At 42.2% G+C, this 72,089-nt stretch overlaps 2 protein-coding genes across 6 annotated transcripts in view; one reads left to right on the top strand and one right to left on the bottom strand.

Annotated features, from left to right (window-relative positions):
• nhsl1a (NHS-like 1a) overlaps positions 1–22,317 on the top strand; it is a 72,946-nt gene extending 50,629 nt beyond the window's left edge. For 4 of the 5 annotated variants that reach the window (XM_042072717.1, XM_042072721.1, XM_042072718.1 and 1 more), the window contains exons 2-8: positions 2,901–3,053; positions 8,906–9,033; positions 11,094–11,289; positions 12,168–12,299; positions 13,467–17,060; positions 18,478–18,604; positions 20,449–22,317. In XM_042072717.1, the coding sequence (XP_041928651.1) occupies positions 2,901–3,053; positions 8,906–9,033; positions 11,094–11,289; positions 12,168–12,299; positions 13,467–17,060; positions 18,478–18,604; positions 20,449–21,244 (5,126 nt within the window). In that variant the 3' untranslated portion in view covers positions 21,245–22,317. The remainder of the gene's footprint in view (positions 1–2,900; positions 3,054–8,905; positions 9,034–11,093; positions 11,290–12,167; positions 12,300–13,466; positions 17,061–18,477; positions 18,605–20,448) is intronic. The other variant, XM_042072719.1, reaches the window with a different exon arrangement.
• A 5,391-nt stretch (positions 22,318–27,708) lies between these two features.
• Positions 27,709–45,421, bottom strand: LOC121693654 (solute carrier family 22 member 13). The gene is made up of 10 exons (XM_042073217.1): positions 45,009–45,421; positions 41,946–42,049; positions 41,628–41,782; positions 41,303–41,471; positions 40,961–41,063; positions 40,616–40,740; positions 34,975–35,192; positions 33,417–33,525; positions 32,372–32,608; positions 27,709–28,443 (listed from the first exon to the last, which is right to left on the bottom strand). Exons 1-10 carry the CDS (start codon positions 45,243–45,245, stop codon positions 28,338–28,340), a joined length of 1,563 nt encoding a protein of 520 aa, XP_041929151.1. The 5' UTR covers positions 45,246–45,421; the 3' UTR covers positions 27,709–28,337.
• Positions 45,422–72,089: the final 26,668 nt, after the last annotated feature.

The following is a 72,089-nucleotide window of genomic DNA, read 5'->3' as shown; positions in this document are numbered from 1 at the left end:
TCAAGGTCATATAAATATTTAACGTCCCTAAATTTCACAATGGGACTTGCACGTGTTATACTGTATCTGTACAATGCATCTGGACCACATGTCCAGCGTGTAGGTTGGGTGGCAATGCTCATCTCTGTGTGCAGTATCAATACTCTTCTTTTGCCCTTTGTGTACCTCTCAGTCCCCCAGTGGGGCATCTGTATGCTGGAGAAGTTACCGGGATAGTTAATCCTTGAGTGGCTGGGGCTTACGAGAGCTCTGGGTTGCTGGACGGGGCGTTTAGCTGAAGCGGCTGCTGCCTCTCTCTCTTGTTCGATTTCATGGTAGGAGGTTCAGCCGCTCTCAGCTCTGAAAGGGGCTGTGTGGGCTTTTCTCAAGAGCCGGAACGCTGCTTTGTTCTTGGGTTTGTGCAATTTAGGTCCAGATCCATGTGTTTCTCAATCAGTTTCTAGGGGGTTTAGATTGTAGAGAGGAGAGAGCTCTCTGTGTCTGTGCATCCTGGAGCTGAATGACCTTTTCATTTGAGTTGATCAGCAGATTGACATGCTCTGTTAAGGTTTGATCATTGCTTTCCTTTCAGCTGGTGTGTTTTGTAAAATCTCTGATTTTTAGATTACGCTAACTTCCATTTATCAGTAGGCATGAGGATTTTCCAGCCATCAGCTGATTTCATGCTGATTTGCCCAGCGGGATCAGACATCAATCTTATCGTGAATCAGAGCATCTTCCTCCCATCCCATCCCATAATTATCCCATTGTCATGCCAACTTCCCTATGCCAACCCGCTTTTCCAGGTCACCTTGAGCTGTCCCTGAGAAGCAGATTACACACTTTTCCATGAGGGATGGATGGGGTTTATTTTGGCGCAGTGCAATCACAGAGTCTTACTCCCAGGAGCCTGAGAACTATTGAAATGGGTCGGTCCCCCAAATCCAGCGCACGTTGGCTGGGTCTGTACAGGATGAGAGCCTGCACCAGCCCGTGGTCTGCTGGAGTACAGGGCTGTTGTTTTGGGTCAGTGGTGGAGGTGAGGTCCCCTGAAAGAGAAAGCTCAGGGGTGGGTGGTGTGGTGGGGGGTGGGAGGGTTGCCAGGTGCTGGCGCCTGGATGACAGGTTTACGACCTGCTCCCGTTGGGCTTCCCACGCCATCATTATTCGCGCTAATCCTACCTGCTAGCCTACGTAGGCTAATTTTAGGGCTGACCGCAGAAGCACGCTTAATGATGCCGCTCTCCCGCTCAGACTGCTGCAGTGTGCCCTTTCCTTTGTGACACTCCTGCCATTCTATAGGCACCCGCCGCATACGCAGCCGCGCGGGATGAGCCCGGCATGGGGACAGCAGAGGGGGAAGGACACAGTGGCATGGACACTACTGAAGTGATACAACTTCCACAAAACGTCCACACTGAAGTCATATGTATAGTTGTAATTTAAGTCTTTTAGATTATTGGTGCAACTCAATTAAGCGCTTAAGATTTGAAATACACATGCATGTCTTAAATGTTTATTATTTTTTATTTATATTATTATATATATATATATATAAATATATATACTGTATATATATATACATGTGTGTGTGTGTGTGTGTGTGTTTATGTATGTATATGTATGTGTATATGTATATGTATGTATATATATCACATGAGCAGGATTCCTGGAGTGTAGCCTCCATTCACATGTCCAGTTTCCAGAGGTGATAAGAGTGTTGTTTAAAACTCCCATGTCACCGTGCTGCGTGTCATCGCAATGCTCTGCTGACCTGATTTACTGCAGAAATCAGGAAATGATCAGCGTAAGCCCGATCAATAGTTATTGACGGGTCGCCTGATGCCCGCTGGTGACTGACTGGCATCCGGGATCAGCCGTGGCTCAGAGCTCCCAGCGGGAGAGTGGCGCGGGCGTGCGGGCATTCAGGGCTGCCTTCTGACAGCGCTCTAATCAAATTAAGAGCCCAGACATGGGCAGAGTGCAGACGAGCGTTTTCTTTTTTTACACTGTTACCCAAATGCCTCCATCCCAGGGGCGTTTCAATCACCCCTCCAGACTTTGAGCGCAGCCAAGGCTAACTCACATGTTTGGCATCGCCTAAAAGGGCCTTCGCTGTTTGCGGTACAAAAACAGATTCAGATGCTGAGGTTGGAAGGTCAAGCGATCCCAGAACAAAAAGGATGTTGTTATTTTGTGTTGCTTATTTTTAAAATGAACTTTAAAATTGTGAGATAATTACGGGATTTTCCTCAGATATGGTATTTATGTTAGTATGAGAATATGTTTTGCAAAAAAAAACTGAAAGACAGTAAGAAAGCACAGAAACACAATGGGTGCCTAGTGCCTACACAGTTTCTGAGCTTGATCTAAAACAGTGTTTCTCAAACTTTTTCAGACGAAGGACCACTTAACCAATAAAAACAAAACGCACAGACCACCTAGCTAAAAAAAAAAAAGATTAGACCTACTTCAACAGTATAATAGCCTACACAATAGGCCTACTCACTGAACCACCTTGCTTATTGTCTTTGCACTTTGCTTATTGTGTCAGTGGATTCATTTGATTTACACTACATAGACAGTGTTGCAGAACTGTTTGGATTTACATACAAGTTGGTTCAATATTGCAAACAACTCATCTATATTATATTTTACCACGTCTGCTCGCGGACCACTTGGGATAGTTTGCGGACCACCAGTGGTCCCCGGACCACACTTTTAGAAACACTGATCTAAAACTACAAGTCCATATGTGCAACTAAATCTGAGCAGCAGGAAGTTAATAAATGCTTAGTCAGCTTAAGTGACATCACAATGGTGATATATGTTCCATTCCACTGACGCTGTTTAACCCCTTTTAGGCCATATTACTTGACCTTTGCCCTAACTTGCTGGTGCGTGTGTGTGTGTGTCCACAGCCGTGTCTAGCCTGGACGATGAAAGCAAGTGGACGGTGCACTACCAGGCCCCGTGGCACCAGCAGGAGAACGTCTTCCTGCCTGGCGCCAGGCCACCGTGCGTGGAGGACCTGCACAAACAGGCCAAGGTCAACCTCAAGACTGCCCTCAGAGGTACACACACACACACACACACATACACACAAACACACACACACACACACACACACACACACACACACACACACACACACACACACACACAACCTCAAGACCAGCGGTGAGAAGCATCCCACGAGAGGGCTTTAATATTTTAATATACACATGCACATTTACATAGACATTTAATTGTGGTTAGCATTACCAGGATTCCAGCTTTCCATTATTGGAATTCTGGTCAGGGCGGGATGCCTTTGTAAGTCTTCTTTAGGCAGAAGTGTCAGCTAAATCCTGTGCATTTCACAAGAGCTGTTATCCAAAACTGCAGTACCTTTATCACAATTCAGTCATTCATTCCTTTCATCAGCAGTGTTCCCTTTGTGGAATCAATGACCGTGGAGTCGTAAGCATCTCACTAAACCAGCCGAGCTCCAGGAGCCGAGCTGAGCTACAATTGTTGACTATACAGTCATTTTCCTCAGGTTGCACTCAGTGCCAAGGCCAGCAGTTTGATTCAATCACTCCTGAGCACAAGAATCAAGAAACTCCAAGGCACTCTCTATTGAAAAAGTTAAAAAGCCTTTATTATCATGGCTTGGTCAAGTTAACCTTCTAAAAAACTCTTGGAGTTTCTTGATTCTTGGCATTTAGTTTCCCATCCAAAGAGCACCTCTGAGTCCAAGAAGCGCTCCTCTACCCCCATTCTTTGTTCACTCCTGAGCACAGTCCATCTCACTGCAGGGCTTTGCCCAGAGATCAGCTGTGTCCTCTGCGCTGCTAACTCTCCATAGTGCCCATTTAGCCAAGGCCATTAGTTACAGTACGTCTTTAAAAGAGAATTGGATGCATTGAAGCACATCGTTAAGATAGCAAGTTAGCTGACTTCTGGACCTAATGGTTCCGTAGTTCTGGGAGTTCTGGGCCAGATGAGAGCCAGAGCTGGGCCAGACATACTTCAGTGTCACCTCAGATCTGGGTATGCACTGGCCATAGAAGACACACACTGAACTGCCCTAACATGCAGTGTATATTGCACTAGAGTGTGATGTAATGTACAGTATGAATGTTATATTTCCATTTATTCATTTAGCTGACACTTTGATTCAAAGTGTCCTACAGATGAAGCTACAGAGCAGAAAGGAGACCTTAGAGTAGAGTTCCATCTAACATGCAGCTGGTCATCCTGTCTTTCTGTCTAAATATGTGTGGATTTATTACATTCATTCCAGCTGCATTGTATAAATCAGACAAGGAGCAAGCCCACACTAGCTCCTCATGTCACCATCTCTCGGCCCTAACCAGACCAGCAGATGCACATGATACTGTTAGAAGTGATGTGTGAAGCACTCTGTGCTGATGATGGCATTTCATATGAAATATGTTAAGCACCACATGTTTGGTTTAGTCCTGGTCACCTGCACCATCCTGTCAATACTCAAGAAGCAATAAGATAAGTGTCTGATTCATGCCAGATAAGGGCAGATTCATACCAGATAAGGGCTGCCCGCTTTATCATGCCAGTTAGCGGCTCCCTCTGTTACCTGAAATCATTGAACTAGAATTTAGTTTTAAAATGTCTTCAGATATTTTGTTTGATGTTGAATTGAGTTCATCTTTAATGAGATGATCAATTGTGAGGCAACCAGATTGCTTTCTTCTGTGGGTCTGTGTGCAAGTTGTGTAACTCTTTGAAGAGAAAAATGAATCCGTTATAAACACACAGGGTGGACCTACAGTAAAAAGCTCTCCTTTGTGCCTCAAACAGGTCAAGCACAGCGGGGCATAGATAAAGTGTGCGGGCTGGGGGGCTGCTAAGCCAGTGGGTATCTGATTCCACTCTCACCTTTTCCCCAGAGACCTGATACACTTTGCAACCCCCTCCGTGCCCCTGCGCACCCATTGTATTTCTTAATTAGGAGAGTGAATCCAGCAGGCCTGTGTCCGTTTGAGTGACCGTTACAGGATTACTCGGGCCTCTCTGTCTCTCTCTCTCTCCCTCCCTCTCTCTCCCTCTCTTTCTCTCTCTCCCTCTCTCTCTCTCTCTCTCTCTCCCTCCCTCTCTCTCTCTCTCTCTCTCCCTCCCTCTCTCTCTCTCGGTCTCTGTGTCGTCCTTGAATGCTAATGGTTTTCATGTGAGTTTCATACGACCTCCATTTGACAGTGCTGTCATAGCAGCGGCCCACGTAGCAGATGGTGACCAGAAACTAGCCCAGATTGGGCTGCTGACTTCTGGCGCTCGGCACAGTAGTTGTCCAGGTGAATATGGCCAAACACTTTTCCCCATGAGTGCCCTCACGTTTGGCAACCTGGCAAAACAGTATCCCTTCAAACAATATCCCCATTTGGCCAACGACACGTTAAACGTCTTTAAGCTTGTGTTTTAAGCTTTAACAGGATTAATTTAACAGGTTGACTTTACATTGGCTTACAGAGCCCTATGGCTATTGGCTATTTCCCATCTGTCTGGCTATGTCCATCAGTGTTTTTAATTCATACTGTATCGGCATCAGCATGTGACTTGTGCTTGACTTAGGAGTTCAGCAGGTGCCACATGTCATGTGACAACCACTATTTAAATCCCTTCTGTTATGAGATTAGAGACAGAGAGAGAGAGAGAGAGAGAGAGAGAGAGAGAGAGGAGTCTTTGTTTGTAACACTTAGAAACTGCAGTGGGCCACTAGTTCTGTCCACTGGATAGCCAGACTGTCAATGAGTGTTAAAAGGGCTGAAGTAAAAGGACCTATGAACTTTGCACCATGGAGTTTTTATGTGTCTGTTTTGGTTTTCATCTTTGCTGAAGAGCTACTTTGTATTAAACACTACCTCAATTGCTCTCTTCTCTTTAGAAGACATTTATTAGGGGAATATCAAGAAGAAAGCAGTAACCTAGCGCACTGTGTTTACAGCAGATCCAGTGGCCTGCTGCGATCATTTTATGACCTATAAATACACACAGCGGCCAGGACACTATAAGCACAGCACTGTTCCTGGAGGGCCAGTTTCAACAGGCTTTTGAGTGTTACTACAGTGTGGACAGAAATCAATGGCTGTCATGCTTTAGTGTGAAATTGATCTCAGTCCAATGTGAAGACAGAGACTGTACAGCAAATGATCGGAGCTGATAATGGTCAGCCAGGGTCATGCAGAGTACCAGTGTAATCTCAGTGTAAACAACAACAACAAAACATTGGCCTGGAGTTCAGGGCTGTTAGATAGATCAGCACTAAATATAGCAAAGGATATTTAACTTTTATTCTTAAAAACATACATGTTCTATGTAGAGGGAGCTCTAGATCGCTAAAAGTACCCAAAACTACTTAGTATAGGAGTTGTGTTTGTGTCTGCTATGGTGATCTGACCATCTGAACAGTCATGTCTGCTGAGGAGTCTCTCACGTTAGGACGTAAGGAGTGTTTCTCTGTGAGAGTGGGACGTATCTCTTATTGGTTTTGTGTGTGTGTTTGTGTGTGTGTGTGTGTGTGTGTGTGTGTGTGTGTGTGTGTGTGTGTGTGTGTGTGTTGTCGTAACACTTTGTCCTCTGAGTCGTCCTCGCCTTTGTTCCCCTCTCGGCGAGTGTTTTTCAAACAAGTTTGCGTGTGTGTGAAGTTTTGAATGTCGGCCTCGCAGCTTCTGTGACCCTTTTTTGGCTTTGTGATTCCTCTGTCTCCTTGCTCTTCCACTGGTCCACTGTATTGTCTGTTCTTCAATGCTACCACTGAAAAAAAAAAATACTTTATATGACAATGGAAGTGCATCAAGCAAAAGTTCATCATCCTTCAACAAGCCCACGCTTCAGGGGAGTGACTGCCATAGTAACAGAATACATGTATTTGATTGATATAGTCTTACCTTTTGGAACGTATGATATCTGTATTTGCTTTATCTGTGTGATGGAGGGGAGGTTGGGTTTTGTTTGTGAATGGATTCAAAATCCCTGTGACGATCCCACATCCTCATGATGATTTTCTGCTGCAGTAAAGCTGGGCGGTGACTTTGCCAAATCTCACTGTGCTCACTGACTGTGTGTGTGTGTGTGTGTGTGTGTGTGTGTGTGTGTGTGTGTGTGTGTATGTGTGTGTGTGTGTGTGTGTGTGTGTGTGTGTGTGTGTGTGTGTGTGTGTGTGTGTGTGTGTGTGTGTGTGTATGTGTGTGTGTGTGTGTGTGTGTGTGTGTGAAGGGAAAGGGAGAAAGCGAGCCACTGCACCAAGCTACAGATGAGGTAATTACCTCTTTGTGCTAGTCAGGTGGGAGAGTGATGGAGAGAAACAGAGTGGGAGAGAGAGAGATGGAGAGAGAGGAAGGAGAGAGAGAGAGGGATGGGCTGCAAAGAGAGAGGAGTGCAGTGGGATGAAAGGATGCAGATAGCAGAAGAATATGACTATGGGGAAATGTCGGAAAGTGAAGCTGAGAGCAGAGAGACAGGAGGAAAAAGAAAGGAAAGCGACAGCGCAAGAAAAAGGAGGAAGAAGAAAGGATGACAGAGGAGTGAACAGAAAGAAGAGAGAGAAACGGACAGAAAGAAGCCCTCGCTCACGGTGGGGCATAATTAGAGAGTATGTCATGTCAGCACATAGAGCTGTTCAGGCCAGATGAATAGATGTGTCAGGGCCAGGTGTCCACACACACACACACACACAGCTCACTGATATATTCAGGCTAGTGCTTACAGTACACACACCTTTGCTCTGTGCTGGGCTTATTGGGGTTATTATTTTTGGCCCAGTTTAGAGTGATCTTCATTAAGTGTGTAAAAAGACGTGTGCCCTGTGCTCATCAGGTCATTTATCTTTCATTCTTTATTACGTTTTCTGTCCAGGGCTTCTTTGGTCTGACCACCCCAGTGGTCCCCCAGAGGTCATGAAGGACGGTTTCGGAAGGTTTCGTCAGTTTATTTGGATAAATTTGAGCTATTTTTGCAGCATGGTTTGTGAAAATATACACTGTTAACTCTGAACAAAATGAACATTTCAATTAGGTCTGATTAAATGAGTCTTTTGTGTCTTAGTTGTCAGGGTATTCTCATATAGTGTTTTAATAAGAGACTCTCGGTAAGCTCTTTGTCACACACAAGTATGGCCTGTGTGAGGATTGAGGATTTGGAGAGATTGAGACGGGTACCCCAGGGCTCTGGTCACTTTCTGTCCTCTGGGTAGTGACAGGACCTTCCCCACGCCATCTGTCATCAGACTGGGGGAGTGTCATATCCTCCTCCACGCTTGCATGCTCACACACACACACACACACACACACACACACACATGCACACACACACACACATCTCCCGTCAAGTGGCCAGCTAGCCAGCACAATGCAGATGGGCTTTATCCATGCTCCTTGTCAGTGTAAACCCGTGCAGTCTGGCCGGCCCACAGTTTGTCCCATCCCTCAGAAGACCTATGGGGTTTTAATCCAAACGTTTCACTCACTCTCAGTTTTCCTGTGATGTGCACACAATACAGTACAATGCAAATCAATAGCTATGCTGCCAATCCTGTGTGTGGTAATCTGATGCAGATACTTTAGTTCTCTCAGAGGAACAGCGGTTTCCATTAACTGGTGTCTCATCCCTCTCTTGTTCTCTCCTGTTCACCCCTCTCCTTCTCTCATCCCCCTCTCCTCTCCTCTCCTGTTCACCCCTATCCTTCTCTCATCCCCCTCTCCTCTCCTCTCCTGTTCACCCCTATCCTTCTCTCATCCTCCCTTCTTTCCTCTCCTCTCTGCTTGTCTTATCTCCCCTCTTTTCTCTTCCCTTCTCTCCTTCCCTCTCCTCCCCTGCTTTCTCCTCTTCTCTGCTCTCTCCTTCTCTCCTCTCCTCTCCTCTCCTCTGTTATTTCCCCCTCTCCTCTCCTCTCCTTTGCTCCTGACAGAATGCGACAACCTGAGGAAAGATGGCTTCCGCACCTCGCAGTACTACTCCCAGGGTCCGGCCTTCTCCTCCTGCAGCCTGTCCGACAGCGTCCACAGCCAGCCGGACACAGAGCAGCGGGACAAGAAGGTAACGCACCACCCTCACCGTCATACAGTCCCCATCTGCCCATACTCCCTACAGGGACACACAGCAGGGACACTGGGTCTAGGGTCATCTCCACCCTGCCTGTCCAGCATGGACCTCTCTGATGTTGCCCACTAGCTAGAGATGTAGCCAGAGCAGCAACACACAGGGCACCATTTATCATGCACCAAACAGTTTGAGAGCACCTTTTTTTGTTGAAACACTTTTGGATGTCCTCCAGGGGATTTTTTGGAAGTCAGCTCTTAACTTAAAACAGCACAGAGCAGAGGAGCAGTGTTCCCATTGTTGTTGTTTTCTTTTATTATTATTTATTTAGAATCAATATTTGTATCTTTTTTTCCATGTTGTAACTCCATTTAGTGTTGTTATTTTTGAGACCTGTCAGGCTGTTGGTGAAAGTAGGTCAAAGTAACACATGGCCGACTTAAGTCTAATGCTCAGTGGGAAAGCTGGCCTGAGACTGGTCTAATGGACAGCGTGTTGATATTCATTATCAACGGGGAAAGTCCCAATAGATCTGAAGAATTTGTCTGCAGAGTTTAACTCACAGATTCAATTATGTGTGATGTGCGTTACTCTTCTCTACACATGCACAGACACACACAGGCACGCACACACTTACGCACACACTCACACATACACACACACACACACACACACACACACACACACACACACACACACACACACACACAGACACACACAGACACACACACACACACACACACACAAACAAACACAAACATTCCATCTCATGAACTAAGAGAGAGAGAGAGAGAGAGAGAGAGTGGGTGTATGGGTGTGTGTTTTTAATCTTCTCAATTTCATTTACAATTTTACTTTCTAATAAATTGATTCAGGTTTACCAGTATATACATTTAAATACTGTTGTACTGTTCCCATACAGTGCTTGTCAAATTATTTATTTAATTCAATTGAAAAGACGTAGTGATCTTACACTGCCCTCCTCTGGTGAGAATGAGTAATTGTTACTGCAACATAATTCACTTGAAGATGGATAGTACTTGGATGATATCTAAAGGATTATAATTACATATATGTTAATATGTTACAACAAATTCTGTCAAAAGTTTCTATTTTCTTTTGATTTCATTTTGCTGTTTTGTTCCTCCTTTCCTGCAATCTATTTTGTTGAGCAGTCCAGGCTGCTAGACTGTTTGAGTCAGTCTTGCCTCTCTCTCTGCTGTCATTTGAGACCTTGGAGGAGAAAGGTACTTTTAGCCCCTCCTTCCCAGAGACGTAGAACTGTGCAGTGGTCAGCTGGAGATAGGCTCTGTGTAGCACTGTGTCTCTCTGTGTAAAACGGTGGCCTTGTACTCTACTCTATGTGGACCCTTGTAGAACCCCCTCCTTGCCTAGTTTTCAGAAATATGACTAGTGATTGTACCTGTTCTAGAACCCCAAAACACAGTCATGTTGCCTGTGGTGTTGCTGTTATTCTGTTCCTAAACAAACAAACAAACACAAAAGCTCTTTAAAAGATGTTGTTCATGCCTGTTCAAATTAGGACTGAGAACATTACTTTCATCATTTTGTCTTGGATTAGGCATTACAGTAATATGGAAATGAGTTCTATTTGTCCTCCCTCTAATAAAACATACTTTAGGATTCTGTTTGATCTCAGGCTGTAACGAGACAGCTGAATAATTCAGTAGATTACACAAAACCATAGCGTGCCCCCCAGGGCTTTTAACCACTCATTCACTCTCAGAAATATTTCATTAAGATAAAGGCACTGAATGAAGCAACGTGTAGATATTAAGATACAAGTTTTTTTCTCTCAGCCACTGCTTCCTATTACAGTGCGTGGGTGGAGGGATATGCTCATCTCCCAGAACAACATTGCTCAGGGAAACTCATACCAAGTTAGAAGAACGCTGAAATATGAAGTTAAAATAAATTTGTTGTAGCAACTACAGAAATGTGGTAAAATTGTGCAATCTGACTCTATGCTGTGTGTGTGTGTGTGTGTGTGTGTGTGTGTGTGTGTGTGTGTGTGCGCGCCCACTTGGCATGTCCAGTCCTCAGACTCCTCCCCTGAAGAGGAGAGCCTGGTCTACATCCGGGCGCACACGCCGCTCATTGAGGACATGAACGGACATGACAGCAGCATCTACTCCAGCTGGAACCAGTCCTTCCCCCTGCCCACTCCAGAGGAGAAGATGAGACAGCAAGCCAAGTCTGTGCTCACCGACATCGTCCCCATCAACATCACAGGTAGCACTGGACAGCCACTTCCTCCAACTGCTCCCCCTCTTCCTCCTCTTCACTGACAGGGGCCAACCGCTAACTACAGAAATACTATGGAAAATGTGTAATATTTAAATACTATATGAAGACATATAAATACTAGTAACTAAGCTATACAGTATCTCATAGAACCTATAGTTTTGTAATTGTATCCCTTTGTAGGTGTTAGTGGTGCATCCGAAACAGAATAGCATGAATTCATAATGCAAATGGAGCACTCAATCCAGCCTGTTATGTGTGAGTGATGTTGATACCCTGCCATGTGTTAAAGTGTAATCCCTGTTTTAGCTTGTGTTGTGATTGGCAACAGTAGATTTGTCCAAGATAAACACACACTCTCTCATTCTCTAACTTTCTCCCTCTCTCTCTCTCTCACTCTCTCTCTCTCTCTCTATCACACACACACACACACACACACACACACACACACACACACACACACACACACACACACACACACACACACACACAGAATGGCAGAAACAGGACCTGTTGTCCACAATCACACACAGCACACTTTAGCAGCTTGCATTCAGCAGTTCATCCCAGGCTCGCTCTGCTATGAAATGTGACAGATGTTGTGTTGGATGATCGTTTATAGTTCAATATAAACCAGCATCACCAGTCACTACTCCGTATGCCCCCAGAGAGAGTGTGTGTGTGTGTGTGTGTGTGTGTGTGTGCATGTGTGTGCGCGCATGGGTGTGTGCATGTGCGCGTGCGTGTGTGTGTGCACCTGTGCGTGTGTGTGTGTGTGCGTGCGTGCAGTGTGTGTGCGTGTGTGTGCCGTGTGCGCTTGCCTCAGTAACAGTCCGTCTGCTTGCTCTCCGCTGCCTTGACCCCAGGCGAGACCTTTGACCGACAGGCCAGCTTCCGGCGCTCCCTCGTAAACACTGACACTGTGATCAGGCGGCCAAAGAAGGTCAGGAGGAGAAAGACTATAACAGGGGTGCCTGACAACATCCAGAGGGAACTAGGTAGGAGCCTGCATGCAGTGCTGCTGTCCGTCTCAACTCAGTCTGTCCAAGCTCATTGCACTTGAGTGGTTCTGAAGTCCATAAAATGCTATCACTAGAGATACAGTACTAGCCTGGGTGGGCCCAGATGAACCTGTTAGCAAACTTGAATTTGATTGGACCTGCAGAACAAAATTAGATTTGCTGTCAGGTTTGTCTGGGTCCATTCACATGCTATTACAAGAAGTGCACTTATTGTTATTGCCACTACTCACACACGTTGAAATGTATATGCATTTTCATAGATATTTGCACACATTTCTCTTCAGCATTACTTTATTGGAATCCATTTAATAGTAAAAGCCATTGGATAAAATCATGTGCTGTGACACAAAGGCTTGCTTAGAAACAGAACAGTTGCATTTGAGACCAGACTGCCCTTTCATCACTGGCCATGTCGTTTTCACTTCAAATCAACATCTAAAAAAAGAGCAATATAAACGTTTGAATAGACGGTTGGATTTATGATAACACACTGACCTACAGGGTGAGATTCCCACCTAAATCTGATGGAATTAAATATTGTACACACAAGCAGGTCAGATTTGACCTGGCCTTCCATTCATTGGCCTTCACCCCATTTGTCTCCTCTCCCACTAGCTGCCCCTTTAGCCGGAGCGTTTAGTATGTTTCATGTGCTAATCTCCTCCATCCCCGCTAGAGATGTAGCATGGACGCCCAGTTTGCTATGCCCCCATCATTGTAATCCTTTAACCCCCTTTTGAGATCCAGCTACATGCTGAATGAGTAAATGGGTAAAGCTGGATGGGTAAATGGGTGGTGGATTGGGGTTAGCCGCAGGTTTGTGTGAGAATTGAGAGATTGAGCAGGATTTCTGTGACATGATTTATATTAAGGGTTGCTGCTGGGTTTAAGTAATCTACTGTTTGGCAGGTTTCTGCTATTTATATTTTCTGTAGCCATTTTATGAATAGACTTTTCTCTACTCCTTATGAGGAGATGTATTTTTCATTTGAAATCCTTGGCTAACCTAATTATTGAAATAACAGTGTAGTGGTGGTATTAGTACTGTATATTTTTCTGTCGATTTTTTATAACATGCTTTATTATTGCCTGGCTTTCATTTGGCTGCTTTTATCCCTCTTAATATCCCTCTTAATTCCCCAGCCCCACAGGGGGAGGATGGTGGCAGAGCCCACTCTATGTATCTGCCCGGTCAGTACTCGTCCCTCGGCCGGACCAGCAGCATCAACTCCACGCTGCGGCGCTCGCTGACGCGCGACTCCAGCTGCCAGACGGAGGAGGTGAAGATCGTCCCCCCGTCGATGCGTCGCATCCGCGCACAGCGTGGCCAGGGCATCGCCGCCCAGATGGCCAACATCTCCACGTCCTCCTCCGGGAGCCTGTCGGCGGCGAGCGACTGCAACGGGCTCGTCTTCACCCCGCAGACGCAGACGCAGAGCAACAGCAGCGACCAGGGCTTCCACAGCCTGCCTCGGCCCGGGACCAGGACCGCCGCACAGTCCGATTCTGGCAACTACGCCGCCGGCCATTACTGCATGACCAATGGCTCGTCCCATTCCCTGCCCCACCAAGTGGCGGTCGGCCGGGCCAGCGATCACTGCCTGCATCCGGCCGCCTCTCTGCGGACCAACGGTTTGCCCAGCCCCAAGTTCCAAGGCTACCAGAGCGAGCAGCACATCACCGCCTCCCCCAGCGACTACGCTTGCCTTTTCAACGGGCCCGCGTCCCTCAGTGCCAAGGGGCTGATGCTTTCCCCGCCAGACTTTGAAGGGTCGGCGTACGAGAACAGCGGCATCTACATGCCATCCATGGAGCCCTTTCCCGTCGATGGGCCGCCGAGCACGCCCGGCTCGTCCCGGTGCCAGTCCACCGCCTCCGTCTCCACCGGCACCAACACCGAGACGGACTCGCAGTGCAGCACTCTGGACGGACGCAACTGCAGCAGCCCCAGCTACACCCGGCGGGAGTCCAACAGCAGCACCCAGAGCTGCGGCACGCTGACCTCTGACCCCTGGGGCTACGATAACGTCACGCCGCCCAAGCCTGACCTCACCTCCAGCTGCTCGTCCCCCGTCAACCACCTGTACGGCAGCTCCGAGCACTCGCCCAACAAGACGGACACCAGCTCGCTGTACTCGGTGGACAACGAGGGCTACTTCACGTCCATGAGGCTGGACTCGGGACTCAAGTCGCACAGCCACAGCTGCATCAGCCGGGCCGACCAGGCCAGGCACGACATCTACGAGTGCCGCAAGCACCACAGCCAGGATGACCGCATCAGTCTCGGGAGCAGCAAGTCGCTGAGCCGAAGCATCTCGTTGCGCAAGGCCAAGAAGCCGCCGCGGCCGCCTGCCCGCACTGACTCCCTGCGCCGCAAAGCGCGTGCGCCGCACCTCAGCGAGTCGGTGCTGAACGAGAAGCTGATCTCCAGTCTGCAGCAGTCGCTGCAGGGTCGGAGCCAGAGCGTGTCACTGGCCGGCGAGAGTCCCTTGAGCGGCGGCGGCCATTTCGAGGACCCCTGGGTGCTGCGGCCCAGGACCCACAGCAACGTCAGCGCGGCGAGCAGCGGAATGTCCGCTCCGGCCGCCATGTGTCCGGTCACGCCGCCCCCTCACAGCGATAACAGCAGCCAGCGCTCCGACTACACCGAGTCATGGGATTTCTGCTCGGAGAATAGGCTCCCTCAATCGTCCAGCAACGGCATGACCGACGAAAGCTTGCCCAATAGTGCTGCCGTAACCAATGGCATGATGAGCAGTGATGGTATGACGAATGGCTCTTCACAGAACGGTCACAAGATGTGCCTGCCTCTGGTTCATGTCAACACGGTCAACGGGCCGAGATCAAAGACCACCTCGCCTGAAAAGATGCACCGCCTGACGTCGCCCTCTAGTGGCTACTCGAGCCAGTCCAACACCCCGACAACAGGGACCCCCACCACTTCGGGAATGAGGGCCAAGTCTCCAGGGAAGCCCCCCAAGCCCAAGCCCAAGCCCAAAGTGCCAGAGAGGTCATCCTCGCTGTTGTCCTCTCTCTCTGTGTCGTCTTCGTCCACTTCTCTGTCCTCCACCACCTCTGATACGGGCAAGCTCCCCATGCCTCCCCCTCCTCCACCTCTACCTGGTCCCACTCCACCTGCCTCGCCATCAGCCACCTCTGACTCTCCCCCTCCAACCATGGAAAGCCCAAAATGTGACACAACTCTGTCACCTCCTCTCACCCCTCAGGCATCGGTCATCGACAACGACCAGACGTCTCCACCAGCTACTCCAACAGTAGCAGAGATCAGTATGGAGACTTTACACTCATCGCCTGGCTTTCCTTCCCCCCCACCGCCAGTAGAGGTCACCCTGGAGTCTCTGTTGCAGTGCAGCAACACCTCCCTACTCCCACCTCCCCCTCCACCTCCTCCTCTCCCTCCCAGCCCCTCCTCGCCATCTGGCCTGCCGACGCCCCCTCCTCTGCCACCTTTGTTGGGCATGAGACCTCCGTCTGCCCCCGTTTTCAAACTCCCCCCCAGATCTGTGCAGCAGGCAGTGGACATGGAGAAGGTGACCACACCGCCAAGCCCAGGGCACCATGAGGAGACTGCGATGTGGCCGAGGCCGCTGATTACGGCGGAGGCTTTGCAGATGGTCCAGCTGCGGTCCATCAAGAACCTCAAGGTGCAGGAAGGCCAAGACGAAGAACCGACAGCTTCGCCTAGCGCAGAGGAACAAGTGCAGGAACTGGATCATGATGAAAAGATTCTGGAGTCGGAGGAACTGAAAAAGTCGATCATCCCTGTTCACCTATCGCTGACCACATGCTCGAGTCCAATTGAGAATGGAATGGAATTTCCTCCTTCCCCACTGAGGGAACGCCTGCTGATTCCAGACAGAGAGAACACTCTGGTGATACCACACAGAGAGAACCCTTTGGTGATACCAGACAGAGAGAACCCTCTGATGATTCCAGACAAAGAGAACCCTCTGATGATTCCAGACAGAGAGAACCTTGTGGTGATTCCAGACAGAGAGAACCCTGTGGTGATTCCAGACAGAGAGAACCCTGTGGTGATTCCAGACAGAGAGAACCCTTTGGTGATACCAGACAGAGAGAACCCTCTGATGATTCCAGACAGAGAGAACCCTGTGGTGATTCCAGAGAGTCTCAGTGGCCCTGAGGCAATGGAAAAGGGCACAATTTGCAATGGACAATCCAACGATCACATTTCAGAAACTCACGATGAGCCTACTGGAGAGCCATCAGTGCAGCCAGATGACAAACCGATGTCACTGGAGAGTCAGAGTCCATTAATGGCCTCCCCTGTCACCCCTCGAAAGCAAAAGCCCCCCGTTTCTCCCAACAAGCCCAAGCTCTCATTGATCGTCCCTCCACTCCCCTCTCTGTCATGCTTGGAGGTGGAGTGTGTCCAGGTGCCGAACACTGACAGCCCCGTCGCCTCCAGCCCAGACGTCCCCCCTCTGTTCGAGGTCACTGGCGGCCAGTGCTTCACCCTGCACCAGGAGGATGGAGAGGACACCGACTCGGGGAGCTCCACCCCCATGCTGCTCACGCAGAGGAGGGACTCGCTGAGCAGCGAGCTGTCCTCCGAGGGCCTGCCCCCAGGGATGCACATCCAGGACCTGATCATCCAGGAGCAGGACCTCGGCCTGAGCGACGAGAGGAGCACGTCGGACGAGGATGACCAGGCCGCAAGCTCGGGATCGTCTAGCTTCAGGGAGGAGGAACAGAGTGAGTTAAACTCCTGGGTGTGTTGTTTTCAGGAGAAGGGGAAAGAAAAGTGCAACACTCCTTAATGGAGCATCACATTTAGTGAACTGACGTTTCTGACGTCAGTCAGACTTTTACCATCACTTTGAAATGTCAGTGCAATAAATGTGACACACTGTGGAGGAAGCAGGATTGCGCTTGTCTTCCCTCTTCTCCTGAGTTATTTTGGTGAAATAGCTGCCCCTGCAGTACAGTTCATCAAGGTGTGCAGACTCCTCTTATGAAAAGCAAGTCTATCAAATTAAACAAATCCCTGAATATGAAAATACACAAAAAGTGATTATGAACACATATTGAACTTTCATATTTGGAAAGGATGTTTAGGTGCAAAATACATTCATTTTAGAGTTATAAAGTTATTATAAATTTTAGAGTTATGAAGAGTTATTATAAATCTTTCATTTGTCTATATATATAAGACTATATTTGATCCTTTCCCCACTGATTTTTAGTCTGACTCTGGTTTTCACCCTAGTTACCATATCAACACTAAAACTAGAGGAATGTAGCAAATACAGAACTATTTCATACAATAATAATAATAATCACACAATAAAGCACAATGCAGACTTTTATCAGATGCGTCCTCGTTAGAATGTAAATGACATTGGAGGTCCCCCAGTCGTTATGTACAAAGCAACTGTAGCTCTTGTTGCCACAGTAAGTGGGTGGGTGGTCAGACAGAGGGTCATAAATAGCGAGCTGCGAGCTGAAGCTCTCTCTGTGGGCTGCTGTGACCCCTCCCCTCCTCCCCGTCCTCCTTATGGTCAGTGATGATACACAGCTTATTGTACTTTACTGTAGCCACTAAGATACAGCAACATCCTCCCCCACAGCTCAGTACAGGCAAGCAAGCCATCTTCCTCCAGCATAGCTATATGAGGGTCTCTCTCTTCATCTCTCTCTCTCTCTCTCTCTCTCTCTCTCTCTCTCTCTTTCTCTGTCTCTTATTCTAGCTGTTGTTAGTTTGCGTGCTGATTGGTCAGTGTTCAGTGTTCACTTGACTGTATGAATTTAAGGAGTGAGAGAGGAACGTAGAGAGAGGAGGAAGCGAGAGATGGAATATGCCCCAGTAGCCTCTGGGACTTCCTAAGTACAGATGCTGAGAGAAAGAGAGGAAGGGAGAGAGAAATAAAGAGAAAGAGAAGGAGGGATCAAGAGAGGAATAAAAAGAGGGAGTGAGTGAGAAATATAGGGAGGGAGTGAGGGGGGGGGGTTGAGCAAGACACATGCGTAATCGCAAAAGCCGAATGAATAAATAATTTAAAGCATGGAAGAGTTGGGGAGCCTTCTGCAGGCTTCTGTGTGTGTGTGTGTGCGCGCGCGCTGGTGGCGAACTGCAGCTGACATGCGTCTCTCTGTCCCCCGGCTGTCGTAGGCGTTGTGGCGGACTCACACCACAGCAGCCCCGCACCGGACGCCAGCACCAACGGTGAGGCGCACGGAGACATGGTGACCCCGACACGCCCCCGCACCACAGAGGATCTCTTCGCCGTCATTCACAGGTACAACACTGTTTTTATGGTTAACCTTACACACTCATGTTGGATCTTTCCTCTGCAGTCTCAAGATCAGATTTTGTGTTGCCATTCCAGATTTGAGTGTGATGTTTTTTTTTATTTATCATGATAGAATAGGTCAGTTTCTAACTGTTTTTGAAGCTGTCTTGCTCACATCTAGATGTCTAATACCTCAGGGTATTTTAACTACTATGGAGAAAACTAATTGACTTATGCATGTTTATTATTTAGATAATGAACAATTTATTACCTTGCTGTGGATGCCCTGGTGAAGTTAATTGCTTTATGTAAATTAAACTGGAAAGATACTTTCCTTGGCGAGGTCGATATGCACATTTCACTTCAAACATGTCCCCACTGAGTTGTGACAGCATGTACAGTATTTGCCATGTTTGAAAACTGGTACTGTTACATTCAAATCCCACATTCCTGCTGTGCGTTTTCATAGTCTGTGACATGGTTTCATCATTAGAGGTGTTCATATTTCTGCGTTGACATATCCTGTCCAGTCCTGTCCATGTCTGCTCATGTACTCTTCTGTCCATTCTCTGTAACGTTCTTGTCCCGCTGGAGCAGTGCCAGACGTCAGACCGTGAACGCCCGCATACAGGCATGGAATGAGCTGGCTAATAACCGGGTAATTGGCTGGTGATTGTGTCCCTTTACTAGTGTAAAGGAGACTGCAGAGACTAGTGGCTATTAGCACCCCGGACACAAAACTCCCCCCAAGTCCCCTGTACTATCCTGTAGTACTGGATAGCTGTGTTTGTGCTGTTGGTGTGACTATAGATCGTAGATGTGTTCCAGATTGATGGTGTGGATGAAACGTGAGAAATTTGGAGTTGTACTTCACAGGCTTGTGTAACGGCACAGAGATACAGCTCTGTACCCTGGAGGGTTTACACTGCGCAGTTTTATTCTTAGCACTTTTTGACACAGTCAATATGCATTAATCAAAGTTTAATATCCCGCATAGAAATTTACATGCTTTAGTGCCTGCCGGCTAACGCTTGCTATTTCTATCATGACTGAAATGGAATAAGTGGCGTACCTGGACCGCAGCTTTTAGTAGTTCTCTCTCCAACGTAGGAGCAGCATAAATATTTGAATCAAAGCGTCACCATGCAAGTTAATACCTGCATGGCAGTCTCACCTCTGAGTCTCTGTTTTGGATTTAGGCTGAACTCTTAACCTGTCTGATGAACTCTAGCCAGCTGGAGGTAGTTCACTTCAGATAAACATGATTTATGTGTTTTTCCTAGACGATAAACAGTACGTCAAATCTCTGTGTTCAGGGAAAGAGCTAAGTAGCCTAAGGAACTTTGAAGTGTTCCTAAGAGTGTGGATGAATATCACTACATATGACAATCCAAAATACATCTGTTCTAAACCATTTAAAGCATACATGTGTATTTAAAGCATGAATTAATGCCTTTTCATTCAAAGAAGTAACCAACCCATCTACTATGTGGAGAATCAAAGAACCTCTCTCAGTTGAGGTTCATTATTATTGCTCTCTGGTGTCCACTTGTTCTCTGGTGTGTTGTTTTTTATGTCCAGCAGTCATGTCATTGACCTCATTATTATTCACTTAATTTCACTTCTCGCTTAATTACAAGCGCCTAGTGACCTCTTGAGTAGGACTGTGTGTATGTCAGGTTTATGACAGTAGAGAGCTGTGAGGAAAGCCCTTTATAGCCACTAAAGATGTTTCTGTGTTTGGGGAAAGAGCACATAGAAGCTTTTTCTACGGCTATGAAACAAATGAGGATGGAGGTGACGTAGCTGCAGTGTCTCACCACCCCCCTCTGCTCTTCTCCACTCACCAGGTCAAAGAGGAAAGTTCTGGGTCGTGGCGACTGTGAGGAGCTGCTCCTCTCCTCCCCGTCCCCTCCGGTGACCCCGACGGGTGTGTCTCCCGTCGGGACGCCCCCCCACCCCCACCCGTCCCTCTCCCTCCCGCGCCAGCCAGGCTCCATCCAGCGCAGCCTGCGTCGCTCCAGCACCAGCAGCGACAGCTTCAAGGCCCTGCTGCTCAAGAAGGGCAGTCGCACGGAGGGCAGCTTCCGCATGTCCGCCGCCGAGATGCTCAAGTGCACCGACCCGCGCAAGCAGAGGCCGCAGCAGACGGACGCCACTTCCTCTTCCTCCACGTCCCCGTCGGTGTCCTCTCAGTGGCCCTCGTCCTCCTCCTTGCCCTCGCCCTCCCACGTGGCACCGCCCGATCCGGTAGAGAACGGCGTCGACTCGTCCTGCCTGTCCCCCGGACGTAGTCGCCGCGCCGTGGCGGATGAGTGGGCTCGGAGTGAGGGTCTCGTCCCTCGCCTCTCCCCCGGCCTCTGCTCCTCCTCCTTCTCGTTGTCCCCCACCTCCGCCGCTGCCGCCATGCCGCCCGGCAAGTACGCTCGCTCCCGCACGCCCCCATCGGCCGCCAGCAGCCGCTACAACGCCCGCAGCCGCATCCCCAGCAGCCCCATGACGGCCATCTGCGAGCGGGAGGGCGAGATGAGCGACGGCTACGAGGACCAGTGGGAGTCCAGCGCCAGGACAATCGGGCAGCACCGGAGCCCCTTCAGCCTGGCCATGAGCCCCAGCCCCACACTCTGCAAGGGGGGCAGCGCTTAGGGACGGAACAAGCCTCCCTGGACTGCACTGCGCTCACAGCAAGGGTGCTTTTAAAGACTCTTTAGGATTTAACCACGACTTCACTCTGGACCTCTAAAATCACCTCATTTTTATTTTTGTCCCTTTGAGAAATGGCGTGTGCTAGCCCACACTTGAACATACTCACGCCAACTCTTTACTGTCAACCCTATTTGTTCAACTTTTCTTTTCCTTCCATTTTCATCTCCAATAATTGCCTCACCTCAAAGGAAGTTATAACCATTCCCCCCTGTGACATTAACACTGTCTGACTTTTTTCCATGTGTAATGTCTCTCATACGTTTATGCTTGTTTTGCAGGTTAGGGTGTTTTGGTACTTTTTAGGCTTCCTTTTGGCTGTGATGAGTTGGACTATTGAAGAGGTTATACGAGTGAGACCAGGGAATGAGGGAGTTGAGTGGTTTGGATTGGAATGTTGTAGCAGGGATATATTATATGCATATACAGTTTGACTGGAGTTAGCTCTTGGCTAGCTAAAAGTGAGTGGGTGGTGGCATTCTTCACAGTAATCCAAATGTCACAATCATGTGCTAACGAGTTGAACTCAGAGTAGGTGTCAAGAGTGGAATACTCTATGCTGTGAGAAGATGGTGATAGGTGGGAGGTGAACGTTCATTTGCTGGAAAAAAGAATGTGAATGACAGAAACAAGAAAGGACTTAAAAGGGGGTTGGTGGAGAAGCTTGTAGAGCTTTCGTTTCAGATTGTAGATTTGCACTATATTACTGTTTCTTTTCTGATGTGTGGCGTTGTGTTCAGCAGTCCTTGATTCGAGTGGGGATCCAGTTAAGCAATTGAGCTTCTGAATACCATTGAGTTTTATTAAAGGTATTTAGTAGCCATGTCTGAAAGTAAAAAAACAAAATGACATGCAGTTAAAACTTATGCTGTATATATTACCAATAATATTAAGCCCTATTATACTGTCTTAGACTTCTTTTCTATCATTGCCCAAAGTCAGTGCTTTGATTTATGATAGCATGTGGTTGCTATGGACATAACCATGAATAAAGATAAGCATTTTTAAAAATGAAATTACTGGGCCATACCTTGTAAAAACAATCAACGCTTTAATGAGATTCAAGCCCCTACACACACACACACACACACACACACACACACACCTGACATCCAATTTTATTACAGGTGGTTTTGTAAATGAGTAAGACAATGTCAATATCAATGTCAAGCAACACCCACGTCCTTTGTAATGGGCCTTGGAGAAGAAGAAAAAAATTCCAACTTTGTACATTTTTTATAATTTTTATTTTTAACATGGGGATTACTTTCTAGTGTTTAGCACACTGAGATCCCAGACAATCCCAGTTCTATAGAGAGTACCTAGGTAAGGCGGTCTGGGTGCAGAGATAGAAGGTAGTGAGACCGAGAGGTGAAGGCTGTATGCTGATCTGAAGTTTATCTGTAATAAACAACATGGTGGTATTGATGTGTCGTGTGTCCTCTGCTGCCTCGCTTACAGTGTGAACATCAAACATACCGTACCGTACCCCCCCCCCCCCCCATCCCAACCGCATGGCACAATGATTGAATCATATCCTGTTTTTGACTAAAAAATAGAGACAGATTTATATATAGATAGATTGTCTCTATAGCTGCTCAGGCTTCTCACTGTGTAGTTTTATGACACGAAAAACACAGCAACATAATTTTGAAAAGTATATACTGTATAGGACATCATTAAATATCACTGAAATACATGAGGTAATAAGAATGCTAGCTTTTATATACAGCAATTGTCGGTATCTGCTAATCAAGTGTGTTCATTGTTTGCTAGTCATGTTGCTACTTTTAGACTTTTAGACAACCACAATGATGTCTCCAAAACACATCAGTAATGGTGACCTTCCACCTTTAGCTGAAGGTGCAGAGATTTGATTATTTGTATCTGTCCACTCTTGTATGCTTTTGCATTCCTAAAAAAATGGTGTGATTTGAGTGTATTTGAGTACAACATAGATGTCTTTTCGTAGACCTCTCGAAATACACAGTTGCCTAAAAACATCTCTTTCATAATATAGTACATGCACCCCAGATAGGGTTCTGTTTTTTTTTTTTTTTTTTAAAGATAACACTACACATGTAAGGACTGAGTTCTCCCCTGTGTGGTCTGTGGTGTTTATCTTGAGGTGGTGGGACTGAGGAAGGAGGAGCTCACATGAGCGTTGATTGCTGGCCACGCTCCTCAGACGATAAGTAGGAATTTCCTGCATTTCCAGTCGCTGGGGTTGGGAGTAAGTGATGCATGGCTGTACACACTACTAGACCGAGAAGGACCTGAGAAGCACTTCCTGACCCGTGGTGAAACCAACACTTCAATATTTTACAGGAAACTGTCTGAAAAGGGATACATACCCAAACCAGTCAAGACAGCTCAAGCAGCAGAGCAACACATACACTTATACTGATACTCTCACATTTGTGGTGACTATGAGGGAAAAATAAAATAAACATCTATTCCTTGTGCTGTCTTAACATTCTATATACTCCCTTTTAGGGATCGACCGATATGTTTTTTTGTTTTTTTCAGGGCCGATACCGATATCAATTATTACCAAAACAGGAGGCCGATAACCGATATGTAAAACCGATATGTCAGTTGTCAAAAAGGGGGGTAGATAGTAAAGGCTTAAGGTCTGCAAATGCTGCAAAAATTTAATTAAAAATAATTTAATTATGCAAACTTTTCTTTCTTCTTTTGATACACAATTGTCTATCAACTTGCATCACTTTGCAAGTGTAAATCCTGTGTATCATATTAACCCTTAAAGGAGTACCGTCACACCGGTGTGACGGGAATGTTGGGAAATTAACATTCTAAAGAATATCTGGGTTCATTGAATTCAACATAAAATTTTAGAACCTTCAATTGTTGCGGAACTTAGAATGTTCAAAAACCTACACCTTTAAGGGTTAATCCAAGAGCTGAGTGATAGCAATTATTTTCATAGAGTAGGCCTGCACAATGGGCTATGTGCTTGTTAAGGGACCTGTCACAAAGAGGATGCTTTGCCATCGTGTGTGTGAGTGCACGAGAGAGGGAGAGGGAGAGGTGCATGCGTGATGGCAAGTGTTACGGTTGAATAGTTTAACAAAACAGTTTTAAAATAGTTCTTAGGCTATTTAAGCGTGCAATTTGTGTCCATGTGTAGGCTATAAGCTACACTTTTGAGAGCCTAAAAGGCACGTTAATAGCCAGCTCATGACGCGATTTTGTTATTCGCAATTAACGAACGAGGCGGAGGCAGAGAACTCCCGACGCGCAGCACCCGAGTTTGTGGGCTAACTAGTAAACAGCATCAGTAACGTGCATCAAATCGGGAATTCGCTAAATGAAGGAAGTGGGTGCTTTACTTATTGATCCGGATCAAAGAGACAATAGCTTACAAAGTGGTGTTTTTGTAACTTCAGTGTAGATGATTGTGATTCACTGCAACTTCAGCAATGTAGGCCAGGGGTTCCCAAACTTTTCCACGACAAGGCCCCCCAAATACCACTAGGTTCTGGCCAAGGACCCCCTTGATGTTTTATTAATTAAACCCATCGACAATACTACGGCAAATGTAAAAATACATTAAGCTAATCTAATAATTATTTTAGCCACAACCACATCGCGATGGAGCATACAGTGTGTAAAAAATTAATTTGGGGCTTTCTGCTATATGAGAGCCATATCACTCTACTATTATTCCAGGTCATTATCATGGGAAATATGTTCAGATATGCGTCACATTATTATAATGGCATTGTATAACAACCCTCATAGTATATTTTAAATGTATTTATTTCTTGCTTTTATTTTCCCCTCCAACTTGCTGAGGGGCCCCGGCCCCCACTTTGAAAACCACTGATGTAGGCTACCTTCCTCGAAAAATAGCTCCGTAGGCTACAACTGAAGCCCAGTCTGCCTCAGTGAGAATCCTAAACTTTGTCTGTGTTCAGTCTTCGATCCTGATTGGCTGCATTCGTGCTAACTAACAAATCAGACGGTGTAGTGGGCGGGACAATGCTCTTGACCACAGAGTAGCAAATGCAAGGAGTGAGAGACGCTTTACAGACAAAATAGCGCGTTTCATTCTTTATCCATTTCAATATCGGCTTATCGGTGGAAAAAATTACCGATAGCGATTATTAAAAAAATTCTAAATATCGGCCCTAATAATCGTGCAGGCAAATAATTGGTCGACCCCTACTCCCTTTGTCCTAAGGGTAAAAAGTGACCCGATTTCACTAAACCACTGAAAGAAGGCAGCTGAATTTTAAACTGCAAATCTATTTTGCATGAAGAAACAAACTGTCAATCATGAAGTTAACATAAAACTGGTTTCCCCCTGTTTTCTGTATAGGCCTACAAATACTCAAATGGACAACATTTAGCTTCCTCCACAAAATGCTAGTTTGTCAAGAGTTCAGGCAGTAGTGCATTTTATCGCACAATTTCAGTGTGGGATTGAGTGTGTGAATGTTTGTGGGGGGTCTGGGTACAGTATGTGTGTAGGTGTATGTTGGATGTACTAAATACAAAGGAAATCAACGCAAGTCATGTGTAGCTTTGTTCAAGACAAGCGGCAACATTCAATACCAACAATGAAGCCAACATGGAAGGTCCATAACCTGCAGTACCTTGAAGGCCCATCAGGGGTTGGTTCCAAGAGTGAGTCCATTTCCATAGACCCCCTAGTTAAAATGTCCAACTTCACAGCAGAAATGCATATATTTACAGTCTGGTACCAAACACGGTTTTGGATTCAAAAATTAGTTTCATGAGTGACAACTGTTACCAACTGTTTAAATGGTAAATTTCATTTAAATTACATTTACCATGAATGAGCTGAAAGTTCAAAACGAGATGAACAAAAGCAAAGATGGTGGACCAATCACGTCACTTACGACTATGTTGATATGTTATCTGTTAGACTTTCAACCGGTTTCAACTGGGAAACTAGTTGAGTGAACTTAAAACTTTTGTGGTGCCTGAACAATATGGCAACTTTGAGTACAGCTCTGCAATTTTATTGAGTTTAGAACACTGTTGGGGAATACAGTAGCCTAGAAATCTAGACGCGCCCTAGTTGCCAGGGCTAGTCTACCAACTCTCCGTTGGCTTGTGAGCTCCAGAAATCGAAACGCAATCAGGCCAATGAAATCGTGTATAGAGTCGTTAGGTGGGCTTAACATAATGATTGATGGCAGAGTTGCAACGGTTTGGCTTGAATTCCCTGCTACTTGAAAACAAATAAGATGGATGTTGCTGCTGGCGAACAGTGTGACATGAGTTAAGCTTTTATTAAGTTGGCAAACGTTTGAACTAGCCAACTAGCTCCGCTGGTGGGAAACGCGGACTCATAGCGCTGCCGCTGTCCTATTGCGTGCAGAGGGAATTTGAAAGACAACTGATTATCCCGCCCCTCGGACTGAGCACTGCGAACGGTGAGTGCCCAGACCCTACATTTTAATGTGGGTCTGGCTCATCAGGCTAATGAATATGAATGAATGAATGAATAATTCCTACAGTGTAAAGAAAATATACTAACGTCTTAGAAACGTTGTAAAATGATTGAAATGAAAGCCACCGCTATGGTGATTTCTAATGGTAGATTGATTTGTTTAGATCCAGTGATATCGCTGCCTTGACAACGCTACAGTATGTCATGGCTTCGATACTCTATAACAGAGCCCGTCTACGGAGAGCCTTGCCACTCCGTATTAAGTCCCATTGTACCGAATTTTGGATGCAGTTCCACCAGAGTTCCACTGGGGGCGATCGCCATGAGTGCAGAATGAATGGAGTCAATGGAGCTAGACGGCTAAATTTGTCTTTCACCTGATTGTCGTTGACAAATCTCAGATTTGATTGTAGTTTGTATAACTTCAACATGGGTTATAGGTCAAAAGTTGAATGAACGAGTACTTATGTCCTTTTGATTTCTTACAGGTTGGGTCGTTGTTGCACATAACACGCTAGCATTGTGCTAATGAATGACGTCATTGACACATTTGAAAGGCTTTTTAGAACAATTAAGTGACTTTAAAAAATATAATACTCAACCAAGTGTATTTTCTTTGCCTCCCCTTTCGAATACAATACTCAAATTACTTGAAAAAAAAAATATATCCCGAGAAAAGTGGATTTTGAGGGGTACAGCTCCATAGACCTCCATGCATTCTGCACTCGTGGACGAGCGCCCTCATGTGGAACCACAGAAGGAACTGCAACCAGTTCAGAAACCGGAAGTTTTCCGAGAGTGGCAGTTCTCCCCTTATTAGACATTCTCTGTCTATAACTTGATTATGTTGAGCATAGAATTACACATCGTCACAATGTGGTAAACGCATTGTCCATCAACACCTGCTCTTCATGTAACCTATAGGTGATGTCACAAACGGTATGTCCACTTATGGTTCAAGACAACTCAAAGCCTACATAATTTCACTTGGCTCCTTGTGGGTCAGTTTGGCAGAGACATGAGATGTGTGGTTAGCTGGCGACCATGAAGTGGTTGTTCAATGGTATTAGCCTTATCACTACTGGATTAATTCATTTATCAAAAACCCAAATAGAACATTTCTCACCAAGATACCAGCATTATATAGCTTCTGTACTAAAATTATGTGTTTTTTTTACAGCACACTCAGAGTACATTTCACTCCTCAACACATTGCCTTAGATTTGAGTGCAAGAGTAGTTTAAAAAAAAGAGAGGAAGCATGTTTGGTATCATTTCTTTCCTTTATAAAAGAAAGTAAAAAAGATGAAACTATATGCAGCATTAAAAAAAATCATATTTACATTTTCAATAAAAAACATTCTGAGAGTACCTTGATTACATCAGAGATATGTTCCATATGAATACCAAACAACTATTGAGGATCTGGGGGTGAAAGGGTGAAATCTTATTGATATTCAGGCAAAGAGATTGTGTCAGACAGTCACACTCAAACATCTTACTGTCCCTTGATATAAAACGTTAAAATCCCCATAAAAAGCAAAGCGTAAATGTGCTGCCTCAGGCACGTTCCAGGCCCCAGAAGAGGGAATTAGAGGGTTTCTTTGGACAGAGCAGCTCTCTTGTACTCGGACTCCAGAGCCAGCTTTTCATTTAGGTCTGTATCTTCACCCTCTGTTGGCCGATCATTGGGGCGTCTTTTGAGGGGAAATAAGAAAGTTGTTTTGTTTTATGATAAGAAGCAAATATGGGACAACTGCAGTATAACTGCATTATATAAAATCACAATCAAATAAAATATAGCTAGATTATAGTATATTAATCTAATTTCAAATGTGAACTTCCATTCATAGCCTGGAAGCCAGCCTGAATTTATACTACCCACAATATTAGGTGCAGTCGTGGCCTACTGGTTAGGGCTTCGGGCTTGTAACCGGGAGGCTGCCGGTTTGATCCCTGACCAGTAGGAACGGCTGAAGTGCCCTTGAGAAGTGCCCCCTCACTGCTCCCCGAGCGCCGCTGCGGCAGGCAGCTCGCTGCGTCAGGCAGCTCACTGCATCGGGATTAGTGTGTGCTTCACCTCACTGTGTGTTCACTGTGTGCTGAGTCTGTTTCACTAATTCACGGATAGATGCAGAGACCAAATTTCCCTCACGGGATCAAAAGAGTATACTTATACTATATTTGAGGTCGGAAAATTTGGTTTGGACTCCACTGAGAAGCCTTTATGCTCGTACAAGAACTGTTTGCACCAATAAAATCATCTGGGTGGGCTTTATAATGGTGGGCAGTTGAGCAACAGTGACTAGTCATTCAGCGTGTTTGAATTGATATAGTTAACAACATAAAGCCTGTCGCTAGAGATTGGTTAAGTTTATCCAATTGTGTGCAGAGGCATTTTCCCCATGTATTGGTTGAAACACGCCCCATAATCACACGGCGGTGCAGTACCAGACTCAAATTCTGAATAGAGTTGAGTCTGGCTTCGTCAGGCTTCGTACATACAGTATGTCAATGAAATATATTAATAAACACACACACATAATATACAGCAAATATATGTGTTTATCTTTTTATGTATGTCTACAGCAGGGCTAGTTCTAGCCTACTACAATTGGGTGGGCTGGTAGAAATTTTGGGTGGGCAACATAGCAAAGCGGTCAAATTGGATAAAAATGGACATAAACTCAAAACACAAAAAATAAGTACTACCTAGCTCAAGTTGCTGGAGCCAACCGCCAGGGATGGGCAGTATTTCTGATACATTTATTTAAAATAAAAATAGTATTTTGTCATGGTATGTTATTTTGTTAAAGAAAATGGCTTCGTATTTTGTATCAAAATACTTTAAAGGTGTGTATTTTTGTAGGTTAAAAATACTGACAAATATTTTTGGTAAAACCAATAGCCTATGTTTAGTGATGTGAGGACATCATAAAAGTGTAAAACAATGAATGAATGTAACCTCTGACTGGTGCTGACTTAGTGACTTAGTGATTCAGGTTGATCCAGTGCAAGATGAGTAACTTGTACATTGTTCACACACAATACAGTAAGTTTCCTGGGAACTTTAACCCTTAGAACCCTAAGCTGTTTTTAGGACATTTTCACTACCTTTATTCATAAGGATTTATTCTGCCAAACACACATATTATATATTGTTTTTTTCAGCAGAGTCTAGGCTATCCAGATCCACCATCATTTCATGTATTAGTACTAGCATTGATTTTATTTTGATTTTTAAAGAATTAAAATATAAAAATCATATTATAAAAATTCGTATATTTTGACCTGTATCTCACCACAGCAAGCTCATAGCTCTACATGCATTTCATGTGTGTGTAGGGCAGACTGTCCTGAAACGGGCAATATAATTGCCATGTTGGAGGGATACTCTGGGGCTGAGCAATTTACAGAAATATGTGGTGTGTGATTTACGGAAATAAATGCCATTTTTTATTTAGCGATGAAAAATGACCATTCTGCGCTCCATATCTGTGACACAAACTGATCTGACCTGACTTGACCCAAGTTTGCCTGTTAGCATGTGTGACTATGGTGTATGCACTCATGATGATTCTCAACTTTTTACTGCATTGCCATGAACAAAGTAAAGGCAAAAAAGGTGTTTCTTTGTTGAACAAATTGGGATGCAATGTGAGCCTTGAATTGGATGCCATGCAGGAATTTGCTAGGATCTCAAAACCGGATTATGAACATGTTTTGCCATAGAGAAACACACGATAGCGTTGGATTATAAACATGCTTTGCCACAAAAACAGACAAAATCGTGGGGTAAGTCCAGCTATATGAAGTTATTATTTTGCTGTCACTTCGTCTGTTTTATAACCCAGAAGGGTGTATTTGGTATCAAATGATAGATCTGTGTCTCCTCTTTCATCTAACAAACTGGCATATATATCCGATCACGGGTCTGCGAGTAATTACTCCGAGAGTAATGGGTGTGCAGCGTTGGTTTGTGTACATGACGTTAATATTTTGCAGTCACTTCGTCTGTTTTTATAAGCCAGAAAGATCGATATCCATAGTACCAGTGGATAGCCCTGTTTCTCCTCTTTCATCTGATATGCTTGCCATATCTATGCGATCACGGGTTTGCGAGTAATTCAAACGAGAGTAATGGGTGCGCAGGTGAACGCCGAGAAGTATAGACTTTAAATATGATGCAATTTTATTTAATTTCATGATTTATTTTAATTTTCATACTTGATCGTACAGACAAGTGCGTAGTCTCTTTGGAAAGCCCCACTTCTTCTCTGTCATAAAATAAAGGTTTTATCTCGTTGTGATGAACAGTCGCGGAGCAATGTAACAGAGAAGAAAGGGTGTTTTTTGACGCACTTTGCGTCAATCGGGTTCTAAGGGTTAATCAGTTGTTTTAAGAACTTAAGTCATCCAATCATAACATAGAGAACTGGTTATGTGGTAGCCTTGCAACACTGCTCAATCTGGTGATGTATTGACAATGTCAGAGACTTGTCTTCACTTTGTACCGCATGACCGCTTCAGTAGTGACTTTGATTGAGTGATGATTGAGTGCATCTCTGATACAGTATTTAGGCGATGAGATGTAACAGGCAGGTCAGCATAGTTGATCTGTTGACTGTTTGCAGGTTATGGCACGTCTCGTAGGCAGAGAAAAGCTGTTGCTCTCAAACACTGTCCACTTAATCAACAGTCAGTGTACTGATGAAGCAATAGATTAAATAGACAGATATGGAAGATTTGCAAAGTGATATCATGCTCCATTTAAAGACTATTTTTTAGTACTTTCAAAATACAAAAATACAGTATTTTATTGATACATGGTGTGGCTAATGTATTTTGTAGTTTATTTTGATACACTTAAAATTATGGTATTTGATATTCTATTTTTAAATACTTTTTGATGTATTTGTGCTCATCTCAGAGCAGCAAGGCAGCTACAATGCTACACTCTGGGGGCATCTTTAAAATCATGCCCCCCCAGAGTGTAGCACTGTAGCTGCCTTGCTGCTCTAGCTGTTGGCTACAGCAACTCGAGCTACTGTAGGTAGCACTGATTGTTTGCCACAGGTAAAGCAACTCAAATTAGTCTATATACATACCTGGCAGCATCAGAACAACAGATATAGATAGAGATGCTGTAGAGATGCTGTTTGACTTGGTTCTGATGTCGCAATACATCATACTTTCATAAAATCACACAACATACTCTACCTTGTCTGTGGACATCGTTATTTCCAAACCCGGTGCTGGATAAACAAATAGCGTGCGTGCTATATAGGAAAAGTGCTTTGGTGTTGCTTTAATAATGTTAACGTTAACATTATTATTATATAATAATAAATGTTAAAGCTATTTTTGATGTCCTACTGGTCCACAATTTTACAGTAACAATTTACGAAGTATGTAAACTATCACATAAGCAGCAGTCACGTTTGGTTCCTTGACACTAATGTTTTCAAACACATGCTCATAGCATTTTATTTATTTAGTGCCTTTCATGCACAATACAACATGCTTAATCAAAATATTGCAGAACATTCCAGAAATGCTTGAGTTTATGAAAGCAAAATAAAAGAACAGAATAAAGTACTGTAACAAAAACGTGCAGTCTCTCACCTGGAGCATGGCAGGCACTGGAACTGGAGTCGGGGCTGCTTCTCGCAGTCCAGCACAGTGTCGGGGAGTGGGATGCCACTGGTCTCCGGCAGCAGTAGGCACAGGGCCGTGCCCAGGAAGGGCCCGCTGCTGTAGCAGATCATGGCGGGCAGCGGGATCTCTCCGCGTGGTGCCACGAGTGCGTTGACTATGCTTCCAATGCGGTAGCACACGTTCACCATCCCAAAACATTTCTGTCTTTGAGGAGGACAAAAGGAAGGCAAATGATGCTGATGGTCTCATCTTCACAACACACAGGACAGGAAAACCTGTATCATACATAGGCAGACACTCCTGATTCACAAGTGTTTAGAGTGCTATTGTGTCATATGTTGATGCCAATATATCACTGGTAATAACATGACATGAAAAATAGATAAAGAAAAGAAAGCACAGCTATAGCAGAGGTTTTCTTCTTCATATGTGGACGTCCAAGTGGGAAGGCAGGACGCTCTGGCAAAACAAACGTTCTCTTGTATACTGTACATCTATCATCTCATACAAGAGCATGTCATTCAGGAAGGCTGAATGCTTTCCTTCCTTGAGTTATCTGACCCCTTCACTGAATTATCCCATTTGTAATGGCTTCAGATGGTTGCTGAATGCTTTCTGCTCCAATCGTAACATTCATTAGTAACAGATACCATAATGGTGGTGTTTCTCAGTACAGAAGCTTCTCTGATACTCTAGTATAAACAGACACATACTTTTAAATTGTATAAGAAAGAATCACTTTAACCATGCTGATTAGGGTGCAAAAGGTTACTCTTACAAACTTTTGCAGATGATCTTCTGTACATGCTGAGTTCAAAAGTACAAAAGTTGCTCATCAAACCACAAACTACATCAAATAGATTACTATTTAGATTATTACTCCTGCTGGAGGCCTGCCAACAGTTGACTTGACAAAATGGCAGATTTAGTTTGGCACTGAATTGTCATTCTTAAACGAAAAATCATGGGACATGTGTCAATGACAAGCCAACGTTGTCAATGGCAAACTTACCTTATCACTGTTGGGAAAAGCTCTATTCCATAGAGCAGGGACACACAGGTTGTGGACTGCATACACAGTTTGGCCATGAGGGCCAGAGTCATCACCAACCAAGGCAAGTCTGGGACCAGAGAAGGAACCGGAAGTCATGTCTGACAATCTTACAAAGTTTACAGATATTACCCTTTACAAGTTCAACAGGGTAGTAAAACACAGAATGTATACAAAATCTATGCCATAAACCACTTATGTCTCAAATACGTCTGCTAAACTAACACTAAACTAAAACCTGTACCTTAAACTAAACTGTTAATACTAAAGGAGTAGTATTAAAGGTACAAGTAGAGCTAATGCCATGTAAAAGATACAGAAGAGCTGTGGTTTAGCAATTTAGGAATGTGACTAGGCAATTTCAAACTGGCAGTCTGCAAGAGTTCTTCTTCTAAGGCAGCTTGTTTACAGAGTACCAAATGAGGCATGGCTTGGCAGGATCACAGCTTAGTCAGATGGCAAAGAGAGAGTTAGCTATTCAAGAACTCATGTGAATTCAGCTACTGTAGATTCCAGCTCGTTGTGCATGCGCTGGAAAGTTGCATGATGCAGTATGCCACGTGTAAGGCATTGCCCTCTCAATTATACAGTAAAACCCATTTCAGGGTTTCAATCAGCCTATTGTACCAGAGCTAAAACAAATATGTGTACAGTCTACACACATTACAAAGTTAATATTATCAAAATTATTCACTTGTATGTTTAATTTAACCACAGTATTGTAAACTTTGAAAGTGTACAGAGAAGTTATAATAAGACCTTTATCTAAAGGAAGAAAATTGCCTGGCTTCGTGTTCCAGTAGCGTCAAATCAGCGGGTGCATTCGATCTTGCAGATCTGGCTGAATTTTACAATACAAACATGCCTTACTGATTTGACGCTACCGGAACACAAAGCCCATTTAGTGTTAATGCAAAAAACAGTCTTGCTCAAAACTTGGTCTCATTCAAAAGTTTGTACTTGTTAACTACCGTAAAATAGACCCTAGGTTGTTTTTACTCCGGAGTTACGCTTTAAATTGCACTGCATTCTGTTGCTTTAAAGGAGAATTCTGCCGTTTTTTTACATAGATCTCTGTTTCTCAAGGTCAACGAGTACTGCAGGCAGCTACAGTGCTTCACTTTGGGGGCATGTTTATGAGTCCCCATGTTCATGCCCCCATATTCAAGAGCCCCCATGTTGATGTCCCCAGAGTGTAGCACTATAGCTGCCCAGCTCTAGCTGCAGCAACTCGAGCTAGGTAGAACCAATTGTTTTCAGGGTGGCACCGACAGTAGCCTTCTCGGTGACCTCGAGAAATAGAGATCTATGTGAAAAATTGCCAGAATTTTCCTTTAAGGTGGCACCAAAGACACAGATACAAATAAAACCCCACACTCTTCAAATGTATCTTGTTGCTTTTATTGAGTTAAGTTATGTGTATGTGTAGAGTGTACTTATCTTTTCTCTCTTTATGTATGTGTAGTGTCAAGGTACTGTAGAGTGTACTTATCTTTTCTCTCTTTTTTTTCAAACTTACCACAGAACCTGGAGACCAGCAGCGATAGGAGGCTGGAGATGCCGCTGACCAGGAGAGATATCATGGTGAACGGCCTACGTCCACATCGGGCCAGCAGCAGGGGCAACCCCAGCAAGGGCGCCTCGGAAAGCCCTGAGAAGAACTGCGCCAGGTAGATATTTACCCCAAAGTGCCCCACGCTGTAGGAGATGCTGTAGTAGGTAAGCGCCGAGGCCAGCCTGTGACCGAGGGAAAGTGAAGTGAAGACAGACAGACAGACAGACAGACAGACAGATAGATAGATAGATAGATAGATAGATAGATAGATAGATAGATAGATAGATAGATATTTTATTCATGTCAGGGGGAATCTTGTGACAGAGGGAGCACTGTAAACCCCAACAGTTAAATAATGATTTAAGACCCATAACTTAAATAATGATTTAAGACAATTTAAAGAAGAAATCCGGTGAAAATCCGGCGAAATCCAGTGCCTGTGTCTGGTGCATCCCTATTTATTTGTTGTTGTAGTGTATGTCGTACTGTGCCCTGTCTTAAGTGTCAACTGTCCTACTAATGTATGATGTTGTGTGTGGTTGCCAGGTAGCAAAATAATTTCTCCCTTGGGGATTAATAAAGTGCAATCAATCAATCAGTCAATCAATCAATCAATCAATCAAGTGGCCCTTGGTCTGAAAAAGTTTGAGAAACACTGATCTAGGTTATGTCTTCCCTGCTTTATTGGCCAACTGTGTTCTACATCTAGGTTATGTCTTCCCTGCTGATGGCAGCTCAATGTACTGTCCATTGTTTGCAAAATGCTCTATAGTTTCATGCAGTGAACTTTACTGAATTTATATTATTGACTTAATTGCCACCTTAAATATAAATACTTGAGTTACTGGTACTCAAATCTCAAATATTTGTTTTTGCTTAAAGGAATGATCCAGAGAATAAACAACTAGGGTCTATTTATGGATGATAAAAAGTTTAAACTTATGTTATTTGGAGGACTTTTTCATTAACAATGAAAAAGCTTTATAGTGAAGGTACAATTAATGCAATAACACCCTCATAATGTCTAGCTCAAAACTCCTCCGATTATTATATTTTTGCTCCAAAATGAAAGTATGAGCTTATACATAAATAGACCCTACGTTGTTTTCACTCCGGATCATTCCTTTAAAATTGATTGAGTAAATAAATTAGAAATGTTAAGGTAATTAGTTTCCTCGAATATTTTCAGTTAGTTTGACTGGGTTTACAGAAAAAATGAAGGAGGAGGTCTTCACATGAAGAGCGAATGAATGCATGAATACATGACCTCACTGACACTCCAGTCAGTAGAGGAGACAACTGATTCCACTTCATTTCAATGGTCCAACATAAACAATAGACAATGATGTGTCGGCAATGATGAATAAAATCCCCTTAGGGTGTTTTCGCACTTGGTCCCTTTCAATGAACCGAAACAAAGACATATCAATGACTCAGCATTTATTGAACATATATGAACATTCCAAACGTACAACGACCCCTCTTAAACAAACCAAACCCAATTTCAGAGGGGTATTTCACAAAAGCAGAATTAAGAAATCCAAGATAAGAGATAAAGTGAGGCTTGACCTAGCGTTGTCGGGTCATCCGAGTTCGACACGTTTCATGAACGGCAAGCCAGGATGAATAGGAGCAACGAGGTCAAGCCTGGTGTAGGCTAAGTAATTCAGGATACGTGCATTTTCTAGACTTTCCTCAAAAGAACTCATGGTTGGAATAGAAATGACGCAAAAAAATAGGCTCGATTGCACAAAGTGAACAGCCGCTTTTGATATAGGCTAACAAGGAAGTGAAGTATTTCCTTTTTGAGGAAAAACATGGCTGGTTTTGTGAAACAGTGAAAGTGGGCTTGGTGGACCAAGACACAGACATGCCCAAGAAAATGACAGAAATGATGGAAGTGTATTTTCAGGGAGAGAGACTACATGGAAAGTGGGTGAGGGTTAAAAGTTAATGTTAAAGATGTGTGTGTCAGTGTTGCGCAGGTTGCCCGAAATTGAGCAGTCGTGTTACGTCCTAAATAGTCCTAAAACCTTAGAAAAAGTCGCTCAGTAAAATAATGCTGATACTTAAACACCTCGCCTACCGGTATTTATGATCCCACATAGGCCATGTGTAGCCCTCGTTAAACGTTTAGCCTACAGCAGGTGTTCGTGAGCATTTCATAAGGGATATCATGGGTAAAGGGTGCCTGCAGAAATAAATGTTATGGTACACAGACTACGCACAGCCATCTATGCATAGGTTATGGTAGGTTCAAACATTGATACTGTATAAAGTTACCTTATTTCATTGTGTCTGGGACTTTAAACAGTGTATGTGCTTTAACACGGCATGGGCAGAATTTTAATTAGATGTATTTGAAATACGTATTTAATTACTTTAGCGTGTTTTGAAGTTTGTATTTTGCAGGATTGGAAAAAAAAAGTTTGTAACAAAATACTTTGTATTTAGAGTATTTCAAATACTTATACTTTAGAAAAAATCTGTTATTTTCCCCCTCAAATAAGCCAAATACATTACCTATAACCACAACAATATACTGTATGCTTATTATAGTCCAGGAGCCAAAGGCCAGACCTGGTGACGGTTAAAGTGTGACATTGTGACCAACTTAAAAGTGTTAGATCCAACTGTTCTCTTCTACTCTCCCTTCTGGACATGTCTGAAGTTGAAAAAAATGAAAAGAAAAGTCAACTTGTGGTGTTTTTATGAAAAGATATTCTTTAGTTTTATGAAAAGATATTCTTTAAATTGGGAAAACTGTCTGAGGTTGATGTGGTGAAACAGCAGGGGTAATTTTAGCTAAACATAAATACAGGTGCGCGGGAACCTATTTTTGACCAGGGGTGCTGAATAACAAAAATAATGGATGTCCCCCCTCCCCTGGACATGTTTAGGATTTTGACTGCTAAATACGTCATTTTAGTGCGGTGTGCGGGTGATAGCGAGAAGATTTAGAAAAGTCCTGGGCAGCCACAAATTCCAATGTTTTGCGACGGCACTCCGAGTCCACTGTGCCCACCCTAACCCCACAGAAGCGCACTTGACATTAGCCTATTTCAGTATAGCTAAGGAAAATTACTTTTCTGATCGTCAAAACCACACCAGAGATGTTAGGCTTTAAATATAGGCTAATAATCAGGCTGCAATGATCTCGCAAATAATTTCTGAATAGCCTAAAGTGTGTCGTCTCCACAGCAAGTATGTGTCCTAACAATTTCTATCTTAGCGACTAGGATAGTGAAATGATTTCACTAGCTGTGCATTTATTATTTTTGCAAAACTGTAAAACACAATTAAAGTTTCTTTCAGCTTATCCATGGTTTTTTTGAACATGTAAATCGCATAGAATATGTAGGCCTATATCAACCGTAGGCCTACACACTTGATCGCTATCACTGTTGATGAAACCACGCTACGGTTCTTACAGTAACTGACTCACGTTCACGTTGATCTCTATAACTGTTCATTTTTAGTAGCCTATATTCGAACCTATCCATAACCCTTTTTTGCTATTTGACTCATCATTTCACATACAAAAATATAAATAATGTCAGACAGCGAATTAGAAATTATTTAGACATATATATAATATTTTCTTTAAATCTATCTCCTGCCAGCAGGGGGCGCTGCAGCACCCTCAGCACCCCCCTTCCCTCGCCCTTGCATAAATAGGCTTGGCGCCATGAGTATACCTCCACTAGCAGATAGGAACTGGTCATCCAAAGCATTTGGTCAGTGGAGTCAGAGGTCATTGGAAGGAAAGTACCTAGGCACATATGTACTGCCTAATGTGGCAAAGACACAGGAGATGTTTTCTATTCTGAGTTCACACACAAACAAGTGACGACATGAGAAGGAAGAGTGTAATACAGAGCTTCAAGAACCAATGCTCTTGAATGAATTAAAGCTACACATCGTAAAGTATTCTTTCACTTTGTCTTTGAGTTTGAATCAGTTAATTACAATTCGACACCACAAACTGAGGGAGCCAAAATGGTCAACTTGGTCAATGGTGTAAACCCAATTGTTGTTTTTTTTGTACCAATTTTATGTCACCCTGTAGACAACTTAAAAGCATTAGATCTGTCTTTTCTGTTTCATCATCCCCTGAGAACATGTCTGAAAGCTGAAAAAAATTAAGAAGTAATTAACTTCAGGAGCTTGAATTGTCAGGTGTGTCAAGTGCTACAAGACTAAAACTTGAAAATGATACAGGTAAGAGATACTGTGGGAGAATATTAGGACATGAACTCCATATGACCGTGACCTTGAGTACCCAATAGCTGATGTTAATTCTCACTACAGGACAGTATTAAAACCACTTAATGGATTAGACATGAGGATTTATGTAAACAGGGAAAACATCCAACGAGGTTTCCTGATATGCGGTAATAATGGAGGAGACGGAACAGAGTGGAGTTTTCTCCACCAAATTAATTCATTCTGTGTATCATGACACTTTACAGGATGTTATTGTATGGGGTGTATTTGTGCCCACCCCTGGCTTTAACTTCAGTAACGCTTTGTGCTTCATTCAGCCTGATAATCCAGTTCCTCACCAAAAGCGCACGTTTTGTAAATAAGCGGGTCGGATCGTGGGTCAGGTATCATTTTGTCTGATTTAAATATCGGGTGAGTGCAGACCGCATGTGACTGGACCGGCGCACCACTGGTGTGTGTGTGTGTGTGTGTGTGTGTGTGTTTGTGGTTAAGGGTAAAGGTTGAGAGGTGACACCTGAAATTGGATGGAATGTGGATATGGTTTAAAAGTTAAACCATATCCATATGGTTTAAAAGTTAAACCATATCCAAAGTTAAAAGTTTTAAAAGGATTAAGTTTAGGGTTAAGCTAGGGAAAAATAGGATCTTGGGAGTGATAATATTGTCTTTCTGTGCACTGGCCTATTGTAAGTTACACTCAACCCCTACAGTTAGTTTTTGATCACGTTATGGACCATGTGTTATGAATGATAAACAATAAAACCATAAAACAATAAACAATAAAAAGACAATACCAGCAATACGTGCAGCAATATGTTCAAATACAGATACTCCTTCCAGGTTAGTTGTATTTTAAATTGCCAACCACCACGCTCACATCACAATATTTCATAAATGTGTTATTCAATATTAGGAAATGCAGAGCAATGCACCTTCAATGACAGCTGTGTCACTCAATAACAGTGCATGGTAAAGTCACAGTAATATGTGATGTAACTCTTCACTCCTGCAGAGTGTGTTGATGTAACAAGTATGGGTGTGACCTTTGTTATGGCACAACTGCAAGGATTCCAAAGTGCAATTTACGTGTAACTTATACAGCAGCAGTAGATTGACGTCAATACATTTATTTGGATATTAAAATAGATAATCATATCAACAGAGATTCTTGTGGAGTATAGGATTCACGTTATGTGTGATTTAATCCGTAGATAGATAGATAGATAGATAGATAGATAGATAGGTTGATTGATTCATTAATTTATTCACTGATTGGTCAATTGATTAGTAAACTGATTGATTGGTTGATTCATTTATTCAGTCAGAGTTTACTGGCTATTTAAGTTTGAGTAACTTGAGAGCATGTTCACTTACCTACCCAATAAACCCCATGACCAGTAGTCGCAGTACGATAGTGGGAGATCTGAACTGTGCAATGTGGAAGTCTGGGTCATCCTGGCTCTTCTTGCCTTTCCCAATCTCACTCTCCAAGGAATCTAACAGCTGGAAGGGCAGGGAGATGGACATATTTGAGTCACCACATCAACATTAGAACCACCAGTGTCGATGGATCTGATTTGACTTATGGCTAAGCAACAGACATCAAAACCACACCCAAACTAAATGAATACAGTATGCTACAGCAGGGTGAGCTCATGTATCTTGATCTGCATAACCAGTGCAGAGTTCAAAATGTAGCCTAAGCGACCTGTCAGTGTGTTACCTGGTCCAGCCATTTATTGTCCTCGGGGCTTCTGGCACGATACACATTAATCACATCTGCTCCTTTGTTCAATAGCAGCCATCTGGGGGATTCTGGTATGGAACTAATCAATGCAGAAACATCTGAGATATTTCTCTAAGAAGCCATACACACACGTGTTTGTACATTGAACCAAGATCAGTAACATGTAAATTTTCATTGCACTATTGTTTCAGAGATTCACACAGATATTACATTACTAAAAGCAGTGGTTAAAACTCAATGTCATTTTTTGCACCCCATTTCAATATATGGCAACAAGTGAAAAGACCATATTAACTTGTAGAAAGCGGTGAGACGCACAAGTAAAGTGGAAGGCAGATAATCTGCGGAAAGGCCAGCATGAGATGGAACTGCATCCATCCTCGCACAACATATGCCACGGCAGCCAAGCACATCATGCCGACGCTAAAGCTGAAGGACAGAAGCGTCGGTGGCCAAATCCGACCATCAGGAAGACTCCACTCCACCCCTGTGGAGACAATATTGTAACTGACATTTATTGTTAAGTGACAATATCATAAAATAATCTCTTTGCGCATGTTTGCACAGCACTGCAAGACATGGTTATTTTCAGTATTTTTTAAACAGGTTACAAATGGAGCTTTCAATAACACAACAGCCCTACCCAAACTAAAGCAGCACATGTGGATGCCGCAACAGGTGATCCCGGTGATGCACCGGGCAACGAGGTAGAAGGTTGAGTAAGGTAGAAGTGCTGTCGCCAGCGGCACAGCTGCCTGGACACAGCAGCAACCCAGGAGAAGGATTCTTTTACCATATCTAATTTTGAAATAAACAGATTAATATCCAACATAATGCATGTGAGATACTATCAATGTATTGCAGGGTAGGCGATATTTATTATTTCAGTTAGGGACTGAGAAAGTCATACACAAAACATTTTGCTAAGCACTTTTTTAAAAGCCAAAGCTGGACGTCATACCTGTCGGAGAGCACACCAGAAAATGCCGATCCAATCAAAAGTCCTATCATGAACATGGTCTGTCCATAGGCCATGATATGGGTATCCAAACAAGATGTTGAATTCTGCGGCACAACACATCGATGAGCAAATCAAATGAATCCATAAGAGCACATTGGTTGACAGTGATGTTTGTCTTTAATGTATGTGCCATGTATATGCCAGATATAGAACTGTTACAGTAGTTGAGCGACGATTCTGCACCAGTGACAACTACATCCATCCACAGGACTTCGAGCCTGTTTAGTCACAGGGGCGAACGAAATCCGACAGCCTCAATACTAGGGTGCTAAAATAGTATTTCTGTCTGGGACCATTACCAGTAATATAGGACGTACTGTAGCAACATGAAGATGTAGTTTAGGATACCCTACAATTAGTCGTGAGAGACAATTTCAGTCAGGGAGCCTCTTTTTTACTAAACAGTGTAAAATCAGGACTGGCGTAATTATTAGGGGGCAATTCCAGCGTTATGGATGTGCCTTAGAGTGGGGGCAAAATTAGTATCAGTGAATTAATTTGCATAACTTTTAATGTAACCTCTGTCCTCTGAATACTGAGAAATCCTCAAATTTAATGTAATCAATTTCATCCTAAGAATACAAGGCATTTTATCAGCGTTATGGATGTGACATGAAATGGACACACTTTTGTGAGAGATTACAGGTTTTCTACAAACTCTGTGAATTTTGAAGGAAACTGCCAAAACTATGATATATGTAGCATGAAGGAGACTTGAATGAACACAAAAAGTGTGTTTTTGAAACTATGCGTCATTTTCGTAATGCATTATGTGGGAAAAACTGGCGTTATGGATGTGACGGTTTCACGTTATGGATGTGACGTGTCTGAACCAGTCCTCGACAAACTACATAAAACACATAATTAAGTAGTGAATTTTGATATGAAACAATTGAAATAGTAATCATGAAAAACTAACGATGAAATTATTGCTTCCTCGGTGCCCACTAAGATCCACAGGAAAAATCAGGACAACAAGTCATTTAAAATATAAAAAATAAATTATTTTTTTTCTTTTACCGTCATCAATTTTGGTCAGTGATTTCCCGGGTTACTGAAACACCAGGGAACATGAAACTTGGTGGCCACTCCCCTAAATAACTGGCCCTACCTCTTGAATTTCCCCTTGGGGATCAATGAAGTATCTATCTATCTATCTATCTACCTGAACCGTTGCACCCAAGATGACAAAATATTTATGGTATGTTAGTCTCAAGAGCCCGCATCAACCTAACCCATATCACTCATTTGTGATTTGCACTCATAAAGTACATGCACGCGCACGTGCACACATCCGCACACACGCACATGCACACACACACACACGCACGCACGCACAGTTGCACACATACAGACAGGCAAGCACACACACATAAACACATACAGACGGGCAAGCACACACACACAAACACCCACCCAGACACATAAACACACACACACAGGCACGCATACGCGCATGCAAACACACACACACACATAAACACACAAACACAGGCACGCATACGCACATGCACACACACAGACACAGACACACACACACACTCTTATAAACGAAAGCAAACTCACATATATGCACACATTAATTACATGCACATGAGTTGCAGGAGTAGGAGATGGAGACAAATTGACTAGCGTGATTTATTTTTGCGAAGAGAATATGCAGAACTGAGAGGCGGTCATATTTTGTACCGCTATGCGGTACATCTAGTTTATTGCTGCCGTTACTCATGTTACTCTGTGGGCTACAGAGGACCTGACACTTCAAATGCTGGCATATCGCGTCACATTTAAAATTAGCAGACGTGAACGGCAGGCTGAACAGATCTGCAACAGAAGGAGGTTGTTATGTTAACTCCAGCTGCAAAGTCAGCCATCTTCACCAGCTAACACGATAATACAGTTACTGTACAACAACAGTATGACAGTTACAGGAAGATAATCGCTCAGATTTTCGTTATTAGGCCACTTGAAAATAGGCTATGGCTAGGCTAATCACTGGAGGTATTTTAATATTATGTTTGTTTTGCTAATGGTTAGGCAAGGCCTCCCTGTGGTTTTGATCAACCTAATAATCTTTGAAATGTCAATTGTAAACACTAAGGTGAAATGCGTTGAAACAGACATGCCACCACAACAGACGTTTTATCGGTTTTGAGGTATAATAAAGTCTCCAGTCTTGTAAATTCACATTATGTAACATCCATAACGTCACATCCATAACGCACCAAAGGTTTTAAAAGTAAGAAAGGGGTACAATTTGGTCATCACACTTTACATTGATATAAATCAGCTTTGCACAGACACTATGGACATTGTCGCATCAACACTGTATGTGTAGCATAAACTTTTCCTATAAAACGTTATGGATGTGACATGGCCATGGAATTTGCTGACTTAAAAACAAAAGCCTTACAAATGTAAGGAGTTGTGCTCTTAAAGGCAATCTGAGCATACACATTGCTCTACCATTCCCTTGTCAATCTGGAATGTGTCAAATTACACAATTAGTTTGAACCTTGGGTCCATTTATCCACTTTTTAAATATGTATAATATTACCATGTGAAAAATGTTGTTTCTGTATGGTTGCACACCATATTTATGATGTAAAAAGAGTGTAATTCTCCATCAAATTTAATCAGACCAGTTACAAACAATAAAATATAGACCTAAATGAAGATTTTAACAACAGTTCTATTTGCGTATTCGCAACTTTTTTTTTTGAAAATGAACTAAAATAAAATACATTTTAATTAAATACTCATTAATATTTTCAAAAGCTGAGCCGCATCAGAGGGATCAAAGAGCCGCATGCGGCCGCGGGTTGCCGACCCCTGCCCTAGGGTATTCTGTGTTGTTAACACAATAACCTACATTTAAATGTGAAACAATGCCAAGTTGTGAATCGTTTTTAAGCAGCCTAGTCTTGGTTAAAGTTAACACCTGACAAAGGTACATAGGCTACAAGCATGAATTTAACATATTCGCATAGTATTTCAACTCACTTGTGTATCTTCACTGCTGATGTTAACTGGCCAGATTTTATGTGACACGTTTTCTTGAGACTCCTGGTTGAAATCTAGATGCCTGATATCATCCACAGCAATACACAAACTGCTATGAGTTGCGAACACATCCAAGAAAAAAAGAAATGCCGTGAAAAATATGATCAGACTCAACTTCCAGCAGACGGTCCTTTCTAATGTCCTCATGGGAAAGCAACGGGTTGTGAGCGGATGCATTACTGAAGCGTTATGACATTACTCAGAGGCAGAAATACACTTTCTCAGATTCTTATTATATTAGCCTTCTGTGCTCTGTGTTTAAATATATATACAGACAGATATATATGGGGTACAGACACAGTGTCAACCCCAGACCTTTCAGAATAAGATATGGTAACCTATCAGTTCAGTTGGTAGACCCAACAGTTTGCTGCACATGTCTACAGGCACGCCCCTCTGTTACGTAAAACGCTTCTAATTCGTTGATACAAAGAAAGGCCTCTGTAGCAGCGAGACACATGATTAACATGGTAGGTATTTCACATGGTTATGGTTATGGCTATGGGATTTGGCAGACGCCTTTGTCCAAAGCGACACACAAATACAAAACAATATAATACTTAAAATTTAACAGGGAACAATTTATAATGTTAGACTACATTAAAGGTTGTATCAGCGATAGTGGGGGATATGTCACTTCTGTTGATGTTCAAACAAAACAGATAGCTAGCCCCTCCGTCCCGTGCAATTAAAACTCTCCTAAACGCGCATCTCATCGATTATTGGTTAAAACACTTTATTTTGCCTTTGAGTGGGTTTAGTGGGGGGGGGGCTTAAGCACATTTTTGCGCAAATTCATCCAAAAGCGCCAAATTTGGCACAGATGTAGCTCAGGTCATACTGAAATACTACTAGTAGGCTAAAGTTTCATATCACAATCAAACCTCACACAGTGAAAGTATACATGAAAAGTAATGAATAAGTTTCTTGGAAAAATCCATTTTAAATATGCAAATGAGCTCAACACTAGGCCTAATTGACTTATGGCAAGTAGAAAAAACACAAGTAGAAAAAAAAGTTACAAAGATGAAAAATACATAGCCGCTTTGTCCTAGACCTACGTTACAAAGTTTGAATAAAGTTTCCACGTTAAACGGTTCAAGCTGAATAGCAAAAACCAAAAGTGATCAGCGAAAGAAGAAGAACAGAACAGTGCATTTTCATGCACTGTAAAAACAGGGGCCAAATACTGTAACTAACACATTCATGTCACAACACGATAAATTTGAAGTCTCTTGCCACACTTACCTGGGTCACATGCCACTAAAAGACTTATAGTGACCTTAAAAATTGATTGCACAATCTTGCCTCCAGTTGCTTTCTAATTTTTATTTTATTTGCGAACGAGCCTTGTCTAATGACGTTCCCCCACAGACAACATCAGAAGAAAGTCAGAATAGCCATCCCATCTTAGTCATTAGTAACGTGGTGAGATTACATTTTGCTGGTAGATTTACAAATGATTGGCACCACTTCTGGGCTGGATTCTCATACATATTATTTTTACGTGGAGATGGTTGGCCTCAGACACTGGAAACAGATACAGTGTGTGTGCGTGTATGAGTGAGTGTATGCATGTGCGCGTGTGTGTGTGTGTGTAAAACCAGAAATACTAGATGAAGTCTGCTGTAGTTGCAAGAAAGACTACAGCACAAAGAGATGCACATGCTACAAGGAAGAGAATTCAAACACACTCAACACCTTACCATCTATTGTAGTCATTGTGGTTCAATGAGATATCTGTCATTTTTTCTGTTAAAGATTGGCATAGAGACAATAGGACATGGTTGCCTTCATGTCCCTTGTTCTGTGAACTTGCACAGGTAAACTTGCTCATCTTTACTTGCGTACGACTTTACACCAGTGCTTCAGACCAGAGCTGATGCTTCAGCAATAGCCGTCACAGAGACGGTTGATAAAGCGAGACGATTCACAGAAGGGTTCTTCCTGTTCCCATATGACGTAGGGTTCACTAGCGCCACGCCTTTTTAGGAGACTAGCGAGAGATTCTTTACACTGGGGCCCTATGGAAGAAATCTTTTTTTTCTCGGATTATGCCCCAGCCCTTAATTATACAGTTCGAGATTAGACATGTTAATGCATTTTCTGTAATTCACATGTGTTCCTTACATTCTGAGACCGACATGGCGTTTTTCAAATTAACAATTAAGGAGAAAAATGACTTTGTTTGCCACTTGTCTGTCTGTTTCTGTAACCCACTGGCACGCGATCTACTAGGTAGCCGAAGGTTCTCTGGAAGTTACCGTTGCTTACCACTTCGATGTTGATCGCTCAATCGCGAAAATGCCTAAACTTTGGGTGCATAAACAGACACCTTTCTGTATCCTCCTTCCCTAAGGACGCAGACATGTACGTACCTTCATATCAGCATCATTTTTGATGTCTGGATTGCGTTCAAATAGGCTGTATCGCAGACGGCCATACACATAAACTAGGGCAGTGGTTTCTCATTCTCAACCTTTTTTCAGTGATGTACCCCCTGTGAAATATTTTTTCAGCCAAGTACCCCCTAACCAGCGCAAAGCATTTTTAGTTGAGAAAAAAGACTTAAAACAGAGCACTGTGCCATCATTAAACTTTGGAACTGATAAACACATACAAAATTCAAACAGTTGGAAAAAAACTATTTTGAACATTTTAAATTTTAATAATCCATGACTAAATTTATTGCAAATGATTGTATATTTTGTACCCCCATTTGAGAACCACTGTACTATACTATTGCATATTATTGTTGAACGAGTAAATCATATCACATAATCTGGACAGCCAGGGGTGTTTCCCAAAACCATAGTTTGCATTGCAACCAACAAAGTAGCTAAATTAGTTAGCAACTATGGTTATGGGAAACGCGCCCCTGGTTAACAAGTTACTAACTAGCACACCTAACCAGAACCACCTAACCTTTCTCAATTAGCCTTACCTCTGATGTTTGATAAAGTAGCGCCAATCGATGTATCCCACAGCGCCGCCACACGGCCATATCTTTAGGCCTACTACCCACACAAATTACAATGAAAATACAATAGGCCTACATCACTTTTTTCATTGACATGAGCCTAAAAATATGATGAACACTGGCATTTCTCTTTCCTATACCATATTATTGAACTAGTAGAAGAAAGAGGTGGTTTGTTAATATGAGGAGTGCCGACTTGTCCATCTGATCCAAACAAGTAAACCTGAGGAAAGGAGGGTATGGAGTGTGTGAGGCTAACTTTGAATGGTATGGTTTTATTTGAAATTCACATTTTCAACAAATCCCACAATTTAACACCTGCATACACAGCCATATTCTGCAGTCTCCCCACAAGGAAAAGAATAGCACAATGTTGATAAATGTATTTTACAGCAAAAAAGAAAGCGTCTTACAGACGATGCTGTTCTCACAATAATCAACTGCCCTAAACCCCCTCCATCAACTGCCAGTAGATGTGTCCTGCAGAGACATGGCATTGCATTGAGTGGTAGTTAAGCATTTACAAAACTAAATACTGTTCTTGTCTTTGAATTAACTAACATCCTCAATGGATTAGTGTGAGTGCAGGAAAGCAGGATCTCTTCGTTTGGTTGGATGAAGGTTGAAGTCATATGGCCAGCATTTATAGCACCTAAAACACCGCAAAGTAAAAAAAAAATCATGAATTACAATTATGTTCTTATGTTCTTGACATTAAGTTATTACACCTGCACATTTCTTTGCTTAATATGATCCTTCCTACTATAAATGCTGTGATGACACAATAGGACTGAAGACTATGATACAGCTGGAGAGGCTGCCAAGTGAGGCAAATACTACTGACTTCTTTGAGGCCATGAACAGGCTTTTTGATGTCTTAAATTCATGGTATAAATGTACATTCAAATCCGCTACTGCAGTTTTAGCATCAGTCAAATTGTGAAAACAGCACTTGATTACAAACACAAACACTTACTTCTCAGGCGCATCTCTGACCCCAATCCATGGCGTCGTCCTATAGGACCACAAAGCAGACATCAGATCCACCATCTTACGAGAGAGAGCCTTCAGTGGATTGAGTCTTGGACCTTCAGGTTGCTAGAGAACAATACATATAGTGCAGCAATCATTCTCAGTGTGTTAACTAATGTTGAATAATATATATTTTTTTCCATACAGAGGGAAGTTTAAATCTAGTTACAGAGTTTCATAGTGACAGGCTATTGGTCGAAACATGTTGGCCAATGCAGCCAAAAAGGCTTTTCCTTGGAGTGCCTTTTGTAGAATTAGTTTCAACTTTATTTTGGTTGCGTTTCATGCGTCTTCAGGTCTGATTGTGAGTAGCCTATATGAAACTAGATGTACCGCATAGCGGTACAAAATATGACCGCCGCTCAGTCTTGTACATCCGTTCCGTGAAAATAAATCACACTTCAATTTGTCTCCATATTTTACTCCATCCCCCACTCTTGAAACTTTTGTGTATGCTTGTTTGGCATGCCTGAGTGTGTGTGTGCGGCTGCACAGAAAGTAGCCTACTGGTGCTGAAAAGGTGAATAGATTGTAGAATAGCCAAAGAAGATGTAGCATTGTTATAAAACCTTTAAAATCTCTAAACAATCACAAGTAGGGCAGTTCATCACAGTTCATCCATTGCAACTGGATTGATGAAAGGTCACTTACACCTGTAGGCTACATTGTATTTGGGAAAAGCAAAAGGTATCAGCATAATGTTATTTATTTATTTATTTATTTATTTATTTATTTATTTATTTATTTATTTATTTATAAACAAAAACATCTCTGTCAGTTCCATGCCGTTTTCAACAGCTATCAAAAACAAAGGTCATTTTTGGATGGATGGATTTTTTGTGAATGTTTCTTCTTCTACATAAGATTTTAGTCATCTTTAGTTCATGTGATACTTTATTGTCAATGCACAAATTAAGTAACAGTAGTCTGAAACATTATTGTTAATGCACAAATTAAGTAACAGTATGAAACGAAATGCTAAATTTACATCTAACCAGTAGTGCAAATAACTGACATGTCCAAATGGGCCTTGATGAAATGCATCGCTAGACTGTTCATACACATTTTAACGGGCCAAAGTTGAAGAGCTGTTGTCCGTTATTGTTCGTGCAAATATAGGCTGATTCATGTTCCCTTGCATTGTGTAACTGAGGTCCATGGCTAGTCTGGCTTTCACCAGACCAAGCTCAATCTTTTAAGAAATCAAAAAATAAATAGGGCTGGGATCCATAGGCACCCGATATTGTTTAATTTTCCGATTAAGATATCTCTGGCTATTCTAAATGCAAAAATGCATCAGGGAGTTAAGACAAAACTGTAACTAACAAACTAGATCCTAATAGAAAGCTGTTAGCTTCCCTAAGCTACAGGTAGGCTTATAAGGTAGGCCTATTTACAACATAAATTGTCAATAGGCTATGCTGGCGACACAAATAAAATCTCCTTTGGAAACCAATGGCTCACGCCTTACAGTATCAAGGATACAAGGATACAAGGAAGGATACAAGGAAGTTTATTGTCACATGCATATAGTTACCGGAAGTAAGAAATGCAGTGAAATTATGTCTGGTGTCAGCCTATTTGTGCAAAGTGGGGAGTGTGGGGGGGGGGGTAAAAAGTGCAGTAGAAGAGGGATTTAGTAGATTAAGTGGCAAGGGCTGCATAAGAAAGGTGAGGGAGGATTGGAATTGGGGGGGGGGGGGGGCACCAACAAGGAGCACCCAAGAGCAACAGGGGCAAGGAAAAACTCCCTTACCAAGGAAGAAACCTTGGGCAGATCCACGGCTCAAGGGGCTAACCCAAAGAAAGGCTAGGCAATCAAGGACATGGGTAGATGGAGGAGAAATCAAAAATAATAAATAAAAAGTTCTATGGAGATGTGCAAAAGTTGGAGAAAGTCAGATATGTGTGTATGTGTGTGTGTGTGTTTTGACGTGTGATGAAATAAGAAAATAATAAAAGGTCTATAGCATAGGGTTAGGGATGTAAAAGTGCTAAAAGTCTTGTAGGTGTGTGTGTGTGGGGGGGGGGGGGGTCATGAGTGCTGAGGAGTGAATGAGTGCAAAGTCAGTATAGTGTGAGTTCAGAGTTGGGAAATGTTTGAGAGTGCTGAAGAGTGAATGTGTGCAAAGTCAGTATAGTGTGAGTTCAGAGTTCGGATGGCCTGGGGATAAAAACTTCTCCTGAGTCTCTCAGTTCTGGCTTTGTGACTACATAGGCGTCTTCTTGATTTCAGCGGTAGGAATAATCCATTGTTAGGATGAGAAGAGTCCTTCAGAATCTTTTGGGCTCTTAGGAGTACTCTTCTGGAATAGATATCTTATAGAGCAGGAAGTTGAGTTCTTATAGTACGTTCAGCTGAGCGCACTACTCTCTGCAGAGTACTACAATCTCTAACTGTGGAGTTCCCATACCAGGTGATGATGCTACCAGTTAGAACACTCTCAACCGCTGAAGTGTAGAAGGCCTTCATGATGGATGTAGAAACTTTGAATTTCCTTAGCTGACGAAGGAAGTAGAGTCGTTGTCTGGACTTCTTCAGAACATATTGAGTGTTAACAGTCCATGTTAGGTCTTCAGTAATGTGGACACCAAGGTATTTAAAACTTGTGACTCTCTCTACAGGTTGCCCGCTGATCATTAGTGGGGTGTAACTGTAGTTCTGCTGCTGCCTTCTGTAATCCACTACCATTTCCTTGGTTTTATTGATATTCAGTGTCAAGCTGTTAGATTGACACCACTGTGCCACCTCATCAACCTGATCCAAGTAGAGCTGTTCATTGTTGTTACTAACCAGGCCCAAGATCACTGTGTCATCTGCAAACTTGATGATGGAGGTATGACTACTGTTGGCTTTGCAGTCATGTGTGTAGATGTTGTACAGCAGTGGACTCAAAACACAGCCTTGGGGAGCACCAGTGCTGATGGTTAATGAGTCAGATGTCAGACCCCCCACTCTAACCACTTGTGAACGGTTGGTGAGGAAGTCAAATATCCAGTGACACAGGGTGGTGTTTAGTCCTAAGGCCTTCATCTTTGTGACCAAGGTGAGAGGTACTATCGTGTTGAATGCTGAACTAAAGTCAATGAACAGCATCCTCACATAATTCCCATTCCCCTCCTCCAGGTGAGTTAAGGTGGTGTGCATGAGGTTTGAGATGGCATCCTCTGTAGACCTGTTGGCTCTGTAAGCAAATTGGAGGGGGTCGAAGGAGGCAGGGAGGGATGAGCATATAATGTTTTTCACAAGCTTCTCAAAACACTTCATCACTGTAGACGTCAGGGCTACTGGGCGGTAGTCATTCAGACATGATGGACTTTTGTTTTTCGGTACTGGAACAATAACAGACTGCTTGAGGCAAGTAGGAACTGTCTCTTGAGCCAATGATGTGTTAAAGATATAAGTGAACACGGGAGCTAACTGAGCAGCGCAGGATTTCAAAACCCTGTTAGAAATTCCATCCGGTCCAGCAGCTTTTCTACAATTAACCCTCCTAAAGGCATTGCTCACATCGACCTCAGAGACACAGAAAGGTGCATCCTCATTTGCTTCACATGCTGCAGCTAGTCCAATATATATACAATTATTACACGACTACTTGCCAAAATGTAAAACTCCACGCGATATGACTCTTTAGCCTACGCTATAACCTATTGGTTACCGTTTCATCGTGGCTTTTGCTGAGAAACAAATAGTTCGCAACAACACACACTGAACTTGAATCAAACATTCTTTAGAACACAGCTGATCAACCGTCTGCTGCGCGTCGGGATCCCATTCGCCCTGTCGGGACCTATTTTCCGATAATGACCAGCGTTCTATACATTATCCCGCTTATTACACGGCTACTTGCCAAAAAACGAAACAATAAACTCCCCACGATATGACTCTTTAGCCTACATAGCCTAGGCTATAGCCTATTTGTTACCATTTCATCATGGCTTTTGCTGAGAAACAAATAGTTCGCAACAGCACACGCTGAACTTGAATCAAACATTCTTTAGAACACAGCTGATCAACCGTCTGCTTTCACTTTTGAATGAAGTTCCAGTCCTTGCATAGTGATATGAAAGACATGAATTAGAAGCACAAAACCCATTTTCCTTGACAGCGGTCAATTATACTTAGCAACGGTCTGTTATCGCGAATGAGCAGACCACCAAACGTTGGGAAGGCCCATTCAAGTGAATGGAGCATTCTTCAGCATTGTGAAGAGCCGTGTGAGAATTGAGTCCCGAAGCCATGACGTAGCGTTGCCAAGGCAGCAATTTCACTGGATCTAAACAAATCAATCTACCAGAAATCACCATAGCGGTGGCTTTCTTAATATATTTCAATCATTTTACAACGTTTCTAAGACGTTAGTATATTTTTTTTACACTGTAGGAATCACATACTACAACATATATTCATACCAACACGATCAAATTTGTGACTACAGAGTTTTATTTTAGCATGGGTTTCCTCTGTAAAAGAGACCTGCATGTAACTTCACAGCATGCGGTTAAAATCCTTAAATTCACGGACGTGTTTTGGCTTTATTTTTTTGGCAAAAAACGTCGCTCTTAACAGCCGCCAGTCTTTGAGAAGACGTGAAATATCCACTGGAATTTTGTTTCTTTCTATTACACCTGCCAGGGAATCTGTGTTATGTGGCTATACGTTTAAATGGATATATTTATTTTTATTAGCTAGAAATGATGTCACATGTCTACATTCAATGCTACATTCAGTGCGTCTCCTGGATAACCCAGCAGCTCCTCCTCCGATAATTTCGTTCCGGCGTAATCTCAGAAGCCTCTCAAGCGACCATTTTGCAACATTAGTAACATCTGCTTTACCTACTCCTAGCTCATTCTTGGCACTTGAGGTTAATGACGCTACAGAGACTCTCTGCTCTACACTGGCATCTTGTCTGAATGCAGCATGTCCTCTTTCCTCAAGACCTACTCGTTCTAAACTTCGCCATCCATGGCTGACGAACAGTATAGTCTCAGTACGAAAGGAACTTAGAGCTGCTGAGAGGAAATGGCGTAAATCCAGAGATGGAAATGATCTTATTAACTACCAGTCATGCTGTCATCCTTTTCATCCACTGTTACACTTGCAAAAAAGGCTTTCTATCAAAGCAAGATTGAGAGCGCCATTGACAGTAGAAAACTTTTTTCTACTTTTAAATCTCTTCTCAATCCTCCACCACCACCATCAACTACTTCACTGTCAGCAAATGACTTTGCAACATTTTTCACTGAAAAAGTTGCTAAAATAAGTGCTCAGTTTGATGCTCCTATAAGGAGGGCTTTGCCTTGTGTTAGTATGACCGCATCATTTGACTCTTTCTCTCCTCTTGATGAGGAAGCAGTCTCTCAATTGCTTCAGCGATGTCGTCCAACAACATGCCCATTAGATCCTGTCCCGTCCACTCTTCTACAGTCTATCTCACCCGCTGTTCTACCAGCAGTCACACATGTATTTAATGCTTCACTCAGTTCTGGAATAGTTCCTTATTCTTTTAAACAGGCTAGGGTTACACCTCTGCTAAAGAAAAGTACACTTAATCCAACTGAGGTGAAGAACTACAGACCTGTCTCCCTTCTTCCTTTCTTGTCAAAGGTTTTGGAGAAAGTGGTCTTCAAGCAAGTTTGTGACTTTCTTCATCAGAATAATCTACTAGACCCTATGCAGTCTGGTTTCAAGAGTGGTCAATCTACTGAAACTGCTCTTCTGTCTGTGACTGAAGCATTGAGAGTAGCTAAGTCCTCTGCTCAGTCATCAGTATTAATTCTACTAGATTTATCTGCAGCCTTTGATACTGTTAACCATGTCATTCTCCTATCTATACTATCTGAACTGGGAATTTCTGGAAAAGCTCTTGACTGGTTTGAATCTTACCTTAAAGGGCGTTCTTTCAACGTGTCTTGGCAGGGACAGGTATCTAAGTCTCATGACCTCACCACAGGTGTGCCTCAGGGATCAGTATTAGGACCCTTGCTTTTCTCTATTTACACCACTTCCTTAGGTGATACCATTCGCTCCCATGGATTTGACTATCACTGTTATGCAGACGACACTCAACTTTACCTGTCTTTCCCACCTGATGACTCTAGTGTTTCCCACCGGATTTCTGCATGCCTTAAGGATATTTCAGCCTGGATGAAAGATCGGCACCTTCAGCTTAATCTCTCAAAAACAGAGTTTTTGGTGTTTCCAGCTAAAACAGCTATTCCCCAAGAGATTAACATCCAGCTTGACTCAACTTCACTGACCCCAACTAGATCGGCACGAAACTTGGGCGTTGTAATTGATGACCGACTTAACTTCTCTGAGCATATAGCTTCTATTGCAAAATCATGTCGGTTTATGCTTTTCAACATTAGGAAGATCAGACCTTATCTGACACAAGATTCCACACAACTTCTTGTTCAGACCATGGTCATCTCTAAGATGGACTATTGTAATTCACTATTAGCTGGCTTACCCGCTTGTGTAACAAGATCATTACAGCTGATTCAAAATGCTGGAGCACGCCTGGTCTTCAATCAGCCAAAGAGGACACATGTAACTCCTCTCCTAGTTACTCTCCATTGGCTCCCTATAGTAGCCAGAATTAAATTTAAATCTCTCACTTTGGCCTATAGGACACTAACTAGATCTGCTCCTAGTTATTTTAATTCAATAATCAAGCCTTACATCCCCAACCGCCCACTGCGATCTTCTGGTGAGCGTATGTTGTGTCGACCAGTCATGAAAACTGGGTCTAATTCCAGACTCTTTTCTTCAGTGGTTCCATGTTGGTGGAATGAACTGCCCAGTGCTCTCCGTTCCTGTGGTAGTTTTGGGTCGTTTAAGAGGGGTCTAAAGACATTCCTATTCAACATATACTTAGTTGTTTAAGTGCTTATGTGTTATGGTTTATATAATGTTGTTTTATTTTAATTGGGCTGTTAATTAATTTGACATTATTGTTTATGATTGATATTCTCCTTAATGTAGTCTTAGCATGTCATTGTTTTTATATTATTGATTGAATTGACATTATTGTTTTATTATTGCCTTTCCCCTTTTTTACATTGCTTTTTATTAGGCTATTGCTTGAATTTATATTATTGTGTACTACAACTATTCTCCTTACTATATTTGACCTACATTTTAATCTGTTCCCTGTTCAATTTTAAATATTATTATGTTGTTTTGTATTTATATGTAGCTTTGGACAAAGGCGTCTGCTAAATCCATAACCATAACCATATTTATGGCACTTCGAAAGTTTGTTTAGATCCAGTGATTCTGCCGTCATGGAAACTCTACGTCACACTTCGGGACTCTATAGTGAATTGACCGATCCCAAGCCCCGCCCCCTTTTGCTATGTCACAATGAGGACTTCGGAGGACCTCGGTCAACCTCGGTCAATTTTGAATTTTCTAGTGGCCATTCGGTATGACAATACGCCAGTTATGCGAATGCTATAATGCTTCTTTTGCGAGTAGCTTAAGTAACTAAATAACTAAAGAGCTCAAAAAGGTTCAAAGATAAGCCTGGGATACTTGTAGAAGTGACATCCGATATCCTGACCGTGTGAAACGTTAACACACATAGGCCTAACTTTGGATAGGCTGCTACTTTTCAGTAAAGAAATCTGAGTGTGTACGAAAATGTTCCCTTTATTTGTGTTCATAACTAGGCTACACACAAAAACATAACTAAATCTGGTTTCCACCGATGAAACCATAGACATAATATACATAGACGCCGCATCGACCGCTACTCCTTACTAGCGCTGACGAGATTTGGAGCCGCCATCTTGGACCGGTCATCCACTCCACTCAGTGTAATCTGTTTGGCCTGTGAGATGAGCTGTCAGCGCACTTAATTAATCATATCTCACTGAATACCGAACAGATTCTCACTCGTTTTTTTTTGCTGCAAAGGTCATACATGTAGCTATGATACAGGACACATGATTTAGCGTATTTTAATATTCATAGTGGGTTTAACAGTAATAGAATATTCTGATATATGATATAAAGTGACCTGACGTCCGATATCAAAACTGGGAACATAATCCATGTTTGACAGCATAGACAAAACTAGTTTGATACAAGTTTAATGAGTTAAATATAGTTCACAGCTGACAGAAAAGTTCCATCAACAGCATTATTCACAGAAAGGTTCTATAAACATTTAAGTGAGATCAGTGCCATTCAGACATCTGAGGGGTATTCCAAGTAGGCCTATGTGGTTTAGTGACAAACTTGGGTAAATTGACAGAATAAGTTGTAAACCTTCCAGTAGAAAAGCTGTATACAGGAAACATGGTTGTGTGTATTTTAATATTCATAGTGGGCTTAATAGTAATAGAATATTCTCATATATGATATATAATAAAGTGATGACATCCATGACTAATCCATGTTTGACAGCATAGACAGAAACTGGTTTGATACAAGTTTTAATGGGTTAAATTGACAGAAAAAATCCATTAACATTTTCAGTTCAGTGCCATCAAAAATAAAGTTTGATGAACAGACATTGGTGTGGCATAAGTAAAGGAAATGGAGTAACTGGGTTCAATATCAACAGCATTTGTTAGACAAGTTCCATAAATATTGTAAAGTGCAAGTTTGTAGGTTTGTTTCTGATCCTTAAAAAACAGACATTGGTTTGGCATAGTAAGTGTAACTTCATCAATTCAAGACAAAAAGGTGACTTGTCACTTGTACAGTGTCAATGGGTTCATCAACAGCATCTGTTATTTACAGTTCACAGAAAGCTTTCAGCCCCAATGAAGAGATTAAATAAATAAGAATTAAGAAACATTTTAGAAACTGCTAAGATCAGCCCCGTTCATTGCAATCAGTAAAGAATCGGGGAGTGTCTTCACAGGCTCAGTGAGACAGAGGTTACTGTCATGCAGTTGGTTCTATGATTTCGATAACTGGTGCATGTAATTTTGTATGTTCCCACCTTGCTAAAATTGCTTGGGTACACTTTGGCTAAGAAAAAAGTGCTTCAGACAGCAGGTGGGCAAATAAGATAGCAGTACATAGTGAAACTGGGTAAACTCCCTAAAAGAGGACTGAGTCAACCAGACGATGGGAAAATGGGACACAGAGTGGTGAATGCAGGTGATGAAGGTGGAGCTCATAAATCAAATATTCAGTCACAGTGTAGCAGATGCCCTCCAATACTGCAATGAAGAGCTGCACCTTCCTCAGTTCCAGGGATGTGAGGAGACTATTCAGTTCATTCACAGTCTCCTTGAGCAAGGCAGTTGTTCTGGGGAGATATAAAATAAATAAATGAATAAAATGAATAAAGGAATTTGAGAGGCATCTTATTCTTGTTAGGGTAAATGACATGTGAATAATACAGTGTTGGGCAAGCTACTTAGACATTGTAGTGAGCTAAACTATCAGTTACTCTGCTATGAATAAAACACTACACAATACTACCACCCAGTCAAATGTATTATTAACACAAACACAGCAGTAGGCTAGTTCTCTACATAGGAAGCTACTTTAAATTGTGCCAATTACACATGACAAGAAAAGTGTAGCTTGTGTGGCTAAGCCACTTGATAAATAAAGAAGTTAAGCTATTGAAAAGTTACTTTATTCAGAAAATAGTGAAGCTACCAACACGCTTAGGCTACAAGTAGCAGCTAGCGATTGCCCAATAATATAGGCTACAGTCTGTGCCACTTGTGTAAAATTCGCCAGCCAAATCTAGTATGATTTATTTCTACAATAGCCTTTTTGTGTCAGTTGTAATCTAAGTCAGTGTTATGGAATATGACTTATTAAGTCTCAGTTCATAGCCAGGTGAACACCGAGTAAACAGCCTAGCTATCATAGCTGGCTACGATTCTCATACAGCAAAGATCCTTGCTCCTTCTCAACTCTCTGGTAATATTCTATTCACAAAATACAACCATTAGTACGGTAATGTTAAATCTTACTTGAGAAAAGTAAATCCCCCGAGCCCTGTTTGCGATGGTTCGTCGATTTGAGCAGGAACATGCTGCACAGTACTGGCATCTTGTGTCTTCTGCTGCAACGCAACGAGGAGTATGACCGGTCCAAGATGGCGGCCGCATTTCTCGTTTCCAGCAGCCAATGCGGCGTCTATGTATATTATGTCTATGGATGAAACGACAACATAAGCCTACGCAAAAAATTATACCTACCTTGCAGGAACTGAACTCGCATATTCATACGATTGGAAGACGCGCAAAAGAATACACCTTCAATCACGTATCGCCTTACACACAACAAGAATACTTTCAGCTTTGCTACCTTGCCATGTTTAACTTGGGATAGAAGACTGTTCACAGAAATAAGCTAATGATCATTTTTTCAACAAACGCAATAATAGCCTATACTGCGATGCATTATTGATGGCTGAACGAGATAGCCAATGTCTTCTAAAGATCGAATCATGTGCAGATTAAAAACTATGCAGTCTCGAAATCGCCCATATTAGACCTAGGCTACTACATTGCCCACGTTTAAATTAATTATAGCATAAGCGGGCAAGTCTAGTGCAAGACAAATCACGTCTGCAAACTGCAGATATGTCAAACGTGATAGGCATGGGTTTGAACTCGGATTGGTTTCTTTTCAATACACTTGTATCATGTTTATTTGAAATCTTCCTTCTAAAGCAGCCATTCAAAATAATAAGTAGGCTATCGGCCTACCGAAGAGAAGCTATCGCTCCACCTCCCCAACATGAGCTGATTGGCTAGTCACTCTCCCAAGTTGCGTGGGAACTTGGATCTGCAGCACTTGGTCCCGTCTTCTATTAATCCTCGAAATATGGTTAGATTTTGTTATGGACACGTCAACACCATATTTTTGCACAGACCTGTTTATTGAATCAGTCACATCTGCAGCAAATAAGGTAAACTACCTGCTCGTAATAACGTGTAATTGTTTATCCCCAGTTAATGCATCCCATTAAGATCCACGACACCAGATTTGTTTGTCCTCAATTTGTGGTGTTCCACCTCGTTGATTACAGCAGACATTGTGAATGTGTCCATCTGCATACTGAAGGCCTTTCTGGCCTCTGTTTTTTGAATATATCAAGATTACTTGACGCCCAGAAATCCAGCATACTGTTGCACTCGGCTAAATGGGGGTGCTTCGTCCCCATGTTGAACACGCGTTCTCGCACACTTTCCTGCAAACTTGTCCGACTTAGCAACAGTAACTATGGGACTGACAATGGGAGGAGGGGCTTGGGATCGGTCAATTAGGCTAATAGTCCAGCTTCCAGGGACGTAGCAAGCATGGGGGATGTGGGTGTTATAACGTGGCCTACACACTTTTGCTGAAACACGATTCTATCCCCCACACTTTTTGTCAGATTAAAACGAAAGTAAAATATATGGAAATAAACGCTCACGTAAAGAGTTGGAACCTTATGTCTAAAAAGGGCGGGCTCTGATAACGCGCACACACAGAGAGACACAAATAGGTTGATTTGATTGAGCGGTCATCCAGCCAATCGTGCCAGTGAAGAACCAGAGCCGCCTTGATCAAATTCTAATTGCGTCTTTCAAGGCTGTGCTGCTGCTTGGGTCTGCATTATAACGTCTGCAGTGATCAGATTTGAGGTAGAACTGAAATAATAATTGTTACCACATTATGCTAAACGAAAATTTACTGTCTGTCTTACAGTTTTTGTCACAATGTAGAAATGCAGGGAGTCAAAGTGAAAGCGGGGGTGCGCGCATGCACTAAGGCACTTGTTGTTTCTCCAGAAAGGCCCTTGGCTACTGTTCATAGAGCATTATGCTTTCTCTGCCTATGATCTACAGCTTTTCTCAAACTATGGGCCTCCTCAACAATTAGCCTAGGCCTACTGCACGTAGCCGCGAAATTAAGTTATGCCCGGTGCTTCACACGTCATTTGCAGCAAGTTTGAATGGTATGGAACCGCGGACTGAAAGAAAAATAAACTATAGGCTAAAAGTTTCCCCATTCAGAAATAGCCTACTTATTAATGTGGTGTCATCAACTATATAGACATAGCCCAGTCAGCACACATAGGTCTCCAAGACGCTTGGAAAAAAAACAGCTTCATTACATCGCGATCCATTTAGAACGTCTTATTTGATCTTACAAACGGCGGCACATTTGAGTTCTCCATCTGAGAACTAAGATTTCCACCATTTAGAACTCAAATAGAACGCTTATGAGCGCTCATGCAATGTGTGCATCCCTGCAGCAAGTGAAAGGTAACGTGGGATAGAAGCAACAATAGTTTAAACAATAACGTGGATTCCTGTAACTATCATTGGAAACAGCATAGAAACTGCTAATCATAATCTTTAAATTGACATTAATTAAGCTGGCTATATGCAACATAATTGATTTATATTCCCTTATGTTTGGGTAGACTTCAAACGTTTTTGAATTTGAGCTTACAATTCTTTCATTATTCCGTGTCCTTTACATTTATTTAATAGGTATTATAGTTAGGCATATTAATAGTCTGATACCTCGAAATTAGGCTGTTGTCTGTTAGGCAATTTTATTGTAGCCTGCTAACCCATATGCACAAAACATAATTTCTGAAATGATTTCTTCATTTATAACATGAAATGTGTCTCCATGTAGGGTAGTGTCAAATAGTGAAGAGATAGCAGGTAGATAATGTAGGCCTACGTGTCACATGAGCCACACAGATGAGAAGAGCTGCTTGTTCTGTCCCTCCCAAACTGCATTAAAATGGTGTATTTAGCAATCAGAATTTCAAAAAGATTTCGGGGGGAAAACTCTCGGACACCTGGCAATATAGTCTCAGAAAATACTTGCAACGTCTCTGTAGGGAGTTATTTATAATTTGGCCGGATTGTTTCACTTCCCTATCCCACAACCCCCACACTTTTAAAAAGCTTGATACGCCTCTGGAGATGACCATGGCCTGAACAAGTAGTTGCGTGGAATCTTGTGTCAGATAAGGTCTGATCTTCCTAATATTGTAAAGGATAAACCGACATGATTTTGCAATTGAAGCTACATGCTCAGAGAAGTAGGTCATCAATTACAACGGCCAAGTTACATGCCGATCTAGTTGGGGTCAGAGAAATTGAGTCAAGATGGATGTTAATCTGTTGGGGAATAACTGTTTTAGCTGGAAACACCAAGATTAAGATTGAGATGAGATTAAGCTGAAGGTGCCGATCTTTCATCCAGACTGAAATATCCTCAGGTGGAGTCATCAGGTGGGAAAGATAGGTAAAGTTGAGTGTCGTCCGCATAGCAGTGATTGAGTCAGTGAGTCAAAGCCATGGGAGTGAATGGTCTCACCTAAGGAAGTGGTGTAAATAGAGAAAAGCAGGGGCCCTAATACTGATCTATGAGGCATACCTGTGGTGAGGTCATGATACCTGTCTCTGCCAAGACATGTTGAAAGAACGCCCTTTAAGATGAGATTCAAACCAGTCAAGAGTTTTCCCAGAAATTCCCAGTTTAGATAGTGTAGAAAGGAGAATGTCCAGGTTAACAGCATCAAAGGCTGCAGATAAATCTAGTAGAATTAATACTGATTACTGAGCAGAGGACTTAGCTACTCTCAATGCTTCAGTCACAGACAGAAGAGCAGTTTCAGTAGAATGACCACACTTGAAACCAGACTGCATAGGGTCTAGCAGGTTATATTGTGATAAAGAAAGTCACATACTTGCTTGAAGACCACTTTCTCCAAAACCTTTGACAAGAAAAGAAGGGAGACAGGTCTGTAGTTCTTCACATCAGTTGGATTGAGTGTACTTTTCTTTAGCAAAGGTGTAACCCTAGCCTGTTTAAAAGAAGAAGAAACTATTCCAGAACTGAATGAAGCATTAAACACATGTGTGACTGCCGGTAGAACAGCAGGTGCGATAGACTGTAGAAGAGTGGATGGGACAGGATCCAAAGGACATGTTGTTGGACGACTTTGCTGAAGCAATTGAGAGGCTGCTTCCTCATTAAGAGCATGAGAAAGAGTCCAACGATGCTGTCATGCTAACACAAGGCAAAGCCCTCCTTATAGGTTCATCAAACTGAACACTTATTTTAGCAACTTTTTCAGTGAAAAATGTTGCAAAGTCATCTGCTGACAGTGAAGTAGCTGATGGCAGTGGTGGAAGATTGAGAAGAGACTTGAAAGTGGAAAAAAGTTTTCTACTGTCAGTGGCACTCTCAATCTTGCTCTGATAGAAAGCCTTTTTTGCAAGTGTAACAGTGGATGAAAAAGACGACAGCAAAGACTGGTAGTTACTAAGATCATTTCCATCTCTGGATTTACACCATTTTCTCTCAGCAGCTTTATGACGAGGTTTAGAACGAGTGGGTCTTGAGGAAAGAGGACATGCTGCAGAGAAGATGGCAGTGTAGAGCAGAGAGTCTCTGTAGCATCATTAACCTCAAGTGCCAAGAATGAGCTATAGGAGAGGTAAAGCAGATGTTACTAATATTGCAAAATGGTCGCTTGAGAGGCTTCTGAGGTTACGCCAGAATTATATTGTCGGAGGAGGAGCAACTGGGTTATCCAGGAAATGCACAGAGAATCTAATAAAGTAATGGTCCGATACATGTAATGGATTAACCAAAATGTTGTCTGTATTACAGTTACGTACCAGAATTATATCAAGATCTTTACCAGCCTTGTGAGTAGGAGGACTATGGACACGTGTGATATTAAATGAGGAGGGTAAGGACAGGAAATGAAAGTGTTGTGAAGAATCCTTTCTGTAAATGTACATACTGTGTATTTCTTGTGCCTTTTGTGATTTTTTTGCCCATGTCCTTGAATGATGAGAATTCAGTAGGCAATAGAAACCTTTTGACTTATCCTCAGGTGTGACTGTCTAATGTATACACTAGGGGGGCAAGGATGGGGAAAGCAGACCTCCTATTGTCACCATTTGGCCATGAGCAAGTTGGGGTGCTAAAACAATATGTGACCAGGCCTTTGAAGCTTAATTAAAGAATAATAAAGCTGACCAGGCCTGATGACACAACAAGAGACCACACCCCCACACACAGCACCTTTATATTGCATATTCATACTAGAGGTCACTCCTTCTCTTTGTTTGTAACTTACTTAAGGTTAAGATTTGTTTTGTATAGTCAGAGAATACTGGTGAAACCCATGATGGGGTGACACAAACATGTACCTCTCCCTTGAGGGGCATTGGCCACTCATTGAAAAGAATAAAAGCCTGTATCCTGATTTTCCATTGTCCTGACTGAGTCTCCGAAATATGGTAGTAAAAAATATGCTATCAGACAGAAGTCAAGTGAAGACGAGTTATCCAAATGAATACTAAAATTGCCAACATCAACAACATCACATGTTGTAGTCTGTGGTATTTCAATTTACAGTTTTTCCCAGTCACTTTGGTGCAATTATAGAATCATTAATAGTCAGACATTTGCACAGAACAGTAGTCCTAAGTGCATTTTTCGAAACAATTTGTTCAAACTGCACTTCACAGTGGCCTACCCGCAAAAGCTTATAGTAAAAAAGTTTAGTTTGTGTCTCAAAAGCAAATATTCCTGCCAATCATGCCATGTAATTGCCATCAAAATGAAAAGGTCCATATCCCTGTTCAATTCTATCAATTAAAGGGTTAGATTGTATAGTCTTTAATATCACTTTGGGACAATTTGGTGCACAGGAAGTAGCCAACACAAATATACTCAATCAACATAAGATAATAAATAAGGACATGATACACATATTCAAAAAAATTCACATTTACCTGTGGAAAATTGTAAATATGTTCTGGTCCACATTTTAACTGTAAAAACGTACACATTACTGTATGTGGAAGACAATGTGAAAAAAAGCTAGATATACTTGATTTTATCACGTACATTGGTTGCACGTCAATGAAATGTCTAGAATTAGTTCAGCATTTCTCTTTCGGTTTACAAAATTGATTCATGCTGTGATAACCCAATTTGATCAAGCAATTGCAATGAAATTGATTAGGCTTAGGCCAACATGAAATATTCATGGAATTTCAACATGAATGTGTTATACTGGTGGTATGTACTGAGAGTAGGCATTCAGCTGTACTTATTGCAACATTAATGTTAAAGGAAGATAACTTTGATATTTAAGACTTCAGGATGAAGTATTCAGGATGCCACAGTATTCAGAAGCATTCATTGATATTGAAAACATGTACCATGGAACCACTGATACTGCCACTGAAAACACTCATGGTGGAAAAAAAGCTTGGTTCAGCTCAAAACATAACATAACTAGATGTACCGCAGAGCGGTACAAAATATGACCGCCGCCCAGTCCAGCACATTGTTTCCACAAAAATAAATCACGCTGAAAGGCCTATATGATTCTAACTGTCTCACTAAATTGCATTATCCACACTCAATTCTCACTGGTATCTGCTAGACAACAAGTACCAAAACATGATTAGTTCATAGATTTCACATGTAAAATTCATTTTATACAACCCCACCCCCATCTTGCCTGTTCATAATTCTGAGAAATTCTTGTGTACATGTGTGCGTGTACATGTTTATGTTTATGTGTGTGTGTGTGTGTGCTTGTGTGTGCTTGTGTGTGTGCCTGCGTATGTGCCTGTGTTTGTGCATGTGCATGCATGCGTACATATGTCTACTGTGTGAGTATGTGTCATACGTATGATTACTGTGAATGTATGTGTGTGCGTGTGTATCTGTTTATGCACATGTGTGCACATGGAATGGGTTAAGATGACCCCTGGAGGCAAACATACGGAAACAATTGGTCATCCTAGGCCTATGAAAACACCTAATTTTTTGCTTTTTAATTTTTAACTAGGTGGCGCTATACATGAAATAAGTGGTAATGGGATGGGTTCACATGTCCCCTTAGGACCAACATACAAAAAAAGGTGGACCTCCTAGGCCCTACGGTTCTCGAGATATTCACAGAAAACTGTCTCCGGCCACCTACAGGCCAGTTGGTGTATAGTAACATAAATTAATTTATTGTGTGGCCCCCCAACACCTCATTTTTACTTTTTTGTGTTTAACTAGGTGGCGCTATACATGAAATGAGTGGTTATGGAATGGGTTGACATAGCCCCTTGAGATCAACATACAAATAAAAATGGTCCTCCTAAACCCTACGGTTCTCGAGATATTCACAGAAAACTGTGTCTGCCCTACCCTCTTTTCGGGGGGTCCATTCCAGCGGGGGGGCTACAGATCAAAACGAAAAACGATGGTTCCATGCTATCCATGTGGGGTTACATGCCCACCAAGTTTCGTGTACCCCGGTCTTACAGTGTCCCGGGAATCCTTGACGGAAATTTGGACATGCGAAAAAGAAAAAGAAAAAAAAGAAAGAAAAAAAATCTGACTAAAACCTATATGACCGCCGCTTCGCTGCGCGGCGGTCATAATAAACTCTGGTCTCTATAGAGGAAGAGCAGCTTTATAGAAGAGAACTTCTGACGGCAAATTTCAGGAAAAGTTGGTAAACCACCTTTCTTAACTAATTTGAGGGTGCTAATTCTGAATATTTTGTTTACCAAGCTCAATTCTGAATTCTAAGCCGCATAATCAGCATTTTAACATAAAATAACAATTTTTTGTGCTTATTTTCCCCTAAATTGGGTTGATTTCAAAAGTAATCACTAAAACCAAATAAAAGTGTTCTCTAAATACATATTTAATACATATTTAATGGGAACATGATTACAGTTAACATGTAATAAACTCGGCAATTCTAATCAAACACAACCATATTTTTATTGCTAACATAGTGAGCCACTCATGTGGTTTCATCACAATACGAGTTGCACAGATAACCTTCAACTCAGAATATATCCTACAGTACATGAACTTAGATAGCAGGAATAAGCCTAATGCAGAACTGCATCTACCGTCAGCAACAACCGACAAGTAAAAAACATTTTACTTCTAGTAACACTGGATTTGGTATGTGTGCTTGCCTCCATACTAGCTTGATAATGTGCTCTTCTAATATGCCATTGAGCAGCATCACTTGTTGGTGGTAGAGCCTCCGATCCTCGACATCTAGAAAACAGAGTGGCTCTGGCATAGTGTTGTCACAATACCAAAATTATGACTATACAATACCTGCCATAAATATCTTGATACTCGATACTGAAACGATATCCAAATCCTAAAATATCTGGAAAAGAAAGGACGCAGGCCTCCTCCAAGTGTATTGAGTCATTTGTGTTGAATTTGGTGCACTTTTGGTCAATACTGGGTTTTAAACTTCTAAACTTCCTACATAATTATTATTTTTGTAGTCAGTAAAATAGTAGTTTGTGTGTGATTAAGTCCTTTATAGCTTATTTATATTGTGTGGTGTTTTGGCAATACATTACCTTTAAATAGCCAAAGTAGGCTATCAAGGTCAGTGTTCAAATTACTGCATGCAAATCACTTAATGCTATGCAGAAGAGCCTAAACTTTAGGCCATGTGATGTAGGCTACCCTAGGCCTTCCCGTGTTTATGGGATTTCTTTGACAGTTGCAAAGGGAAAAAAGTGATGGTCTTCTTTGCTCCCAGTGTAATCAGTGTAATTTAATAAGTATGTTTCAACCACTCAGGTCTTAATCAGATAGTACACCATTATCTGTTGCAATATCTGTGTGCATTCCTACAGTACATTAGGTCTATTTCTTTGATAGTTAACATAATTTGCTACCACATAACAAATGCCAAATAACAATACAAAAGTTTCTTACAAACTTTCCTGCATACTTCTTAAATGTGCTGCAGTCAGATGGGTGTCCTAAAGACATAACTAGATCTTGAGCATCTATACCCGTGTTGAATGAGCAGTTTTTGCAGTGATCACTACTGGACATTCCACATTGCTAGACAGCACTTGAGTGAGGATAGACTTATTTCCACTTCACAAATAACCATCGCTATCTGCAATAGCTACAGTACAGGGACATTAATCAGTTCATAGCTGAGGATTTGTCCTAGGTCCACTTCCCTTTCAGCATCATATGCACCAATGATGCACTGGAGAATGTTTCTTTTTGTTGCACTATAAAGGATATCTTGTCTAAATTTTTTGCAAATAATGCAATCTCCATAGCACTCTTCAGCACTCCTCAAACATGCACACTCTTCCATTTTTCTGCATGGCTGGAATTTGAATGATAGGAAAGAGCACCAGTGAGATGTTTTAACTAGGCAAGCACAGTCGCCTTTACAGTAAAAAAAAAAAATACAGTGTAAATCCTCTGTAAAGACTGACAACTGTTCATAATAGTTAGTGACAAAGTACTTTCTACAGAAAAATGAGCAGTCACCTACTATTCTATCAATTTATTATCAAGGAATCTATTTTGTTTCTAAACGTCATACTGAATTTTAGCTATTATTTCAATTTATAATTAAATTTTAGCTTATTTTCATTTGCTACTTGAGGGTCATTGGGGTAATTCCTGTCCTGTCCTACAACATATCTGATACATAAAGAGTATATTAATGCCTTATTATTTTGCAATTCCTATGATATCTGATGGCAAAACCAAAAAGTATGTGAATTATGCTATTTATGCTAATTAGCAAGCTTAAAACTCAAAATTGAGCTTGGTAAACAAAATATTTGAATTCAGCACCCTCAAATTGTGTGAAATAGCCCCTTTACCGACTTTTCCTCAAATTTGCCAACAGGACTTTTTCTGAACGTTTGTTAGCTATCTGCTCTCCCTCTACTAAGCATGATCCTCTTTAAGAAAACTCATACAAAAATGTTTGCCAACACGGTTAGCTGTGTGATTATCTCAGTGTTCTTGCAAAGGCTCATAGCAACACAATGAAATGCAACACTAAGGCATCCTATGTGTTCATTTGTCTTACTGGTTCAGTACTTAGGTGCTTCACATTGATCTTACATGATTCTGTTGGATAAATTCATTGCTGTGGCAAAATGTCAGTTCAATGTAGTAAGTAATGTTTATGAAAGAAAAACATCAGTTTGTTTAATTTCATGTATGGTTTAGTAACTGTGACAAACCCTTTTTTCCTTTTCCCCCCAGTGTATGCACCTTACGTGATTCAATTAGAATATAGAATAGAATAGAATCTTTACTATCATTGCATATCAGATATACAATGAAATTGTAGTGCTTCTTCGGCCAGTGCAGCAGATATTAAAAAGAAAACAGTAAAACAGGAATAAATTAATTAATTAAATAGTGGAGAATAAAAGGAGAGGAATAAGCAATGCATACACCATTTACCATCATAGCGCACACAGACTTTATGAGTTCAGGGACCTGATGGCCCAGGAAAAGAAACTGTTTATAAGTCTATTTGTCCTGCTCTTGAGGCACCTGTATCTCCTGCCAGAGGGCAGTAGGTTGAACAGGTGCTGTCCTGGGTGTGAGGGGTCGGCAGTAATTGCCCTAGCTCTCCTGAGACACCGCATGCTAGTGATGTCTTCTATCGAGGGTAGGGGACTGCTAGTGATGTGCTGTGCCGTCTTTATGACCCTCTGCAGGTTCTTTCTGCCCGCCACAGTGCAGTTGGCATACCAAGCCGTAATGCAGTACGTCAGGACACTCTCGATGGTGCTGCAGTAAAAAGCCACTAACAGTTTCTCCTCCAGATGGTTCCTTCTGAGAATCCTAGTGGAAGTGGAGTCACTGTCGGGCCAAAAATGGATTACTCAATTGGAATGACTATTTGAACACAATACGGGTGTGTTTCACTCAAAGCTAGACTGTGTTGTCTATTGTAACGTAATATGGTTTGATAAATGGGACAGCCTTGACTTTTCTAAATTAGCTATGTACCAAAAATGATATTTTACCATGACTCGAAGAGCTGTAAACAGTGTTGTAAGGCTGTGTGTACACATCCGCTTGGAGCTCCAGTGGAATTTTAATTTCATGACGAGAATTTTCGGTCTAACCGTTCATGTGCCGTTGAAACGGCGTAAATAGGCGACCCATCAGGCCAGCACTATAACTCTGAGTGTGGTAAACAAAACTGGATATTTCGGGCAGTAAATTAACCGTTAAGAACCAAACCAGATTTTGTTCAAATCTACACACCTATGGCTACTGAAAAATGTAAGGTTCATTTAGCAAATGTTATTTTGAAGTGTTAAAAAACATTGTTGTTTTAGAATTTCCGAACAAAAGTGGTGATAATTGGGGGTGTTACGATAATAGTATTACATATAGTCCTGTTCTTCCCCTTATGTTCTATGTAATGGCATTGATTAGGGATTAATACATTATAACCATAACTATAATGATGTACAAAAATCTAAAGTACAAGCGCAGGAACAGGTGCTCAACTCCAAAATAAATCCCTCTTGGGTGTGCGTTAGTAAAAACTAATGGTGAAGGATGGTTAGCGGACTTCTACTCTTTGTAGCAGGGTCACCTGCAGTGTCAACCGCCAGCTATAGAGACCCATAATGGGGAAATGTAACTACTAGGCTACATAGGCTACTGTTGTAATGACCGGTTTCCACTACCTCCTGGATTGTTGACTAAAGCCTACGTTTTTGTGCACACAATTTAATTTCTTCGAGCACACATTTTAATTATTCGTGGGTGCGTTTTAGTAGATCGAGATCTCGAATATACTATAACGTGCTCATGTTTACATGTGTCAAGACAATATTGAGTGCACGTTTTACAAATTGTGGCCACGTTTAAGTAGATCGTGCACACAATGTTCTATAACCATGTTCACTAAATTGTGCTCTCGTTTTAATAAATCGTGCCCTCGTTTAAGTAAATCGTGCGCTCGTGTTAGTAAATAGCGCACTCGTTTAATAAATTGTGCCCTCGTTTTACTATGCTTAAAATGAGAGCTCAATTTAGTAAAATGAGCGGACACTATTGTAAAACGAGAGCACAATATAGTAAATTGTGCACAAGATTTAGTAAACCGAGCGCACAATTTAGTAAAACGAGCATACGATTTAGTAAAACGAGTGCACAATGTAGTAAAAAGAGAGCACAATTTAGTAAAACGAGTGCACAATGTAGTAAAACAAGCGCACATTCTCTCAACATGCAAAACATTTTGCGATCTCTAGGGCTCCTTACTATACTGACTTTGTTTTTTTTTGTTTTGTTTTTTATGTATGGTGCAAAGCTGTAGCAAATCTTATAACAAAATGGTCAAATAAAATTAATCAATATGATGATTATTACAGTCTTGACAATGATTAACAAATGATGATAATAAAACACAAATATTGTGCCTTAACTAAAATATTTATTTGTGACATGTTTGATTTATACAGTACATCATGCCCTTCATGTGAGAGATTTGGAGTGACACTCACTGCATTGAACATGTGTTGTGATCACAGCCCACTAAAATTGACAGTCAAACAAAAATACATAATGTGAAAGGTGAGATATTTTTTATTCCTCGTGGCCTGACAATCCTATGGTTGATTATAGAAAATGCAACAGCCGCATTTTGTATGAGATAAACACAGACCAAGTTTACTGTTTGCTTAACACATTAAAATGGAATATGATCAAATATCGCTACAGTTGCAAAGACAATTTCGTACCCTCCGGATCCAGTTGTAGGAATACAGTCGTACAATACAGTCCAACAATAAACTGACTAGGTTTAACCAGTTACACGTCATATTACTTGTAGATGTTGAGATGAGAAAGTCATGCCTCACATTCACCCATTCACACACACACATACTGATGGCAGAGGGTGCCATACAAGGCCACAACCTGCACATCAGGAGCAGTTTGGGGTTCAGTGTCTTGCTCAAGGACACTTCGACAGGGTGTGGAGGGCTCGAGCTCGAACCAGCAACCCTCCGGCTCCTCTACCTCCTTAGCCACCGCTGCCCCGTACAAGCTGCACGAGCTTTGTGTTTCATACTGTCCTTATTGCCAAGCCTCCGTGGTGGACAAATCTGAAGATGAACAGTAATCGGTGGAAAGCCTTTGGCAACCAGCAAACACTGGGAATCCAAACATTCCGACCATCTTCGATGTGAAC

The sequence above is a fragment of the Alosa sapidissima genome, chromosome 19, assembly GCF_018492685.1.
Source record: "Alosa sapidissima isolate fAloSap1 chromosome 19, fAloSap1.pri, whole genome shotgun sequence".
Lineage (NCBI taxonomy): Eukaryota > Metazoa > Chordata > Actinopteri > Clupeiformes > Clupeidae > Alosa > Alosa sapidissima.
This window is presented reverse-complemented; position numbering and strand designations above follow the sequence as displayed.

What these genes read in the sequence shown, in the direction of transcription:
- LOC121693654 (XM_042073217.1), bottom strand. Translation starts at nt 45,245, where the DNA reads ATGCATCCGCTCACAACCCGTTGCTTTCCCATGAGGACATTAGAAAGG. An exon ending in TCTGGTGTGCTCTCCGACAG is followed by an intron (nt 41,783 to 41,945) that starts GTATGACGTCCA and finishes TTTCAAAATTAG; the next exon opens with ATATGGTAAAAGAATCCTTC. An exon ending in ACAATAAATGGCTGGACCAG is followed by an intron (nt 40,741 to 40,960) that starts GTAACACACTGA and finishes CTGCCCTTCCAG; the next exon opens with CTGTTAGATTCCTTGGAGAG.